The following is a 72,089-nucleotide window of genomic DNA, read 5'->3' as shown; positions in this document are numbered from 1 at the left end:
AAGTCGGTATATATGATAGGGGTGAGGATATTTTGCTGGAACTCCCTTTGCCCACATTAGTCAATCTATGTATTTCAGGTTCCTTGATTAATACAAAGCCTTGAAATTTACAAAATAAAATAAAATAAATAGCTCTATAATTTTTTACTAATGGATAAGGGATCTTAGTACGAGGGATGTGTTTTAATGTTAGTAATATGAAGAACTAAAATAATAATAATAATATATGTAGAATCATTTGAAAAATAGATTAACAAAATATTGAATCCATTCAATTTAACTTATTATATTGTAATTTTATTTTTATTAATAAAATTATCAGATTCATAATATCCATATGACATCAGAATAAATTTCATTTATCGATAGTGATTTATATTCTTAGAGGTGATACTTCAAAACTTATAATCAATAATCATATGAAAGCTTAATAAATTTAATTAACAAAGAAATAAGAATATCTTTCTTATATATAAATATGTGAAAAATATTTAAAATATAAATATTTTAGAACTTTATATTAAATTTCATTAATAGATATATAAAAATTTGATTGTTTCACAAATATTTTTCTAAACAATTTTTGTATATGTAAATAAAATCAATTTTATTGATATCATTTTAAGATATCAAAGCAAAAAATAATAAATTATGTCAAGAAAAAGTGCAAGTCTATATATAAATAATATTATTAATTACGTTTATATTTTTAGGTGTAAACTTTTCCTTAAGTTTTGTTTGCATATTGAATTTTGATCGATGTCAACAATTCGTAGATCCAATATTAAGTTATTTAAAAATGTTTATCTTTCTTCTTCCCATTTTTATATTTAAAACACAATCAATTATATAATGAATCGTTTTCTCTTTAATAACCTCATACTTCTTTATATTATTAGTATGTACTTCACTAGGGACTATAGAACTCATCCCCTGGTCAAAGTACATTGAATCTCACTTATTTTGGTGAGTTTTTGTAACACTAACCAAAGTTTTAGGAAAATGTTGAATATTCCTATTTTTTTGTATATTCAAAAATAAGTTTCTAATTTTTGGAAATCTTGTTTCTAATTTCCCATTGGATGAGTGAGTCTTGATGTGACATAATTCCCCTGGTGGAGGGTGATTTATTTTTTCTATTTTTCAATGTCTCACAAATCATTTTAAAATAGGAAAAATGTTAATTTTATAAGTGGCCATTCCATTGATGAGTGTTGCAACACTGGCATTGACATAGTTCTTTGGGCTAGTACTTTATGTAAGGAGGGGGAGGGGACATTTCATCAATAAGTGCTATAACACATTTGACGTTTACACTAAGACAAGGACTACAATTTGATTTACCTCTTATTTCATTTCATTTTATTTTCATTTTAAACTTCTACAAATTAAATTATGCGGGGGAATAAATGCATTGAGTTGTGAATCTGTGTGGAATGAAAGATGTTGAAAAGTCGAGGTTAAGTGTAGGAGCACAAGGATGTAAAGGGAAATCTATTCCATAGACATGGAATTATTTTAACTCTATGCATAAATTTAGTATCCAATATCAATTGAAGTGTCATTTTAATGCATGTGAGATATAAGTGTTGTTCGGGAGAACAAGTATGTGGATCAAGGAAAATAAACTTGCATTCAAAATGCTCTACATCTCCACATACATTTCTCCTTTGCACACTTCTTTCGCATACCTATCAACGATAACTATTAATCAATTAATTAGCGTTTTTGGCTTATTAAGTTTTGGGGCATAAGATTTTTGGTTTATGTGTACATGAGATGAGAAATAACGTGGGATATTAACTCTCTCCACTACTATGTAGATGTGGGATTCTTTTATCTGATATTGGGATGTAAAAGAGCTGTGGAAAAACTACTTTACCAATGATTCAATGGGTGGTTTTCGATACTATGTTCGATAACTTTGACTATTTTAAAACTCAAAACAACAAACCTTGATATTCATGGTTCTTGAATACTACATGAAATGGTGAATTAAATACTTATTATCCAATATTAAATGAAGTGTCCTTTTAATGTGCATGAGGAAGAAGTGTTGTGTTGGAGAATGGGTGTGCAAAGAAAGGAATAAAAACGTTCTTCCCCAATCACATATTAATCAATTAATTAGAGTTTTTGGCTTATTAATGTTTGGGGCATGAGAAGTTTGGGTTACATCTATATTAGGTGCAAAATAACAATGAGAAATTAATTGCTCCTACAACTATGTCTATGTGGGCTTGTTTTGATTGAGCTTCTTGAATACTGAGTGCACATGTGATTTCACATTTATCAATTAAATAGTTAATATCCAATGTTAAATGAATTTTTTCTAATGCGTATGAGGAAGAAGTCTAGTGCAGGAGAACCAATGTATGGAAAAGAGAACATAAACATTCATCTACAATGTTCATACCTCTGCAAACTTCTTCCACATACATCCCTCCCGCACAATGCTACATATTAATCAATTAATTAGTGGTTTTATCTTATGACATTTTTGGGCATGGAATTTTTTTTTATATGTATATCAGCTGTGCAAAAAGGATGGGTAGTTAACTGTCCACGCCACTATGTTTGACGGCTTTAATCATTTAAAAATTGTATCAAAGTAGAAACAATGAATGTTGGTATTCTTAGTTCCCAAATACTATGTGCATTTGTGATCTCACATTTGTGAATTAAATACTTATCGAATATTAGATGAAGTTTATTTTTAATGCATATGAGGAAGAAGGGTTGTGTAGCAGAAGTTAGAATACATGTGTGGAGGAAGGAACATAATTTATTTATTTATTTTTTCCTGCAACATTCAATATCTCCACATACATTCCACTAGAATTTTCTACATATTAATAAATTAATTAGCATTTTTGGCTTATAATTAAAGTTTACAAAATAAGGGTGTGGATGCCCCTCCATCCCTAGCCACTAGTCAATGGTAATTCAATCTTACAAGTTACTTGTAAGAGAGTTATTCACACCTTCCATAGAACATTTCTTGATTTTGATAACTCAACAATATTAAAGGCTCATGAAGTTGACCACACACATATCTTGGTTTGAAAATATTTAATTCATATATGTAGTATATTTTCACATGTATTATTTGACACATCCCTCAGTTGAAAAATGACTACAATAGTATTTTCATTTTGGAAGCAACAAAAAACTATCTAGGTGGTTGGGTCAAAAAAAGAAAACATTGGTGAACATTTTCCCCTTCACACAATATTTAACTCATATGGAGTCATGAATGTGTGTGGAATGAAAGATGTGTGAAAGACCCCCTTATTGTCAATTCTAAAACTCATTATGAGACCCCCTTGTAGGAATTTTGTTCATGGGTAGTTATAGGCTGACCTTACATCTTTTATGTGGGGTATGTGATCGAGAATGGGGGTGCAAAGGGGACTTTCATCCATTTACATGAAATTATTTTAATCTTTTTTTTAACGAGGACAGTTAATGTATTTATTGCCAAAAGTGGAGCAAGCTCCTATTACAATCGACAGTAGCTTTTAAAAACTGAGCAATGAGAATGAGATGATGGTAGTCCCTTCTCCTATGATTATATTCAAAAGTTTTGTGAGTTCTCTGGCTATTCTTGTTTTCTGTCTTACATTTTATCTCTGGGAGAGAGAATTATGTGACCTTTTCCTTATGCTTTTCTTTTTGTTGTTCCTTAAGTTTGTCGTTACTTTTGCTATTGTTCATTCTGCTTGATGTTCGTTTAGCCTGCTGTTCCTTCGGTTGTTGTTCCTTCAACTTGTTGTTCCTTCGGATGTTGTTCCTTTGAACTACTGTTCCTTCGGCCTGCTGTTCCTTCGGGTGTTGTTCCTTCTGTTGCTATTCATTCAGCCTACTGTTCCTTTAGCCTTCTATTCCTTCAGATGTTGTTCCTTGTGTTTCTATTCCTTTGTCTTGCTATTTCTTTGGATGTTGTTCATTCTGCTGCTGTTCCTTCTACTTTTTGTTCCTTCTGATGTTGTTCCTTTTGATTGCTATTCTTTCTGTTGTTGTTCCTTAATCTGCTTGCTATCCCTTCTGCTGCTGCTATTGTTCCTTCAGCCTGTTGTTCCTTCGAAAGATGTTCCTTCTACTTGTTGTTCCTTCTAGTGTTGTTCCTTATGCTGTTGTTCATTCTCGTTGTTGTTCCTTCTGTGGCTATTGCTTCTACCATTTGCTGCTGTACATTCTGGTGTTGTTTCTTCTGCTTGATAGTCATTTTGCTTGTGGTTCCATCTGCTTGTTTCTTGGTGATCCTGAATGTCACTTTCAAGGTACCAAATACCACTCTCCCTCTGAAAAGTAGATCTACCTTCTGTAGATTGTCTAAGGCAAAGGATGAATCGAGCAGGGTCCTCCATTAAGGCTAGGATTACCTTGAGGCAGCTGGCAGGCTTTATTTGCTAGCGAGTGCGCTTGTTTGTTTAAATCTCGAAGAATATGGTATGAGTCGACTGTGTCGAAGTCTTTCAAAGTGTTTCGAATTATCTACAAGGTTTTGTTTAAAGCTGGGTTAATAAAATCATCTTCAGAGTTTAAGAGCTTTATTAGAAGCTCCAAGTCTCCGAATATTTGGATTGAGAAATTGTTTTAACTTTAAGCATAAAATTGGTATCCAATATTAAATGAAGTGTCTTTTTATGTGTGTGAGTAAGTAAGTGTTATGCGGAGAATGATTGTGTGAAGCAAGGAACATAATCATTCATTCACAATGCCCTACATTTCCACATAGATTTCACATAGAATAGTACATTTTAATTGATTAATTAGTAGTTTTGGCCTATTAAGGTGTATATCATGTGCAAAATAAGGGTGGGCAATTAAGTGTGCATACTTACATACTATTATTTTGACATGCTCTCGTTTCATTTGATATTTGGATGCAATAATGTCATGGGCCAAACCATGTATGTCAGTGGTTGTGCCTTCCTTCACGGTTACATAATATGCATTACAACTCTATAGTGCTTAGGTTTAGCAATTTGTAATTATGTGAGCACATTTTACTTTTATTTTCTCATAAATCTATTTTAATTTTAGTTAGATTTTAAGTTGAGGCTATTATTACGGAGTAAACAAGATAGGAGAGCACCGAGCGCTATGTAAAAGCTTAGCCAACCCTACGGTTTTAAAACCTTCACAAACCTTGACAATACAAGAGGAGTGGCTGAACGACAGATAACAGACAATAGGAAAGGATATGCAAGCTACAAACTAGACGGGGGAGAGATCCCCTCCTACCGCAACGTAACTGTTGGAGATTCAAGTGAGAAAACCAAAAATCAGCCAAGTTCCCAAGAAGTGGCAAGCTTGAATAATGGCGCTGCGATGTGCAACAAACAAACCCAGATTCATAATACCGATGAACAAACTAGAAAGACACCACAACTACATGAAGGACCACGCAATGATATGCAAATTCATAGGAGTCTGGCCAATGAAGAAGGACTTGATCAAATGGATCTAGCAGAAATGGCAACCAAAAGGCCATGTAGAACTCAAGCTGGGAGCAAGAGGCTTCTTCACAGTAATGTTCTCAAACCTGCAACATAAGGAAAGAGTTTTTGAAAATGGTCCATATTTTCATTATAATGCAGGTTTTTTCATGAGATATTGGGAAGAATGTTATAACCCAGATAAAGAGAAATTTTTGGCAGCCCCTGTATGGGTATGACTATTCAGTCTCCCAATGGATTTCTGGGATCCGAAAATATTGGAAGGAATCAGGAATTCAATAAGAATATTTGACAAAATAGCAGAAACCACAAAAAGGGGCCACTATACGTCATATGTTAGAATCTATGTGTATATGAATATATCAAAGCCTATACCTGAATCAATAGAACTGGAATATCATGAAGAAATTTGGCAACAAACCTTTGACTACGAGCATATCCCATTCTGATACCGATGGTGCCATGAATATGGATACTTATTTAAATAATCCTTGTTGAGCCAAGAAGGGTCAGATATAAAAGAGAATCAAGTGAAAACCCCATAGGAGGTGAATGAAGGGTTCCAAGAGGTCAATCAAAAGAGGAAGAACCCGAAAGGACACCAAAGCCCACCAAACAACAACCAAAAAAAACATATCAGTAAAAATAGATATGAGGTATTGCAAGAAGAAGAAGAAATAGAAAATGAAACAGAAATTATGGATTATCAGGAAAGAGAAAAAGAAATCATCTTGAGCAAATCAAAAGCAACCCCAAAGAGGAAAGCCCAAATAGATCTGACAGAAAAAGAAGAGTAGGTAGGAATCAATCTTACCATAATGGAAGTAGATATAGGAAGGGGGGAGGAGTTAAGTATGGGAGAGGAAGTTATAAAAAAACTGTTAAATGAATGGAGGCATTTGGATGAAAGATTCATCCCAGAGGATAAAAATAAAATGTACAAGGAAACCTTTCAGAAATGCAATGCCAACCAAGGACAGAGACAAGTAGAGATAGCAGAGAAATTGGGCATACAACAAGAAAATTCACAAGAAAAACCAAACATAAGTAAAGGAGGGAAGAAAAGAGGGAGAAGAAATCTACAGGAGTCAATCCAAATAATGGGAGAGATGTTGGTAAACACTGGAAGGTTTGTACCGCTATCAGCAGTATTCCAACAACTCAACAAAGTTACCCAATTATAGTACTATCATCGAACATAATGGGCCTTAACAGCCGGGGAAAACAGAGATACCTACATGATCAATTGAGAAAGGAAAAACCTCAAATAATTATGCTCCAGGAAACAAAGATAACATGAGAAAAATTAGAAGATATTCTACAGAAAATGAAACCAAGATATGAAGTAGTAGTATTGGATGTGAAAGGAAGTGCACGGGGCATTGCAATCATATGGAACCCGATAGAGATAAAGGAAGATTACTAGATAGGAATGCAGAGAATCCTTACAGGTCACTTTTGGAATATAGTGACTAAAGAATGGATCATTATCTCAGCACTATATGGGTCGCATATTCTTGGAGAGAAGAAAAACTTTATACAAAGTATAAGGACATTTAGCCAAATGCATGACAAAAATATTTGATTTATTGTAGAGGATTTCAATCTGATAACATCTCTGGAGGAAAAAAAAGGTGGGATAAGAAGACAAGAACCTGAAATGGAACAATTTAGGGATCTACAAGAAGAGCTCCATTTGCTAGACATTCTGACAATTAATGTAACTTTCACATGGAATAACTGAAGAGGAGGAAATCTTCAAATTTCGTCTCGGTTAGATATATTCTTGGGAACTGAAAACTTAATAAGAAGAGATGTATATTATGAAACGTCAATCCTGCCTTACATGGGATCTGACCACTGCTCGATTAGATTGGAAGTGGACTTGAAGCAAGGGTAGACCAAGAGACCATTCAGGTTTGAAGCATTATGGCTGCACGATCCAACCTTCTTAGGAAAATTGAAGGAATTGTGGAGCTCAACTAACGAACAAGGGAGAAAAAAATGCATACATTCCAACAACACCTCAAATAAATCAAAGGGAAAATTAAAAAATGGAATAAAGAATAATTTGGCAATATTCAAAAAGACCAAGAATTGTTACAGGCAAGGATGAAAAGGGTGAAACAAAAAATAATAACAAATGGCCACACGGAATCCCTAGTGGGGGAAGAAGGACAACGGTTGAATAGTTTGGAGGAAAGGAAGCAGTAGGAAGAGATCCTATGGAAACAAAAATCGAGAGTTCAGTCGCCGAGGGAGGGAGAAAGGAATACTAGATTCCTCCATAAAGCGATGATTCAACATCACCAGCATAACAAAATATTTTCATTAGTAGACCAGGAAGGAAATCACCTAATACAAAAGGAAGAGATGGAGAAATTATTAGTCTAGCATTTACAAAATACAATGACAGAACTAGATCCAGAAAGGACGGAGGATATAAACAATATTACTAGGCATATCCCTCAGCTGGTCAATAGGGACCATAACCTAGCACTAGTGAGAGAAATAACCATGGGAGAGATGAAAGAGGAGATCAAAGTATTAGAAAAGAATAAAGCATCAGAACCGGATGTCTTCACAATAGAATTTTTCTAGGCGACATGGCTGATTTTAGGAGAAGATATCCTAGAAGTTGTGGAGGAGTCCAAATGAACTAAAAGGATGCACCCAACCTTGAACTCAACCTTCCTAGCTCTTACACCAAAATCTGATCACTTGGAAGAGTCTTAGGGGTTTAGAGCTATAGTTTTATGCATTGTAATATATAAAATTTTGTCAACAATAATGGTCAATCACCTCAAACCGATCCTCCCAGGTCTAATCTCACAGGAGCAGACTGGCTTTGTTAGAAGGAGGCAAATTATGGATGGGATGGTAATGTCTCAAGAGGAAATACATTCCCTTAATACTCAAAGCTAAGGGAATGATGATAAAACTAGATCCATCGAAAGCATATGACCAGTTAAGTTGGACCTATCTCCTAGGAATCTTGAAAGCCTTTTGCTTTGATCCCTAGTGGATAAATTGGATCTACTCTATGATATGGACCCTTATGTTCTCAATTCTCTTGAATGGATCTCTGATAGAGGTTTTCAATGCAACAAGGGGACTAAGGCAAGGATACCCGATGTCCCCCTTCTTGTTCATATTAGCAGTTGAAGGGTTAGGAAGATGTGTAAAAGCAAAGGTGCAAGCATGACAATAAGGTGTACGAATGTGGGGAAATGACTTTCCATTAAATCTTTAATAGTTTGTCGACGACATCATGATGTTCAGGAAATAAACACTCGAGGAAGTGAGGGCCCTGTTAGACATCTTGCAAGACTTCACAAATGGCTCAAGAACGTAGATCAACAAAGAGAAGTCAGATATCTTTTTCTTCAATACAACAACCCAATCCCAAGCATTCCTGGCAAGAATAATGGGCTTTCATATAGGAACCTTCCCATCGAAATAACTGCGGATTTTGCTAAGTCTACACCTGATTAGAGTGGTAAATTGGAAAGAAATTCTGGAAAAGATTCAAGATCGGCTTCAGAACTGGACATTTAAGACTTTAAGCATGGCAAGTAGAGTTAGACTTCTAAAATAAGTGCTACAATCAATCCCGATCTATCAATTCTCAAGCACAGTAGTTTCTAAAACAATATGTAATGGAATGATCAATATATTTAGGAAATTCATGTGGCAAGGTCCACAAACTGTTAAAAAATAGGAATTACTATCTTGGAACTGGTTAATCAAACCAAACAAAGTGGGGGGGCTAGGACTTCGAGATCCATATACCCTAAACTAGGTAATGGGGGACATGTTATGGTGGAGATGGAAACAGGGAGGAATGAATCTATGGAAATAAATATGGGGGAGAAAATATGGGACGCCTAGATCGCCAAAAGGAACATTAAGAATCTAGGAAATACATAAAGGGATTGGCTATATGGACCTTGCAATAGAGAACAAAGAATTGATAAGAAACCATAGCTTTTGGGAGATGACGGGAGGAGACGAAGCTAGGTTTTGGCAAGAGGCTTGGCGGTAGAGAGAATTATTGAGTAGGCTACATCTAGCGAAAATATTCCTAAATACAAACAACCCAACAAATTAGATGATGAAAAACTATTAGGAAATGGATACATGAGAATGATGGAGAAAATGGAAGAGAAGACAACATTGGCCAGAAGAACCAGACTCTATTCTGTGGGCAACCTATGATAAGGAGATGGACTCCAGAAGAATAGTGATTGTGGAAGGACCGGACATTATAAGGTGGGGATATAGAATAAACGAGATGTTTACTATCCAAGAAGGATATTATCTGCATGCAGAACACCAACAACAACAAGTGTTACCCATATGGGAATGTATATGGAAGGACAAATTGTGGCCGAAAATAGCCTTCTTCCAATGGGTGGTCCTGGATGTCTGAGCCCTAACATGGGATCAACTATAGGTAAGGGGTATGCAGGGTCCATCGGTTTGTTGCACATGTGAAGGACAAATGAGAACAATGGAACACCTACTAAATTCTTGCAATTACAACAAATTCCTATGGCAAAATCACGAACAACTATTCAGCCACAGGGATATGGATGAATCAAGTACGAAAAAAATAATGGGAAAATGGTGAAAGAAGTTATACTAGAATCCCATCTTGAAGCAAGCCTGGAATATCTCGCTAGGATTCCTATTGTAGGCGATGTGGAAGTAAAAGAACAAGTGAATTTTTAAAGGGGAAAAATTAACAAGAATAGAGTTATGGGAAATGATAATCCATAACATTAGAGAGATGATTCTCCCAAAGAAATGGTACCTAGATGATTGGGAAACCAAGTCGAAGGAAAGTCGAATAATGGAAGGATTAAACCTGATCCCTCGATGCTGATGCCCAATTCTTAGAAACAAAAACCTACTCCCCATGATTCGTCAATCCAATTTGTGTTGCCCCAGGAGGATTTCATAAAACTAAATTTTGATGGTGCAGCCAAAGGAAATCTGGGTGCAACTGGCTCAGGAGGTGTGTCCAGAGACCACCAGGGCAACACCATCTAGGTATTTTCTATGGATTACGGAACAACGAGCAACAATGAAGCAGAACTATATGTGCTAAAGAAGGTCCTAGAAATAGCTTGAAGTGAAAATTTCCAGAAAATAGAGGTGGAAGGAGACTCGACACTTGTTATAGACATAGTGAAAAAAATTCAACAAGGAACCCAATGAGAGAAGATAAGCCAAAGTTGGAGAAAGACACAATTAGTACAAGAAATAGGATACCTAATCCAAGGGATAGACTACATCATACCAACACATGTTCGAAGATTAGGAAATGTGGCAGTAGGTTTCCTAACAAACTAGGGATGTGGCAAACCTAGAATCAACCTAGATATACTGGGAAAAGAGATAAGTCGAACAAAAGGAATCAATAGCCTCATGGAAATTCTAAGAAAAGATAGGGAAGAAGGACAAAATCCTTGATCAGGGTGTGGAGGACAATGTAGGGCAAAGGAAAGAAGGATGGGATAGATGGCACGAGGGAAGGCAAGCTGTTGAAGGGAAATGAAAAATATAAGATGGCAAGAGTAGCCATGAATGGAAAGGTGATGATGGAGGACAATAAATGGCAGGTAAGTGGGAAACTAGACTGAGACTTACACACGAAGGAAAGGGAGGCAGACAACGAAGCAAGGCAAGTGGAGGATACCTCGGTAATGAGGATAGGTAGGTGGGAGAGCAAGTTAAGTAAAAAGGTGGCAAGGCTGAAGGGTAATTTTATGCAAGAAGCGGAGAAAGAATGATCAGACAGAACTGGTGAATGCCGAGAACTGGGGTGTGACGACCATAAAACAACCTTCGTAAGAAACACTTGGTATGTACTTACAGCCTCCCCCTATGTTGATAGGGTAACAATGCCTTGGAATTTGATAAGAATTTGGAATTTAAGGAGAAAAGTAATGAATAATTTAGAAAAAATTAGGCACTATGTTACTAGTCTCCCAGTTGAGAGAAGGAATGGAAAATATTGAGTATTCAAGGATAATTATCTGTTAACACGAAATGGGTTTGAATTGATAACTTTTTGGGAAGGGTGGGAGGGAAAAATTGAACCTCGTAAGATGACCGACTAGTCCTGGGGAAGAACAAGACAATCAGGCCATAAAGACGCTGAAAGTAGCAATATTTTAAGTGTCTCCCCCCTTAATTTCTTGAGGATAATCTCATGGTATAAAGGGATGGTTATCCTGTTGGGGTGGGTGGGTAAAAAAGGTCAATGTAAGAAACCTAGGAGGAAAACAAAACCCAGAGGAAACTCTATACTGCCTACTTGTAGGAACTGCCATAGAATGGAGAAGATGAAAGGCCTGTAAACTTCTGCAAGTTGTGAGGGGAGCTGTTGCTCCTTGGACCAGGATGGGGAGAAGGATAGACTCTGGAACTGGAAAATCATCCAAGGGATGATAGAATGGAGACAAGGGGAAAAATCATAGCACGGGGATAAAAATCTAGATCAAAGGTATAAGAAAGGGAAAACTCTAGATGAAATGGGCAATAAAAGGAAGGGGAAATAGCACACTGTAAGGTCAATGGGTAGGGTTGTCTGCCTAAGGAAACTGCAGCATAAATTTCACCTACCCTGAAGATGGTGAGAAAATATCTAGCCTGCTAGACCATGAGCGTGGAGGGGGTTATCTCAGATCCTTATGGGGAATGAGAAGTAGAGGGGGAATAGAGCTGAGGATTGAGAATGTAATGGAGTGGTTTCAAACTGATAGTGATGGGAAGAATGTGAAAAAAATTGGAAGAGAAAAGGCAAAAACACAGAACATAACAAAAAGGTACGAATACAAAGGACAAAATTATTCCTGATTTTAATGTAAATTTACTATTGGTTCACTTTACAGATAGTATAAAATCCAGTGTTCATTAGGCCTTGATGCATGAGAACTTGAATCAATCAAGGGAGTAGGAGTGCAGGGGTTGTAAGAATAGAGAGAAGACAAATATGGTAAAGGAATGCAAATAACATGGACAAAAAGGGAGTAGAATAATAGGAGAAAAGACTGATCTGAAAATGAAAGGCCCGGAGACATCAACAAGCAAACCATCGAAGACAAGGGGTAGAAAAACATGACAGGAAAGTATGTAGAATCTAATCAATGCCTACTATGTAGGAACCTTGACTGAAGTAAAAGCAGTCATAGCTGAATGGGAAGGGGAGTTAAATGCCAATATAGAAAACGAAGAAATTCCTGCAGCAGAATGGGAGCCTATAATTCAAGATCCAAGCTATATCTGAGGTTGCCAAACATTGTTTAGGTAGACCATCTAGCATTATTTGGTAATGAAAAGCCTTTTAGCTAAAGCAATGACGACTTACAAGGATTGAGAAGAGCCAGAAGTGGACAGACAAGCAAAAACAATCTTCTTGAAGAGAATGGAACAACATATCCATACACTACTACAGAGTGAAGAACTTGGGTCAAGTGGGAAAGACTCGGTTCTAGTAGAATCCTCAGATTAATTTTTTGTTATTATGTCAATTAGAATTTACTTTTTAGGTGTGAAGCATATAGTATATAAAGTAGCAAATGCAGCCTCGATGATAAGAATTAAGTTATTTAAATTTTCGATAGCTTTTGATGCGGATAGGTGGCCAACATACCTAGCTTCTTGCGGGTAGTTCGAAGCCAGCAACAGTATTTTGAAAACCATATTTGACTATCTGTTTATGAAAATTAATAGAAAGGGGAGTACCACCAAGCTTACACAAAAAATAAAAAATAAAATAAGTTGAGGCTATTATTAATATTTAATTTCCTCACAAGAGGATGCTTTTACAAGTTAGCATGAGAAAATTGGAAACATAACCTTTTTTAACAAATTTGTAAACATTTTATATAATGCATATGGCATTGAAATTGGAAATGTTAACATGACCATACACAAAGTATAATGGGAAATTTATAGGAATGTTAATTCAATGAAAATATGTAGCTTTTCTAGTTATCATATGTTCCTACAACTCTTCCATTGCCTCTATTCATTGAAGCACAATTATGAACATCCATGGATGATATTTTCTTGTCTCCATATGAAAAAATTTATTTCAAATAACTTAAATTCAGTCCTAAAAGGTATTATAGAGCCTGAAGCATGAGTACACAAAAAGGGAAAGAACACAATTAGGAAATATGCTTACAACTACAAGGATTATTGATAGTTTCACAAAACAATAATCATTTCATAGCATTTAAGAGTAAATGATATGCAAGGAGATGACTTGTTCATGTATGTTTTCAGTGAATTCAATGCTAAAAAGATTGATATTAATATATAGAGGTTTTTTATATTAATCATATACACTAGTTAACTTTAATCATAGGTTATTGGCAATGCTTCTATAACATTATGTGAATGTGTTGTAATGGGATAGGAATTATATTTTCAATGAAGATGAAAATTGGTGTTATGAACCTATTAGTGCCTATGTTAAGTTTGTAGATTCTTCCATAGAGAAAACATTTGTAATGAAACGACATGTTTCTTCATGAGAAATATAAGTGAGGACGAAATGGATATACCCAGGCTAGTGTGAAATTGGTCAATTAAGATAGACATTGGTTAAATTAGAATCATTAGCAGAGGACCAGGATAGTAAAAAATATTGATGTTGGCTTGTTCTCTCACAAAAATATTTCATATTTGTTTCATTTTTTACATTTCTATGACTTAGGATACATATGTGTATATGATGCATCTTGTGTAACATATTTCACATGTGAAATAGTAACACGTGCTAATTATGTAGGTAAACAAGAAATATATAGATAAAAAACATTATGAAGGTCATTAATTAAGCAAGTATTTTAATTATGAAGCATAAATGACTAGAAAAGGATATTTGCAGTGATACAATTAGCTCATTTGCTCATACCATTAGGAACTTTCATTAGTTGACTGTGTATTAGGGGTATTTGGAGGATCTGAGTGTACAAATATTTTTGATTATTTGATTTGCCACAATGTTGATTTTATCTTTGCATAATGCATTTAAAAGCAAAGATTATTTTTCAAGCTTATGTTTCCTTACATAAAATTTTATATCCAAATATATCATTGCATTACATCACATCTTCGAATTTCAAGTGGGCCTGAATGACATCTCTAACTATCACATGGAAACTACCCAGAGATCCAAATTTAAGAAGATAGAGGTAAATACACACTTATCATATAATAAAATGTTGAACATAAAGCTATTGAGATACAATATTAATTCACTATTAATGACAAGTAATTATGCAAGTGCGAGGAGGAACAGACAAATTAGGGTTCATGAAGTGGTGGGTCATGGCAAGGGAATAAGTCTATGTGAAAATGTTATGAAACCATGTCACAAAGAGAAATATATATAGATCAACGACTTCAAAATTATCCTCTTCAAGGGAGAAACCTTCGTTACATTACATAAATGAAAAGTTCTTGGATGATACAAATTACATGACCTCCTTAGCATATATAGGAGTCTGAGGGGTCACAATAATCAAATCCTACATAAAAATAATAATGTAAGGGCAAAAGATAGCAACAGTGGGCTTCTATGGGGCACAATAATAACAACAAGGACACACTAAAAATAACAATAAAGGGACTACACTAGTATTATAGGGACCCAAAATGTCCTTGTCCTTAAAAAAAGTGTTCTAGTCAATGCCTGAGTAGTTATGTATGCTTCTGTATAAAATTCTCATCCTCCCATGTGGAAGCTTTAGTGAGTAAGTTCTTCCACTTAATGAGATACTAACGAATTTGTGGCTGTCAGATTCTTGTTTTTGTGATTGCTTCAGGCTCCATTATGATTTTTCCTTCCTCTTCAAGTTCTAGAAATATTGTTTGAACTAGGAGCTTGTTATCGATAACCTTCTTTAAGCATGAAACAATATGGAAATCTGGGTGTACTCGAGAAGATGCAAGAATCTCAAATTTGTTTGCCATAGTACCAATCTTTTGTAACACATTATAAGGACCAAAATAATTGGGTGATCATTTATTATCCTTCTTAGATTACCTAAGGGAAATCTTTTTTTATGGTTGTAGCTACAAAAGTACCCATTTTCCTACGTCAAATACCAAGACAAGAAAATAATTCCATCCAAAAATTTCCAGTAAAAATGGGATCTCTGTCACTTACAATAATCGTTGGGTTTCCATGTAACTTTTGAATTATTTACATAAATTTTGTATCAAGTATATTGGCTTTAAGAGGATGAGATAATGAACATTTTTTTCCAATTCCACACGCGAGATCAAGATTGGATTCTTTAAGATAAAGTTATGCCAAATCTCAAACAATGACCTCATTATGGATTGTTTCAATAGAGTGAACTTGTATGGAATTCCGTGTGTCACTATTTACACCTTAGACCCTGAAATACATGAAAAAATACATTCCATGTCATTCCTATCACTTTTTATGAAACTCAAATTTTATGCACGAAGAGAAAGTTATGACTATTTTCCCTAGGTTGCCTATTTAAGATTGAGTTCTAGAGCATGCAGAAACCCTAACTTCTTTGGATCATAACTTAGAAAATATATCGAACCAAGTTCTAAAATTTTTACACAAATTTCACCAGGATTTTCGCTCCATGTAGTTGAAATTTAACCTTTTGAAGCTTCGTGGAAAATAACGTTATAAGAAAAATTCCAAGATGACCTATTTGAAGTAACAAAAAACTAGAATCCAAAGTTCCGATTCCCAATGTAATGAAACCAAATCACAAATCTAAAAAACATATATATATGTATAAACGACTTGAAAATTATCATCTTTGAGGGGAGGACACCTTTACATTACATAAATGAGAAATTCTTCGATGATACAAATGATGATACCTCCTTGGTATATATAGGAGTCTAAGGGGTCACAATATAATTAGAGCCTACATAACAATAATAAGGTAAGGGGATAGCAATAAAAGTAGTTGGCTTGTATGGAGAACAACAATACAATATGTTGACTACATGGGAACAAAATTAATAATAAGGGGGCTATAGTAACAATAACAATAAGGGGAATAAACTAGTATTATAGGGACCTAATAGACAAATGTGTAATATCTAGATGATTATGTCATAGGAATGTAGTATGATGTTCCTTGTTATTGATAGTTAAAATAGGTTGGAGATGCCATTAGAGTTCAATTTAAAATTGAGGATGTATTTTCCAACATATCCTGAAAGTGAAAGACAAGAAAAGCTTAAACAATCATGATTCTTTCTTTTGTATGTCGTGAGTATATTTCTTAAATATTGAAGTATTTTTCATGAGTTAAGTTAATTTCTAGTTACAATCTATTACATGCAGAGCCTCTTCCTTATTATGTCAACATGATATGTGAAATATGCAAAAGTATTGTGTGGAAGCTACAAAAGTGTAGGTGTCTATTCTGCATCTTCCTCCCTCTAAGATATATTCACTACTTTGCACATTTCTTCTGCACACTTCCATTTCATGCAACAACTTTTATATACATTCATGAATTGTTTTTAATGGGATTAATTTTTCAACTAAACTTTATTTAGGTGTAATTAGCATTGAGTATTTATATAGTAGATTGTGTATTTCTAGAAAAAGACAAAAGATGGCTGATTGAATAAGAGAGAGAAGCAATTTGCAATGATTGGTGAATAATGCATGTGTCTCTAAGGTGTTTTATTTTCAATAAGCTGTGACGATCATTTCTTTTTGCATTAGAATTTATGATTTTTCCGGTGTGTGTGATCTTAGTATTTCTCTTACCAAAATTCGATAACTGTTCATGGTTTTCAAAGTTCCAACTCGACTGTTCATTCCTTCCAACTAAAGGTCTGTGTGTCTAGAAATTCAATATATGGTGTATAGCATATCTAGTGAAACAAGAGAAAATTAGCTCAATTGGATTGAATGTGTTCAACATAAAGCTACTGGCATAAAATATTAATTCATTGTTGATGAAAAATCATTATCCGGGTACGAGGAGGTAGAGACAAATTAGGGTTTAGTATTTTCAATTATAAATGTTGTAAGTGAATAGTTCAGTGTGTCATGATAACATTTTGTTTAATATTTCATATTTTTATTAGTGGCAATTCTTATTTATGTTCAAAATTTTAGGTTTTTTGGTACATTGTATATTATATTCCTTGTTATCAACAACTAACATAGGTTGGATATTCCATTTAGGCTTAACTGGAAACCAAGGATGTACTTTTGAATAAATCATGAACGTCAAAGATAATGGACACTTCAACAATTGTTCTTATTGATTTTCTATGATGTGATTATTATTAAATATTGAAACATTTTTTTTCCTTTTGAGCATTTGATGATTCAAGTTTGTTAATTATGTTACCATGACTTAAGATGATTTACATTTATAGTTTATCGATCAAAACACCTTCCTTGCTACATTAGCGGGAGATGCTAAAGATGCAGAAGGGAAATGTGCAAGGTACATACGTGTAGCTATCTATTCTACATCTTTCTCTCTCTATACATATTTTTCTGCTTCCCACAATTGTTCCAAACATTTCCATCTCACACACACTTGTTTTGTACATTCATAAATATTCTTTAAATGGGATTAATTTTAAAATAAAATTGATGTAAGCATAAGTAGCATTGAGAAGGTTGATAGTAGATTGTGTATTTTTTAGCAAAGACAAGATCTGATTGGAAAATAAGAGAGAAAATAACTTTACAATGATTGGCGAATTTTGCATGTGTTAATGAGGTTTTTTTTTGCATTGGCATTTTTTGAATTTTCCGTTGTGTGTGATCTTAGCACTTTTGTTAACAAACTCTAAAATGGGCCTCCTAAGGAAATTTTAAAATAAGAGTGGAAATAATAAAATAAGATTAGATTACGTCATCAACTCATTAATCAAATCATTATGTCATGGTTTTTGTGTTCTTCTAACTATTTCCACATTGTTATGTGTTTTTTTTTAAGTTCCATTGTTAATTAGCTTTGTTATATGTAATTCTGATGCATCTATAAGTAAAAGATCTTGGATCACTGGAGTTGAAGAGGCTCACTCTTGAGTAAAAAAATGAGTGAACAAGATGGGGACATTAGTGATGGGAGAAGGGTAGTTACCCAAAATATACCCCAATCCTCCTTGACCATCGATCCAAAACCTAAAACATGGACACCCTCGATGGTTGGACACATCAAGTTCACCATACATGATGACAAGTTTTCCAAAGTATTGCCACACATGAACTTACATCGGTTACAACTTGCAAGGTCTAGAATTTTCTAGTCTTAGTTATAATAGTGATAAGGTCACATGTCAGTGATAACAATTTATTAAACATACATCAATGATATGAAGACAGTGGGAGGATTTAATATAAAACAAACCATGTAATGAAAATTCCATCTACTAGAAATGACATGAAGGTTTTGTTGCCCCACTATGGGATATGATTTAAAGGAAAATATAAATTAAAAATATTTTAAGGAAATGGTAATACCATAATTACTTAATCCATGGAAAGGAGTCGTGACAGTTAATATCCACGTTACATACTTTCTAGAGGGACAAATCTCTCTCAAATAAAGGTTATAAAGTTATGAATTTTACCACATATAGATAGTTGGTAAATGTTTATATATATGTGTGTGTGTGTGTGTGTGTGTGTGTGTGTGTGTGTAATAAATGAGATAGATGAAAAATAAAGGTCTTAAAGCTGAGGACCAAATTCTAGAAGAATTGTGAACATAAGGTGTCAATGGATACATGGTAAGCACGTGAAGTGGTGGAATAATAAATCACAATCTTCTCATGCATATGGATATTTAATATTTGTCTTATGGTTGTTATTATTTTGCCTCTTTGAGACAAAATTAATTAGTACTGTGTAAATTTTCTCATGTTGGAGGTTATCTAAAACAAAAAAATAATAATCCATGGGTTATAAGAAATTATAATGAGGGATTTTACTTGAAATTACAAAACATGCAACATATCCAATTTTGCAAATCTAGTTCTCAGATTTCTACTAGAAATACGTAGAGATATCTTATCTCCTTAATATTTCATAATCAAAAACATCTCATAAATAAAGTTACTAAAAACATGATAAACTGACCTTCATATTTATTCTTTATCTACTCCATATTTCACATCCCGAAACATCTCAAAAGGAAATTCATAGCAAAAATACCAAGATAACCAATTTGAACCATGTTTGAGGAGGAATCAGGAACACTAAATTCCTCGGATCATATTTGAAAATCATAATTAAATGAGATACATAATTTCTACCACTAGTACCTTAATATATCTTCTCTATCTCCTTTACATTTCATAGTTGAAAACATCTTGAAAAGAAAGTTATAGAAATAATAGCAATATGACCTATTTGAAGCATATTTCCTAAGCATTCAAGAACACTAACTTCCTCATATCATATCTCTGAAATTATAGTGAAACAAGGTCCACAATTTCTCCTAATGGTATATTGCAATATATTCTCTAACTTCTCTCAATTTCGTAGTATAAAAAATCTCAAAATGCACTTTATAGGAAAATACCAAGTTGACTTGTTCAAACAAGATTTTCAAAGAATTCAGGGAGCCTAAATTCGTCAAAGAATATTTCCAAAATTATAGCGAACGAAGTTCTAAAAGTTTAGTATACAAGAATCCACTCTATATATCCTTCACATTTACAAGTCAAATGCCAAGTTGACATGCTTGAAGCATATTTTAGGAGCATTCAAGAAGCATAACTTCTTCAACAAATATCTCCAAGATTATAGCGAATTGAGATAAAAAAAAATTGAATAAAACATACATGATGATATTTTACCTCTATCCTTAAAGTTTCAGGATTTGAAACTCAGGAGAAGAGAAATTATAGTAAAACTTCCATATGACATGTTTAAAGAGCATTTTTGAAGCATTAAAGAACTGTAACTTTATCAGATCATATCTCTAAAATTATAGTGGGCCAAGGTTTGAAAATTTAATCATAAGTATGTGAAAAATGTCGTTATTGCTTGTCCAAGTTTAATAGTATGAAACATCCTAGAAGAATAGTTATCATGAAAATGCAGAGATGACTAATTCACCCCATAAATCACATTTTTTCTTCTTCCTTTCACGTATAGCAATCATCCCAAAAATATTCCTCATTGCCTCTTGCATACCTCAGATATCTTCTTTCTTGGATACACATAAAAATAACTCATGTATCCTTTATTTATATTTTTTTCTACGTTCACTTACATGGTCAACTTGTAAAACTATTTGGGTTGACCTTCTTGTACTTTGGTTGGTTCATCCTGCCACAATCCTTCATATGTTCTCACTCGTATAGAGTTAGAGGGAGTTCCATATATCCCTGTAAAGGCCTCTGAATAATATTTCCAACCATATATCCTAGTCTCCAATTTGATTTAGAAATTCTAGTAACAACACATTTAAATATAGCCTATCCAGATTGGGAATCAAAATTCCAAAACAATAATGCCTTCCAATCTTTCTTCCTTCAAAGATATGGTATCCAAACTAGGGATCAAAATACCCAAAAAAAATATTTCTAACCATCTTCATCAATTTCCAATATTTAACTTGGATATATGTAGTCTCCCCCTATATTTGATATCAATGGAAACAATCTTTCTGACAATATCCCTTTTTTACATTTAGGGAAACCCTCAGTAAATTTCAAAATAATACCAAAGAACTCCCTTAGTTTGTAATTCACCTTATTCCTACAACTCCTCCCTCTTTGACATCAACAAGGAAAATCTTAAGAACCCTCTTTAAATTTATATGTCTAATAAATGCGCGAATCCCCATGGTGTGTAGGATAATTTGAAGTATATTTTATCAATATTATAATATGCATACATAATTTTATGGCGAATATTTTACTAAATTATGTAATATTTTAAAATCTTGTTAAATCTTTCAATGAATTATAAAATATTGTGTAACATTGGAAAATATTTCACTAAATTCAAGCTTATTAAAATATTCGAAAAGATTCCACAAAATTATATAAAATTTGTAGAACTTATTAAATGTATTTTGAGGTATAAAATGGGCCTCCTAAGGAAAACAATAAAATAATAGTAAAAATAATAAAATAAGAGATCTATTTTTAAAGAGAAAGAAAGAAAACAAATATTTCTTATTGCATTTTTTACTTATCTCCTCATAAGTTTACTCAAATTAATAGTTTGTTCTTGTTGGATGTTGAATTATATTCCACATCCAATGAGTACCCACTCTGCTAATGTTTGAGTAGACCCACACCAAAAAAATTGAAAATACATGAAAAAAATGTTTCCCTTTCCATGAAACATCATTTTTTTTTTTTTTTTTATGTATTTTCAAATTTTCTTAGTGTGGGTGTACTCAAAAATATGGAGAGTGGGTACTTGTTGGATGAAAATGCTACCTTTTCATCCAACGAGTGCACATACATGAAATTTGAGTAAACCCATATGGAGATAAGTCAAAAATATGATGAGAAAAAGTAGTTTTCTTCTTTTTCCTCCAAAATATTTACCCCTCGGGATGATATGTGATCCTGAATAATATTGGTTCTTTCAAAGTTTATTTTTTTTAGTAAAAATTTCATTTTGAAGCCCATTTTTATTAGATAATAATATGAAAGTACATTCATAAACCTGCAATATATTTGTTTTACATGTTTGGAAAAAATAAATATTATTTGTTTCTTTTTTATAATGTTTCAAATAGCAAGGGTGATGTTTCTCAAGGTTATTATTATGAACTTCTACATTTTTGTGATGTTATTTCACTACAAAGTTCCTATGTGTGTTCATCTTGACAACCACTTATGTCAAACTGAAGAGATATTAATCCTTTCTCTATCATTTCAATTTGGATGATATTAATGTTTTCTCTGACACTTGTACTATGGATTATTTATTACTAATTTACTAAATATGAAAGAACTCATCAAACAAGTTCATCATGGGATGTTCTTTAATAATATGGAATATAATTATCTCCATTAATAACTCCAAAAGTATGAGAAATTTTATTGCATTTAAAAATGGAGGAAGAAGATTTCAAGTAGGAAGAGGTACTGGAAAATTGCAAAGCCTAGATGTAGATGTTGGGGATGGCAATAAATATATGCTAAGGGTGAGAATGACAATATTTGATTCTATGGAAGTGGAAAACATGACTTCACAAGTTATGATGGAAGTGAATATTAAAGAAAAGAGATTATATAATTGATTCAAGTATTAAAATAGAGGTTGTTGTTGATGAAAGAGTAATAAGAGTCATGAAAAGATTGGGAAAAAGAACATGCTAGAATTCACTATCTAGCGTGGAATCCAACTAATCAATACAAAATTTGGGAAGTTTTCACATGAAATAAGGATTTTTTCATATAATATTGTATTCTATAAAATATGCGAAGATTTACATTAAGGTGGAAAAAAACTATTTCTTCATACATAAGAAAAAAATTACAAATACATGATAAATAATTTTATGTAGGAAATTGGAACCATACCCAAACAAAATCATTCAATTTCTAAATAAACTCAAAATAATGACGTTAATATCCATATTGTATTTCATATAGACACTTCACATGAAAATAAGGTCTATGAATAGCTATTTCAAAACCATGATTATATATTTACATGAAATTGTTTTTCCTTTTTATACATTGGTTCTTTAACATCCAAATACATCTTCAGTTCCTTGACTTTCGACATACCAACAAATTTGATAGTTTGTGCTTCATCACCATTTGTAGGTTTCACCTCCATCTTTGACTACAACTATTGCAATAGTTGCAACATTTTCTTCTATAGTTCACAAGTCTTATAATGGTAAACTAGTAGTGAGGTCCTTAGAATTGCACAAAATGAAAAATGAGATTAAATCGAAGATAAATTTTTATTGAGACTTAATTTTATACATGGAAAAAAATAATAATAACACAAACTGATTAAAAAGCCACAATTGGTGACTCCAAAATATAACACATAAATCTAAATAATAGTCTCTACATGTTCATTACTCAATAGAACATGTCCCAAAACTAGCATCAACTATGAACATATAGGAACTTAGTGCATAAACCAATTTTCTCTTTCATTACCTAGGTAGACCTCATTTTCCTTGCTAAATAACTAATAAGTATTTATAAAAATATATAAATAAAAAAATAAATAATTATAATGATAATAATAAAATAAATAGAGTAAATTATAAAAGGTGAATATGCTCAAATCATGGTGCAACGTTGAAGGAAATAAAAAATCCTTCTTTGAATTATCAAATATATAAAGAAACTAATAATTATTATTGAAAAAAAATGAATGCCTAAAGAATAACAAATTCCATATGTTAAGTCTACTATCATATTTTTCTGAATTAAACATAACAAAAAGATGAAAAAACGACCCTTCATTCAACAAAGACCTTTAATTTCAACTTAGACCCTTGAAGCAATGGAAATAAGATGAAATTGATCATATCACAACAAAGGGTTCAATAAAAAATGAAATAAGAACTAAAAGCATCAAGGAACATCATTATTACCAATTTATTCATGATAATTTTTTGGTGAAAATGTATTATCGGACTTTTACCACTAGAAGAACTTTTTATCTCATCTATTATTTGGATACTAGATACATTATCACAATAGTGGATACCACTTACAATGATAGGTTGTTCAAAAGAACCGTATGCTGGGCATAGTCTTCCCATTGATTGGCACTAGAGATTGTGGTGTCACCATTCATGTCATCATTGGCAGTTGAGGTTATTGTTGAAGAAGCCTCATAGTTCTTCTTGATTGTTTTATTATATAAGTCTTCATAGAATGGAAAAAAATAATAGTAAATAATTTTATGTGCAAAAGATCAATTCAGGTGCCCCTACAAAGCCCACAGATCAATAGCTCACTAAGAGACCTTTCCAACAATATATGAGACTTAGAAAATATCTGAAGCATTTAAGAGATATTGTAGTTTGAAGTTGGTTTATTAGTGTAGTAGCAAAAGTCCATAGGTTAAGATCTTTTGAGAAACTAGCACAGGGGTGCAGTGAAACAAGCCATACCTTAGACCCATATTTTAGGCTAACTTAAATGGGAAGTATATCAGACATGTAACATGTTAGAAAGGAGATGGATGTTGCACTAGTATGAATATATGGGCTGTTCTAACCATTTGAGGGTGAGTGCAAAGAAAGGTCCCAGACCCAAACCTTTTAGCAAAGTCTCATTCTTCAATATGATTCCAATATAGCTTGGGAATTTATACCTGAGGAATAATATAAAATAAAGATAGAAAAAACCCAGAATCAGCCTTTCCCTCTTGTATAGGTTGATGAAATGGTGGGATGATGACGGTAGTGGTGTGGCATACAAGTGGTGCTAACTAAAATTATGTTATGATGTGGTACCTTGTACACATAGTAGGAATTTTTGTAGGTTTTGGATGGAAAATTCATGTGAGAAATGACATCATTCAAATGCCACCATATGACATGATGACATCACGATGACATGGGTAGTTTTGTCAATTGATGATGTGGCAGATCATTGGGACTTGTGACCATAATTTAAGTTTGTATTAAATTTCCTGTGTTATATAATTCTTGAAATTCAAATAAAGATAAGAAAGTGGGAATGAAATGAGTGTTGGTTTAATAGTTCAAGAATTCAAGTGATTTTCTAGAGCGCATCAACAAAAGGGGTCAAACCTAGACATGATCATAAACGTGCCGAACATAAAATCCTTGATTATGGTTACAGTCACATGAAGAATTTGTTGAAGTCTCTAAAGCTTACATAATTAGAATTTGATGCCAGAGGAAGTTATGAAAAACTAAAGGATTAGTTTCAATAGTTGCGTTGTAACAAATTACATGATCAAAGGATCTGATTAATCAAGAGAAATGATAGATATCCACGTGTAGGGAATGAAATATAAAATTAAGACCATGATTTCGTGCAATTGTAACTTAGTATAGAGAATAATTAAAAGGAAATCATGGTTGGTGGAGATTAAATGATTTGCTTGAGATTCTAAAGTTTAGAAACATATCTATGTTATAAGAATTGAACGAGGCACTTTTTCTTGAGTAGTGTGTGATATAGAGAGAGTCAGCGTTGAGTTGAAATAGTGCATATTGAGATTAATTAATATTAATATCAAGTGTGTTGTAGAGTTGTGTGTCACGAATTGTGTTTGTGTGTTCCTTCATTAAAATGAATAGCCTAATAAGGTTTATGTGTGCTATAGAAGGAGATGTGGTTGTAGGAGAGCAATTATATTAATCTAAAATAAAAATAAATAATTGTGACAAAGGTTTGAGTCTAAAAAATGTAGGAAATATAGATCTGACTCGTGAAAGTAGGTTAGTTCATACATAGATATATGGTCATTGCCTCGAATAATTTGGCACTTGTTGACCTGAGGGGGTTGGAGCCTCCTATGAGTGGGTGCTCACAAAAGAATTGATGTAATTAGAATTGGTGCTTTTCATATACATCATAATAAAAACAAGCTTTGATGGTTTTTCTCCCCGAAGGGTTTCCACGTTAAAATTCTACCTACACATATGATGTGAATGATTTCTCTGTGTATAAATTACAAATGGTCGAATGATTTCATAAAGTAGAGTAAATGTATAATTACTTATTCACCCTACCTCCTCTTAGTAATTGGTATCAGAGGCAGGTTCCTTTAGGAAGAATTTAACCACTTGAAGGTAGATCCGCAAGGAATCATAGAAAGCTAGGAAAATCAGGATATGTATTCAACTAGAGTTCCAATTTTTTATGCAATCATTTATGTATTCATGAGAGTCTGAATGGGTTCCTACATTGTGTCTCTTGGTGTGGATGTATAGGCCTCTATAAAATATGGATACATAGTTCCAATGACTCCACCAACATATCGTGATGAAAGGATAGACTACAATAATCATGTGAAGGTGAAGAATTGTAATATAATTGGTCTTGACCAATCTCATATAGTAAAGGTGTTGCACTAAAAATGAATAAAACAAGCCTAAGATAAGTTCATAAACTATTATGAATGAGATGAAAAGTTAAATAAAGAAAAAATACAAACTTATAGAATGAGATTTCAAAGTTTAAGGATGAACAATGATCAAAAGCATTGCAAAATACTTTATTAGAGTAAATAAAGTTGCAAATATGATTAAAGGTATAAATGAAGATATCAAGAAGAATTAAGTGTACATAAAGTCTTATGATCATTCCTAATGATATTTAATGTTAAAATATCAGCCATAGAAGAGATGCCAGAGTTGAATTCTCTTACAATAGAACATCTGCATGGGACTCTCACAACTTATGAGATGAGAATTTGAGGAGAGAAATCAGAATCAATAGAAGCATCGTTCGAAGTCTTGAAGAAGCATAAGGATAATAGAGGACATCAATTTTTTTTCAAGTTGTGACTTAGATCAAGAGATGGCACAATTTGTAAGGAAACTTAAGAGAGGCTTAGTTAAGTATAAGGAAAAACTACCCTTTAATTATTTTCATTGTAGGAGAGTAGGAAAATATGCCTTAAAATTCACATATACTAAATCTGGGAAGTAAGAGAAATGGAGAGAAAAAGAATAAAGATAGACCTCAAAAAAATTAGAAGAAGAAGAATTAGGGAAATAAAATATTCTACTCTAAGGAAGACAGTGAGTCATTTGAGGACAACAGTGAAGAAACAACTAATAGAGAACACAAGGAATGCACACTTATGGAATTTTAATATGAATCAAACTTTGAGGACAAATCAAACTCTGAAGAAGAATAAGTGGTGGACCTTGAAGCTAAACTAGTTAGTGCATCAAATCATCTAAGGAAGGCCTTAAAAGGGAACAAAAAATTGAAGAACTAGCTTCTAATAGCTAAGGAAGGCATGTATAACTCTGATAATGAATATTATAACCTTCAAAAAGCAAAATTAGAAGAATTGACTAAACTTAAAGAAGTTCTAATGCAATAGCTAAGTGGAAAATAACTAGGTCATGATAGATTAGAAGATGAAAATGAGGCTCTAAATATAGAACTGTCAAAGAGACATGGAAATAAAAACTCAAATGCATATGATGGAGATATCATATCTTTGATAACATAGATTAAAGAAGGGAGGAGAAGAGAAGATACTATTATTAATTAGGTAGCTACATGGGAAGGGAATTTTCAAGAGTTTGAGCTAGGTGTTATATCATTGAGAACGTAAATGGTGAAAACCAAGGCCAATATATATCAGAATCTCAAATTCACTAAAGGTTTAGAAGGATTGAATGACCTTTTGAGTTCCCAATTACCATAAATAAGTAAAGCTAGTATAGGATATAAAGAGCCTCAATAGGCTTCAAAAGAAGAAATAACACTAGGTCCCTAGGAAACAATGAGAATCATAGTTACATGGAAGCAATTAAAGTAATAGTGGGAAGGATGAAAAGGATCACAAATCCAAAGGAAAATAAAAAAGGTGTCAAGCCAGTCAAAACCGCAATTGTACCCTAGTGTAAATCTATCCATTAAAAAGAAATATAGACAAACTTTAATATATCTACCCACGCTCAACTGATGCTCTACTTTAGGTATCCAAATTTGTTTTATGGTAACTTCTATACTTGTTATAACTTTGGTCATAAAACTATTGATTGCAAAGTTAATAAAGTTGAAGGAGATGAAACTGTTAGACTTAGTCACTTTCAACATTATATTTCTAGAAATTCCTTTTCTCTTCAGAGAAACTCATTCTCTCCTCCTATTAATGAGATTGAGTGTTATGTCCGCCACAATTATTTGCAAAAAATCTAATTATTTTTGTAGTAGTTGTTTAACCCTAGTAGAAAATAGAAGTTTGAAAGGCCATCCCCTCAAAAGAATGTAAATAAATGGAAACAAAATACAAAGGAGGCTGAGGAATCCAGTGTTGTATAGTATGCTCAGAATCAAGAAGAAAAGTGGTATGTTAACAGTGGATGTTCCAAGTATATGGTTGGTGATAGAGGTAAGTTCTTATTTTTGAAATAAAATGCAGAAGGAAGTGTCAAATTTTGGAACTATGCTCTAGATGAAATAAAATGGAAATGAATAGTCTACCTAGATGAAAATACCAAGGCTTAGAATTTCTTGTATGTGTATGGACTTAAACACAATATTACAATTTTTAGATAGATGTACGATAATGTTTATGGTGTTATTTTTCGATAAAAATATTATGGAAATTGAAGGGGAGAGAATGGGAAATATTTGGTAAAAGGTAACATCACGAAGGCTATCATAGTATTACCAAAACTATCAAATCCTAATAGCTCAGTATCTAAATCCTATTTTTTTGGTAAATAGGAAAGGGTTCATCTCAAAACAAAGGAGTACCAAACTTCTAAACCTTTAGAATTGGTCTATACAAAAACATGTGGCCTCACAAGGACACAAAGTCTAAGATGAGAAAAGGATATTATTTTATTCATTGATGTTTTCACTGAAGCCATGTGGAGCATGTTTTTAAGAGAAAAATTATAGGCTTTGAACAAGTTCAGATTATTCAATGGATATGTTGAAAATGAGAGAGATCTAAAGATCATTTTTTTATGAGAATATAGAGGAGGAGAGTACACTTCAAGGGAGTTTGAAGAGTTCTAAGATGACCATGGTATTATAAATCAATATTTCCTGTTTTGTAATGCGTAGAATGTTTTTATCATTTTATTCAATCTATTCGAGACCTAATTCATGATATCCAATTTTTATAATTTCTCCTTTGTCCTTCATTTCTCTATTTACATTTTCCCTTTTAGATTCCTTATTCTGCAAATGCCATACTACCTCTAGAATTCAATTTCACATTGCCTATACTAAATTTCATTTTCTATATCTATATCTATATCTATATATATATATATATATATATATATATATAGATAGATATAGATATAACGTCCATCTCAAACTCATCATCCATTAGCCTCATCTCTTGCTTATTTTCATGCAACCAATTGGATTCTCCAATTTCTCCTATAAGGCATATGCATTTTCTTTTATCATTCACATTATCTTCTATAATATTCCTTCTAGTCCAAATATTATCAACTCCTTATCAAATGAGCATTCATATAACTAATAATTCATGTCCCCAAGTTACATTTGCATTGTACATGTTTCTGTAGGTTAGAAAATAGTACATACTTTCTTTCTTGATCACCATTATTTCTTTCCCATTAAGATACAATTTAACACTAAATATTTCATACCTTTTCGTAAATATTTCTACATTATTATGAAACAATGGTCAATTACTTCATCCTTCCCTAACATCCCACCTTTATCATGGTCTTGAAGCTCCATACTTACAACATTAACCTATTGCATACCACATTTTATGAATCCATATACTTTATCATTTGGAGTGTCTCTAAACCCACTTATTACTTTCTTCATGTATTTGTTTTACTTGAAATATTGCCTCAACTATGAAATATCCTCTTTGAATTTCCAAATTTGGGTATTTAGTGCATCCATATTTCTAGTTTTCTAATGTTAGGTGAACCCTTAACTAATGTATCTATGCTCATTATTTGTTGAGAAGGACACCTTTTATATTTTTTCTTTTGGCTTCCTTCTTTCTTCTCAAATATATCATCTAATTTATTCTCCAATTTATCTACAAATTCTAAAGGTATACCACTACTATCTAGCACTCTTGGATACTCCGTATAACTTACTTGAACCCTGTCTACAACATGTTTTCACTAATCATCAAGCATGTGATTTGCTAATCATTGTTCTAGAAACATCAATTATTCTTGAAGACTTATTGGATTATTCTTAATTCTAGTGTCTTTTATGCCTCCACGAGGAAATTCTTTATCTTATTTCATGCAACTTATGATTGTTTTCCATATTCATGTCCTTCGCAACTTGCATACACAAAAGGAATTCTTAGTTACAAAATCATAATATTATTGATTTTCTGTTCATGTTTTGGGTATCATTTTCTTATGGTTCAATCTAGAATTCTTCAAGTATTTTATGAAATAATATTTAGGTCCCTCATCTTCCTCCTCATATTTCTCCAAGAATTTCTCCTTGCTTTGGTTCATAGATGTGAGCTCATTCTTCTTCATTCATGGATTCCTATCCATACTCATTTCCTCTCAATATTACATCTATCTTTAACTACAATTATAGGCTTTTATGTATCAATTTATTTGCATATAATTGCACAATAGGCCATGTAAATTTCTTTATCTAATTCCACCAACATCTTTGATCTTCTGCAATTTTATCTAGTATCGACTTCATTATCCCATAAAGTTATTCTTTTAACTGATATATTGCCTTGTTAAATTCTTGATCACTTATCTTCTTTCTACCAAGTTCCTTGGCATCTTTTGTCCCGTTGTTATAGCTTTCTCCTAAACTCTCTATCTAATATCAATAGTCATCTCTGTATCTTTCTTCCTGAGATTCTCCAGGATCAACTTTGAGTTACAAATAAGCCCCTATGATAAGGATATTTTTCTCCTTGCTACATAATACCTCACCAAGATTTTCTACTATGTTTGGCCTTTTGGTACTCCTCATTCCTTCAACTAGAACACTTTGAGATTCATCTACTAATATAGGATTCTACACCTACTCATACTCTCCTCCTAAGAGCTTCCATTATTCTTTTTATTATCAAGCCAATACAAAACGTTGTCATAGGTTCTTCTCCATGCTTTTCTCTACTTTCTTCTACTATGGGATAAAACAAAATCTACTTCTACCATATTTATATGTAACACATATTGACTATATTTACCTCGTAGATCTCATCAAATATATATCTTCAAATTATTCTATGCTACTTGTACCTGTTAAAACTTCGAAACAATCTTTCCCTATGGAGAAAACTTCTCACATTTCTACCAAACAATTTTCCTAGCTGTAAGTATTCCTTGTTTCTAGCTTCTTCATTGCAACTTGTATTTACATAACTTCTAACCCTTTTGGTGTGAAAGTATTTAACTAATAAAAGATGCATTTGGTACCTCAACAATGATTCGTTTCTAACAACATATGTTCATAAAACATTGACTAAGTGGAACTCCTTTTCAGCCAAGTAGTATTCTCCCACTTTGATGCCAAAGATATATGTAACAAGGATCTTTTGCTTGTGTCCCTCTTTTATTCACTCTTCTGTTTGTTTCTCTTTAGCATGTTTCATGATGTATGCAAACATTTATATCAATTGAGAGAAAGAAATCCACGTTATCTATCAATATCTTAATCTCAGTTACTAGAATGTTGGCTCACTAAGATGTTAGGAATCAAGGAAACTCACAAATTTTCTCAATACATGTTTTTCGTACGATTGAAAGATTGTCAAGTGATGGGATTCCTTTCCATTATTTAACAACATTGGATATTTGGGTTTGTGTATTAGAAATCTGGTGACTAAACACACTACATAACACTTTATCAATCTTTGTATATAAGTATGTCTTCATTGACATATATATTCACATCCTTATATATAGAATATATTCTCTTCAACCAAATTCTTTTCTTCTGATATCAAAATATTAGGGATATCGAGCACATGGAATATTGGGTATTAGGGATATTCAATAGGGGGCACATTGGTTACTATTGATATCAAGTATCAAGATTCCAATCAGACAACATTAATATAAAAACCCTAATATGTTTCCATCCCAATACTGATAGAAAAATTATACAACTAATGCCTTTCTAATTAGCTACCATTTTAGGTGTCATGTGAGCAGAATATTGTATTCCTTAAGCACTTATTATGTAACTCGTCTCTCTTATTTCTCTTAGTGTTGTGCTCGACTCTCATATTGGTATTGATCTGTGCCTTCGCTTTCTTATGACATTTTAAATAATTAGTACATAACAATATTACATGTAAACCCTACCTTGGCTAACAACCCATCTCCTATGTGTGACTCATAAGCCATCAAACTAACCTTTATATTGACTCCATGAATGTCCCAAGTCCATCTCCACCAGAAATTTGGAAAATTTCCTCAAGATATATGAATTATTACAAAAAAAAAAGGAATCAAAACATTATAAAGTTTTATCATTTTAGCCATTCTCTCCATGAATGATCCAATCAAAAGGTTTTGAAATAAACCCCATCTTTACTTAATTTAAAGTCTTTTCCTATTTAGAAGTTGTTCTCCCACTATTAAACCCTACACTACAATTTAAGATTTAAGTTGTTCTCTTGTTATTAAATACCTAGCTATAATTTAAGACTATGACCCATATCTATTAGTGTAAAATTAACAGAAATATTAAATAGAGAAGACACCTTGTCCATATTAAATAGAGAAGAGACCTTGTTGTATATTAAATACAGAATATCTATTAAAATATTAGTTCCATTATATACTAGGTTGTCTTTCGCACAGAAATGACCGTATGCTTTTTCTTTTTGAAATGGCAATTTAATTTGGAAAAACATCAACACCTTCAATGTGCCTCTTACAGACAATAATTTAACAACCTATCAAGTAGAAAAAAACCCACCTCTAACAAAAATACATGTTGGAGAGTTAATTCCAACTGCAGGTTGCAGACGCCGAGAGTTGGACAGCGACGGGAGGGAAGCCTTCAGCCAGATTCCGCCATCAACTCAGCCAGCACGCAACCCCGAAACCGCTAAACAAAACCACTTATAAATATCGAACCGCTTTACAGCAGCAAGCAGTTTCCGTACACAAGGGCCCGATACAATTTAGTGTTGACGCGTGGCTCTCCCCATACGTCATCATCTCTGACATATTGGGACGTAATGATCAGTCAAGTATGGCCTTCCGAAATTGATCACAGCCGTCCAATCTGATTGCGTGTTGTCAGCCGTTGTTTTTCTGAAGGTGCATCCGGTCTGCATCAAATCAAGAACTTGCGTGGAGTAAGGGAAAAGTTTCGTTGACCGCATGTCCCTTCTGCAAAAGAATTAAACTCAAGATAAATGGTTTCGTAGAAAGTAGGTAGATATATATGTTTTTTATTTACGGCACATAAAGTTTTTCAGGTGTTTTTGTTTTGGTTTCATATATATGTTTTTTTTATAACGAGCCAAAAAAAGAGATATGCTCGTGGGGGTTATTCATGGAACATGCAATGAAACACACAGCAGTGTGTAGAAAAAGAACAGGGGCCGTGTGTAATTTTTAAGTAGTTGACCATTGTAATATGAGAGCTCGAGGGGAGCAAAACAATATAGTGAAATGAACGCACAGCACTGCGAGTAAAGAGAACAGGGGAGCACACGTGAAGCAGGGGAAGATATTGCACAACAGTGCATAGATATGTTTTTTTTAATGTATTGGGTATGCATTGAAATGCAGGAGAAAAGAACGCACAAGTATTTTTTTTGAAATGGTGAATGTAATGAAATTTTTACTGAGTATGTGTAAAAATAGTTTTACACCAGTAAAGTAAAAAAGGGGTTTTACTGCAGTAAACCCAGCACAGTGAATTCTCAGGTGGAGACATAGTTTTGTTTTTGATGGGTGAAAGTAATTTTGGTGAATCCCTCTCAGCAAAGAGGATGAATATGTATTTGGCATTTTGTTTTAAATGAATATCAATTATTTTATGGTTGTGTAATACTCTGTTCTGAGTAATTTTTAAAAGGCTTCCCTGTGCACAAAAGATCCTGTGGCAGAAGGAAATAGAGCATTGCCTCTGTGGTGTCTGTTTGTTTGGTTTTTGGTATTTTCCCATGAAAAATACCCAACAGTGGTATCGAAGCCAGGTTCAGGCTCTTTGAAGGCTCAAAGACGCTGAAAGAAGGTGTTGTTGCAGCAGTCAAACTTCTCCAGCAGTGTGAAGTCTCAGCCAAAAGGATTAAGGTATTCCTCAAGCTTTCCTTTGTGTTACTGTTGAAGAAACAGTCAGTGATTTAAAAAAAACAGTCAAGTATTTAAAGCCTAGATAAGAATGGCAAGGTCAAAGAAGAAAGCCTCCAAGCCTGTTAAAAATGTGTCTCCCTCCTCTACTAAACTAGAAGGCAATCTATTTGAAAGCATTGTATTTGAGGTTCCGAGGTTCGATGGGAACTTTGATATATGGGAAATAAAAATGAGGGCTTTCTTACAGTCTCAAGGGATTGAAATTTGGGAATCAGTGATTGATGATAGCAAGATGGATAAAGAATCCATGGAGTATGATGCACAAGCAGCAAAGACTATCTTGGATGGACTGCCTGATTCTGTGAAGAAGAATCTAGGGAAATATTTATCAGCAAAGGATATTTGGGACAGACTGCATGACCTTCATGCAAAGGGAGCACTGACCATGACCATCAGTGAAGAAGAAAATTCTGAACCCATCATAGAAGCTGAATGTGAGAAGGTTGACCTCATCAAGCTTCAAGTAAAAGAAAGAGATGAAGAGCTTGCCAAGCTTAAGAAGGAACTTGATGAAAGCAAAAGGAAGCATCATGAAGAAGTCATGTCCATGACAAATCAGCTGAATGAAGCAAAGAAGCAGGAAGACGCCTTGTCAAGTCAACTTGAACAAAGGCACAAAAGAGTGAACAAGCTTGTAGAAGAGGTTGGACAGTACAAGGTAGAGGTCTCCTCCCTTAAGTCTGAACTACAAGAAGCCAGGAAGCAGGCACAAGAAGCTGAGAAGAAAATGGAGAGCAGTCAAGCAGAAATCTCCAAAATGAAGTCAGATATTATCTCCCTTAAAATAGCAGCAGCTGAAGCTACTCGTAGCAAAGAAGAAACTGAGGAACAACTAGCAAAGAAAAATAATGTATGGGAAAAGTTGGAAGAAGAGATTGTCCTCCTCAGGAAGAAGGTTGAAGGGATGAACAAGATCATGAAGAGCTCTCAAGCTTTGGATGACATGCTCAGCTATCACAGATCTCCATTTGATAAATCAGGACTTGGGTATGTAGGTGAACCCTCAAACAAGGATGAAGATGCTTTAAGCAAAGGAGATGTGAAGAAGCCAGGAAGAAGGTGTGATGCTCCTAGTTCCAGCAAAGGCAAGGAGAAAAATGAAGGCTGCAATAGAAGAAGTCCTGCTCCAAGTAGAAAACCAGCTCCAAGAAGAAATGTAGCTTATGGCAAAAAGGCAAGAGGCAATGGTGATCATCAAAGGATCTCAAGGCAGCAAGGCTTCAGAAGTACATCAAGAAAACCTCCATCTCCCAGGTACCAAAGTTCATTTTATGGTAATTGTTACTCTTGTTCAAACTTTGGTCATATGGCAAAAGATTGTAGAGCATTTCATGGAGATAGATGTTATGGTCCTCGACAACCTCCAAGAAACAATTTTACAAGAAGAAATCATGAATTCTTATTCATGAATAATGTAGAATGTTTCAAGTGTCATAACATTGGGCATATGGCACGTGACTGTAACTTGAGATGGGCTGCTATGCAAACTAGACCCATGCAAAAGAAAAAAGTTACACAAGTATGGAGAAGGAAGGAAATGCAACCCGAAACCCCCTTGAACTCCCCAGTGGATCTAAATTTGTTTTGAGAAGAGTCTGCCAAAAGAAGACAAGCACACATTAAAGGGGAGCTTGTAATTTTTGTTGCTGAACTGTCTTAACAGTCACTCTTTGATGAAGACCTTATATAAGGGAAAAATATGAAGTTAAATCTGCCATAAAAGCAAAGAAGAAAAAGGCAGCAGCGCAATAAGAAAAGTATGCAAAGCATGGAGACCCTCACAGCAGTGGGAAGATAGAACATAAAACAACAGTTTTTGAATTTTTTTTGTTATGGAGCACATGCATTGAAATGCATAGCAATGGAAGGTAGTTTCCTTCTATGTAATGTGAGAGAACATACTCACAGCAGAGTGAGTACAATACACAGTAGTAAAAAAAATGTAATGTTTTTCTTCATATGCAATGCAACATGCAAAGAAATGCATAAAGAAAAACAGGGACAACAGATTTTTAATGCACATGGGTGAATGATAATGTGTGGCAGCAGAAAAATGAAAGGAACTGCACAGCAGTGCATTGTGTGAATAAAAAAAAATGAATGAATACTAAGATTGTGTGAAGCAAGGGTGTAAAAAGAGAAGGCAGCAGCCCGTGTAAATTTTTTTTGTTGTGTGGAGAATGCAACGCAAAATAGCGTGAGGATGATTTCTCTCTATGTGCAAGTAATGGAGAGTAAAGAGTTAGTGTATGGGCACACAGCAGTATGATGAAACAAAAGGCAGCCACAGTGCAAATTGCAGAGGCAACGCAGCAGCAAATAAAAACCCAGGGATGACAGAGTCTATGGTTATGGGTATGGACAACAGTGCATAAGAAAAGGCAGCAGTGTGATGGCAAGAAGGACAAGCACAGTAGTGCGAAGAAAATGAAACCAGAACTAAGAAAGAATGAAGAAATGTGTTTTTACACAGCAATGCAAATAAGAAAATGCAGCAACATGAAGTTTTTTGTTGAAGAAATGAAAGGTAATGGACAGCAGTAGATGTAAAAGAAATTTTTTTTCTTTACAGCAGTAAATGTAAGTATAGTGAATGTGTTGTTCATTGAATTGAAATGCAACATATGCAACAGCAGTGAATGTAAGAAATGTTTACACACAGCAGTGTAAATTTGTAAGGTGGGACAGAGTAATTGTTCCAGAAAAGACAGAGTATTCTGTTTTTGAAGAATGCACAACAATGCAGAGTTTGCAAAGAAATGAAAGTGAAGTGCAACAACACAACAGCAAGTGTAGACACAACAGTGTGGGGTAGACGCAGCAAAGAAGATGGCACAACAGTGCAGCAGAGAATATGCAGCAGCATAAAAGAACAATGTAATGAGTATGCACAACAGTGCAATGAATGTTTTATTTTGAAACTGCATCTAAAGCAGTGTTTGGCAGTAATCCCTCCGTGAGAGGAAGTGAAGTTCTTAGTGAATCCCTCTGTTAAAGAGGAAGGTGCTTTTCAGCACAGTGTCATGGTAAATCCCTCTGTCAAGAGGAAGATGCTTTTTAGCACACACATGGTAAATCCCTCTATCAAGAGGATGATGCTTTTCAGCATAGTCACAGGTGAATCCCTCTGTCAAGAGGAAGGTGCTCTTCAGCACATTGTTATGGTCAATCCCTCTGTCATGAGGAAGGTGCTCTTCAGCACAGTTTTAGGTTAATCCCTCTATTAAGAGGAAGACTATTTTGTTGTGTGTGGAACTGCATCAGAAGCAGTTGGTGAATCCCTCTATGTGAGGAAGATGTCTTTGTAATAACAGTGTTGGTGAATCCCTCTATGTGAGGAAGATGTTATTGTAACAGTAGTTGGTGAATCCCTCTATGTGAGGAAGTGTTTGGGTATGACTGAATGCCCAGCAGTTGAAATTAAAGGGGCATGTTGGAATGTTAATTCCAACTGCAGGTTGCAGACGCCGAGAGTTGGACAGCGACGAGAGGGAAGTCTTCAGCTAGATTCTGCCATCAACTCAGCCAGCACGCAACCCCGAAACCGCTAAACAAAACCACTTATAAATATCGGACCGCTTTACAGCAGCAAGCAGTTTCCGTACACAAGGGCCCGATACAATTTAGTGTTGACGCGTGGCTCTCCCCATACGTCATCATCTCTGACATTTCGGGACGTAATGATCAGTCAAGTATGGCCTTCCGAAATTGATCACAACCGTCCGATCTGATTGCGTGTTGTCAGCCGTTGTTTTTCTTAAGGTGCATCCGGTCCGCATCAAATCAAGAACTTGCGTGGAGTAAGGGTTAAGTTTCGTTGACCGCATGTCCCTTCTGCAAAAGAATTAAACTCAAGATAAATGGTTTCGTAGAAAGTAGGTAGATATATATGTTTTTTATTTACGGCACATAAAGTTTTTCAGGTGTTTTTGTTTTGGTTTCATATATATGTTTTTTTTATAACGAGCCAAAAAAAGAGATATGCTCGTGGGGGTTGTTCATGGAACATGCAATGAAACACACAGCAGTGTGTAGAAAAAGAATAGGGGCCGTGTGTAATTTTTAAGTAGTTGACCATTGTAATATGAGAGCTCGAGGGGAGCAAAACAATATAGTGAAATGAACGCACAGCAGTGCGAGTAAAGAGAACAGGGGAGCGCACGTGAAGCAGGGGAAGATATTGCACAGCAGTGCATAGATCTGTTTTTTTTAATGTATTGGGTATGCATTGAAATGCAGGAGAAAAGAACGCACAGGTATTTTTTTTGAAATGGTGAATGTAATGAAATTTTTACTGAGTATGTGTAAAAATAGTTTTACACCAGTAAAGTAAAAAAGGGGTTTTACTGCAGTAAACCCAGCACAGTGAATTCTCAGGTGGAGACATAGTTTTGTTTTTGATGGGTGAAAGTAATTTTGGTGAATCCCTCTCAGCAAAGAGGATGAATATGTATTTGGCATTTTGTTTTAAATGAATATCAATCATTTTATGGCTGTGTAATACTCTGTTCTGAGTAATTTTTAAAAGGCTTCCCTATGCACAAAAGATCTTGTGGCAGAAGGAAACAGAGCATTGCCTCTGTGGTGTCTGTTTGTTTGGTTTTTGGTATTTTCCCATGAAAAATACCCAACAGTGGTATCGGAGCCAGGTTCAGGCTTTTTGAAGGCTCAAAGACGCTGAAAGAAGGTGTTGTTGCAGCAGTCAAACTTCTCCAGCAGTGTGAAGTCTCAGCCAAAAGGATTAAGGTATTCCTCAAGATTTCCTTTGTGTTACTGTTGAAGAAACAGTCAGTGATTTAAAAAAAAATAGTCAAGTATTTAAAGCCTAGATAAGAATGGCAAGGTCAAAGAAGAAAGCCTCCAAGCCTGCTAAAAATGTGTCTCCCTCCTCTACTAAACTAGAAGGCAATCTATTTGAAAGCATTGTATTTGAGGTTCCAAGGTTTGATGGGAACTTTGATATATGGGAAATAAAAATGAGGGCTTTCTTACAGTCTCAAGGGATTGAAATTTGGGAATCAGTGATTGATGATAGCAAGATGGATAAAGAATCCATGGAGTATGATGCACAAGCAGCAAAGACTATCTTGGATGGACTGCCTGATTCTGTGAAGAAGAATCTAGGGAAATATTTATCAGCAAAGGATATTTGGGACAGACTACATGACCTTCATGCAAAGGGAGCATTGACCATGACCATCAGTGAAGAAGAAAATTCTGAACCCATCATAGAAGCTGAATGTGAGAAGGTTGACCTCATCAAGCTTCAAGTAAAAGAAAGAGATGAAGAGCTTGCCAAGCTCAAGAAGGAACTTGATGAAAGCAAAAGGAAGCATCATGAAGAAGTCATGTCCATGAAAAATCAGCTGAATGAAGCAAAGAAGCAGGAAGACGCCTTGTCAAGTCAACTTGAACAAAGGCACAAAAGAGTGAACAAGCTTGTAGAAGAGATTGGATAGTACAAGGTAGAGGTCTCCTCCCTTAAGTCTGAACTACAAGAAGCCAGGAAGCAGGCACAAGAAGCTGAGAAGAAAATGGAGAGCAGTCAAGCAGAAATCTCCAAAATGAAGTCAGATATTATCTCCCTTAAAATAGCAGCAGCTGAAGCTACTCGTAGCAAAGAAGAAACTGAGGAACAACTAGCAAAGAAAAATAATGTATGTGAAAAGTTGGAAGAAGAGATTGTCCTCCTCAGGAAGAAGGTTGAAGGGATGAAAAAGATCATGAAGAGCTCCCAAGCTTTGGATGACATGCTCAGCTATCACAGATCTCCATTTGATAAATCAGGACTTGGGTATGTAGGTGAACCCTCAAACAAGGATGAAGATGCTTTAAGCAAAGGAGATGTGAAGAAGCCAGGAAGAAGGTGTGATGCTCCTAGTTCCAGCAAAGGCAAGGAGAAAAATGAAGGCTGCAATAGAAGAAGTCCTGCTCCAAGTAGAAAACCAACTCTAAGAGGAAATGTAGCTTATGGCAAAAAGGCAAGAGGCAATGGTGATCATCAAAGGATCTCAAGGCAGCAAGGCTTCAGAAGTACATCAAGAAAACCTCCATCTCCCAGGTACCAAAGTTCATTTTATGGTAATTTTTACTCTTGTTCAAACTTTGGTCATATGGCAAAAGACTGTAGAGAATTTCATGGAGATAGATGTTATGGTCCTCGACAACCTCCAAGAAACAATTTTACAAGAAGAAATCATGAATTCTTATTCATGAATAATGTAGAATGTTTCAAGTGTCATAACATTGGGCATATGGCACGTGACTGTAACTTGAGATGGGCTGCTATGCAAACTAGACCCATGCAAAAGAAAAAAGTTACACAAGTATGGAGAAGGAAGGAAATGCAACCTGAAACCCCCTTGAACTCCCCAGTGGATCTAAATTTGTTTTGAGAAGAGTCTGCCAAAAGAAGACAAGCACACATTAAAGGGGAGCTTGTAATTTTTGTTGCTACTGTCTTAACAGTCACTCTTTGATGAATACCTTATATAAGGGAAAAATATGAAGTTAAATCTGCCATAAAAGCAGAGAAGAAAAAGGCAGCAGCGCAATAAGAAAAGTATGCAAAGCATGGAGACCCTCACAACAGTGGGAAGATAGAACATAAAACAACAGTTTTTGAATTTTTTTTTGTTATGGAGCACATGCATTGAAATGCATAGCAATGGAAGGTAGTTTCCTTCTATGTAATGTGAGAGAACATACTCACAGCAGAGTGAGTACAATACACAACAGTAAAAAAAATGTAATGTTTTTCTTCATATGCAATGCAACATGCAAAGAAATGCATAAAGAAAAACAGGGACAGCGGATTTTTAATGCACATGGGTGAATGATAATGTGTGGCAGCAGAAAAATGAAAGGAACTGCACAACAGTGCATTGTGTAAATAAAAAAAAATGAATGAATGCTAAGATTGTGTGAAGCAAGGGTGTAAAAAGAAAAGGCAGCAGCCCGTGTAAATTTTTTTTGTTGTGTGGAGAATGCAACGCAAAACAGCATGAGGATGATTTCTCTCTATGTGCAAGTAATGGAGAGTAAAGAGTTAGTGTATGGGCACACAGCAGTATGATGAAACAAAAGGCAGCCACAGTGCAAATTGCAGAGGCAAAGCAACAGCAAATAAAAACCCAGGGATGACAGAGTCTATGGTTATGGGTATGGACAGCAGTGCATAAGAAAAGGCAGCAGCGTGATGGCAAGAAGGAGAAGCACAGTAGTGCGAAGAAAATGAAACCAGAACTAAGAGAGAATGAAGAAATGTGTTTTTACACAGCAATGCAAATAAGAAAATGCAGCAGCATGAAGTTTTTTGTTGAAGAAATGAAAGGTAATGGACAGCAGCAGATGTAAAAGAATTTTTTTTTCTTTATAGCAGTAAATGTAAGTATAGTGAATGTGTTGTTCATTGAATTGAAATGCAACATATGCAATAGCAGTGAATGTAAGAAATGTTTACACACAGCAGTGTAAATTTGTAAGGTGGGACAGAGTAATTGTTCCAGAAAAGACAGAGTATTCTGTCTTTGAAGAATGCACAACAATGCAGAGTTTGCAAAGAAATGTAAGTGAAGTGCAGCAACACAACAACAAGTGTAGACACAGCAGTGTGGGGTAGACGCAACAAAGAAGATGGCACAACAGTGCAGCAGAGAATATGCAGCAGCATAAAAGAACAATGTAATGAGTATGCACAACAGTGCAATGAATGTTTTGTTTTGAAACTGCATCTAAAGCAGTGTTTGGCAGTAATCCCTCCGTGAGAGGAAGTGAAGTTCTTAGTGAATCCCTCTGTTAAAGAGGAAGGTGCTTTTCAGCACAGTGTCATGGTAAATCCCTTTGTCAAGAGGAAGATGCTTTTTAGCATACACATGGTAAATCCCTCTATCAAGAGGATGATGCTTTTCAGCATAGTCACAGGTGAATCCCTCTGTCAAGAGGAAGGTGCTCTTCAACACATTGTTATGGTGAATCCCTCTGTCATGAGGAAGGTGCTCTTCAGCACAGTTTTAGGTTAATCCCTCTATTAAGAGGAAGACTATTTTGTTGTGTGTGGAACTACATCAGAAGCAGTTGGTGAATCGCTCTATGTGAGGAAGATGTCTTTGTAACAACAGTGTTGGTGAATCCCTCTATGTGAGGAAGATGTTATTGTAACAACAGTTGGTGAATCCCTCTATGTGAGGAAGTGTTTGGGTATGACTGAATGCCCAGCAGTTGAAATTAAAGGGGAATGTTGGAATGTTAATTCCAACTGCAGGTTGCAGACGCCGAGAGTTGGACAGCGACGGGAGGGAAGTCTTCAGCCAGATTCTGCCATCAACTCAGCCGGCACGCAACCCCGAAACCGCTAAACAAAACCACTTATAAATATCGGACCGCTTTACAACAGCAAGCAGTTTCTGTACACAAGGGCCCGATACAATTTAGTGTTGACGCGTGGCTCTCCCCATACGTCATCATCTCTGACATATCAGGACGTAATGATCAGTCAAGTATGGCCTTCCGAAATTGATCACAGCCATCCGATCTGATTGCGTGTTGTCAGCTGTTGTTTTTCTAAAGGTGCATTCGGTCCGCATCAAATCAAGAACTTGCGTGGAGTAAGGGTCAAGTTTCGTTGACCGCATGTCCCTTCTGCAAAAGAATTAAACTCAAGATAAATGGTTTCGTAGAAAGTAGGTAGATATTTATGTTTTTTATTTACGGCACATAAAGTTTTCAGGTGTTTTTGTTTTGGTTTCATATATATGTTTTTTTATAACGAGCCAAAGATATATGCTCGTGGGGGTTGTTCATGGAACATGCAATGAAACACACAGCAGTGTGTAGAAAAAGAACAGGGGCCGTGTGTAATTTTTAAGTAGTTGACCATTGTAATATGAGAGCTCGAGGGGAGCAAAACAATATAGTGAAATGAACGCACAACACTGCGAGTAAAGAGAACAGGGGAGCGCACGTGAAGCAGGGGAAGATATTGCACAGCAGTGCATAGATCTGTTTTTTTTAATGTATTGGGTATGCATTGAAATGCAGGAGAAAAGAACGCACATGTATTTTTTTTGAAATGGTGAATGTAATGAAATTTTTACTGAGTATGTGTAAAAATAGTTTTACACCAGTAAAGTAAAAAAGGGGTTTTACTGCAGTAAACCCAGCACAGTGAATTCTCAGGTGGAGACATAGTTTTGTTTTTGATGGGTGAAAGTAATTTTGGTGAATCCCTCTCAGCAAAGAGGATGAATATGTATTTGGCATTTTGTTTTAAATGAATATCAGTCATTTTATGGCTGTGTAATACTCTGTTCTGAGTAATTTTTAAAAGGCTTCCCTGTGCACAAAAGATCCTGTGGCAGAAGGAAACAGAGCATTGCCTCTGTGGTGTCTGTTTGTTTGGTTTTTGGTATTTTCCCATGAAAAATACCCAACAATACAGACATGGTCAACCACCCCAGAGTGCGACAGTTCCTGTGCATATTGCATATAGAAATTGTTATCCACGAGGAATGGAAATATATATATATATATATATATATATATATATATATATATATATATATATATATAGATATATATATATATATATATATGCCAAGTTTATTTTGGTTTTATCATGCAAACCCTAGTGCAAACCACCAGCTTTAACCAATCCCCTTTCACGGATTATAGAATCTAACGTGGTATGGATCTATTAGTTTAGGTCGTCATTTCTAGCTCGATTCTATGCGACAAAACATAAAGTCGGCCTGATTTTATATGAGATGATACAAGGTAATTGAAATAGAGTATCTATAAATAAGAAAAGGTGGAGCAATGCAAATTCATTTGAAGTTATATATGTGAAAATTCGCATCTCAATTTGTTTTAATTTTTTAATCTATTCTTTATTACCGTATTGATTGCTCCGAGTAATATACAAACATGGCGTACAAAAGATTAGAAAACTTCAGCCTCCTGTTGCGAATATGCATCGTTAGCGTTCTTCTGTGTGCAAATGTTTCCACACAAGAACGATTCAGCTTCGACTCTGAGCATAGGCACCTAGAAGGTCGTCTTATAAAATCTTTGGATGTTGACGTGACTGCACCAGTCAACAGTGGCGCAATGTTTAGCATGGATAGCTATGGAGCCCAGGGAAACAGCGTCTCGGACGACAGTCAGGTAAAACAAACATATTAACTCACTCACAGCTGATGCATTTAAGTCATGTTGTCCAATAGGGAAAGTGGCTTTATTAACCGTCGCTTTTGTTATCAGGCCTTCTTGGCAGCTTGGAATGCAGCATGCGCGAGCAGCGCGAGTTCTGTTTTTCTGGTTCCACAGGGGAAAAATCAAGGATAATTTTAGGGGCGAATGTTCGCCCTTTGGCGAAATTAAAGTGTTTTAAATTTTTAGTGGGCGAATATTTTGTATCATAGTACATTTTTACAAATCACCTCAAATAGCCCACCTTATTTTAAGGGAGAGGGTAAAAAAGGTAAATTTAGCCCTTGAAATTAGGACTTACAACCTTCCATTCGCCCATTTTCAAGAATAGGTTTTATTTAAGTGAATCCTATGGGCCAAATACCATATTTATAAAAGAGGTATGGTAAATTAATAAAAATATAAATAAATGAGAGGTATGGTAAATAAATAAAACATTTTTTATATTTACTCCATAAGTCACCTTATATACATGTAAGGGTGTAAACAAATAAAAATATGAGTAAAGTGGAGGTGTGGTAAATAAATAAAACGTCTTTTTATACTTACTCAAAAGGTATGGTAAATAAATAAAAATATAAATAAACTAGACGTGTCGTATATAAATAAAACCTCTTTTTATATTTAGTCCATAACCCTCATTCTATTTATGAAGGCTCAAGAAAGAGGTTTTATTTAAGTGAATCCTATGGGCCAAATACCATATTTGTAAAAGAGGTATGGTAAATTAATAAAAATATAAATAAACGAGAGGTATGGTAAACAAATAAAACATTTTTTTTATATTTACTCCATAAGTCACCTTATATTTACGAACACTCAAAAAATGGGTTATATTTAGGTGAAACCTATGGCCAAAATACTATGAGACAAATACCATGGACTAGATTGTTATTAATACCATGCAAAAAACCATTATTAACCCTAATATTAGAATTAATAAAAATAAAAATGGCACATGGTATTGACCCATGGTATTCACCAAAATGGCACATGGTATTGACCCATGGTATTCACCTGGAATGTAACCTATTTAAATGGGGGAATTAAACCAGCATGTAGCCTATGCTAAGATTCACTAGGACTTTACAAAGTTTTATTATTTAGTGAAAGACTCGCCAAGATCTTACAAGATTTTATAATTGAGTAAAATATTCTAATAAAAATAAAAATGGCACATGGTATTGACCCATGGTATTCACCAAAATGGCATATGGTATTGACCCATGGTATTCACCAAAATGGCACATGGTATTCCCCTGCAATGTAGCCTATTTAAATGGGGGAATTAAACCAGCATGTAGCCTATGCTAAGATTCACTAGGAATTTACAAAGTTTTATTATTTAGTGAAAGACTCGCCAAGATCTTACAAGATTTTATAATTGAGTAAAATATTCGCCATGCATGGTGAGAGATTCGCCAAAAAATTATATATACATATTATATTATTGATAAAATCGCCTTCCATTTTTCCTATATACCATGGAGATTCGCCCATTTATTATATTTATAAATTTAGGGGGGGTTCTTAAAATTTTCCCTGGGAAAAATTACCTAGTTAAACCCATAATCTTCAGTGGCCCTTGCAAGACTCCTGATTTGGCTGCCCAGGTAGCAATCAACATGCTCTGATTTTGCAATATACATTTTAAAAGGTGCATATCATGCTAAACAAATTCATGTGGTCATATAATATTAAACAGATATCAGGCAGAATAGTTGCTCCATCTGATCCCTCTAACTGGAACCCCCAAGACCGCACGGTATGGCTCAAATTTTCCAATGTGCGAGGACTAACTGTCCAGGGCGGAGGCATTATTGACGGTTCAGGTCAGAAATGGTGGGAAGCATCTTGCACGAAGGACCCAAGCAAAGTAAGACACCGCAAAATAAATAGTTATATTCCATGATGAGTATAGCTTGTTTTAACATTTCTAATATCTCGTATTATTATTGACACTCATTTAAATTTTGTGTTTTACAGAGTTGCCACGATGCCCCAACTGTAAGCTCGCTGAAACATTCCATCTCCATTTTCCTGGATTGATTTCTTCCAAACTAATACCATAATTACGTTAATTTCATTTCATAGCTTCTTCGTTTTGCATTGCTTACGTAAAATTGAATACAGGCATTTATGGTGGATTCTAGCTCAAATGTACATTTGAGAGATTTAACGTTTCAGAATAGTCAACAAATTCATGTCCAAATATATCGTTCAACATACATTCAACTAGAAAACATGCAAATTGTTGCTCCTGGTGACAGTCCAAATACGGACGGAATTCACGTCTCTGCTTCCCAACACGTTGTCACTCAGAATTGCACAATTGCAACAGGTAACTGCAGACTCATAATATATGCTTTACTTTTACTCATAACATAATTGACGGTTATGCAGAAAACAAGATTGTCATAATCAAAATCTTATCAAACTCTGCAGGAGACGATTGTGTTTCAATAGTTACAGGAAGCTCAGATATTCAAATCATCAAACTAATTTGCGGACCTGGACACAGAATAAGGTAACGACGTGCTCTAGCTTAATATGCATCGAAATTATATTGTAGAAAGGAAGGAACTGCTAATGCTGTTTGTTATTGTGTGAGCAGTATTGGAAGTCTGGGCAAAGATAATGCAAAAGATGTTTCAGACATAATTGTTAATGGGGCTTCTCTGACTAGCACACAAAATGGCGTACGAATAAAAACATGGCAGGTAATTCCGATATTAAATCTAAGTGCATCATCACAATGCTTCTAATTTATTCAGTCGCTATTTTATTCATAAAATAAACTCCTCTGATTCTGCTTTCTCTCGTACATAGAGGGGGGTTCTGGTTATGCCCAAGGAATAATTTTCCAACATGTGACCATGAATAATGTCTCAAATCCAATTATTATCGACCAATATTACTGTGACTCTCCAACACCATGCCACGATCAGGTAAGTGCACGTCGCTCGCTAACATTGCCTTGCCTTGGAAAATTGGTTACCAAGTGTGTTTCTCATCTTTAATCTCCTCGTTTGTTGTTGTGGTGAATATAGACTTCGGCTGTTCAAGTTAGCAACGTCACGTACACAGACATTACCGGCACGTCAGCAACGAAAGAAGCAATAAAACTCGCGTGTAGCAACACTCTTCCATGTACAAAGGTTGCGATGGAGGGTATAAACCTTCATTTGAGTAACGGAGACACGACCACTGCTTTCTCGGCTAATGTGCATGGTTCCAGCGATGGCCAAGTCATTCCCCCTGTCACTTTCCTGCAACCGACCCCTTAATTAATCATAGAATTTAATTTATTTCGTGCTGAAGTTTTGTTTAGTGTTAAGAAATAATGTTTCTTTGCAAGTTTTGTTTCTTATTGAGAAATAACATTTCTTTGCCAATTTTATTTTATTAATCATATAAATATAAATACAGAGCTATATTTATCATATAAATTAAAATAATAGAGATATTTAGTGTCATAAAATTGGAAAAAATTGTCAAAAAAATCTTTGCTACAACAATCGCTTGTGGTAATGAATGATTTAGTGGATCAAATAACAAAACTTCATCATGACTAAAGAAATTTGGGCGACCTATGACAATGAAATTATTATGTTTTTTTAAATTCGCTATTCATAAAAAAGATGACATTTATCTTATAAAATTATTCATATAAATTAAATTTTGATTACTGCTTTTGTATATGATGTTTGGATTAATTTTCTATATCATCAGTTTTGATATCTCTTCATTATAATATTTAATCATCCATACATTTAAAGAGTGGTGTAACATTTCACAACGACATTGGACAACGCGATAAAATAAATTAAAATGTATTTTATTATATGAATAAGAGGCTCTTTGTCACACAAAATGGGATAGTTATTGTAGCCCCTTGTATTTCGATTGGGACAATATGTCCATAGCATTAAACAAAATATATGATTTCCATAGAAAATTATTTCAAAAAATACAATAGCTTGCATTAATATCCAAATAGATCATCTTTCTTTGCTGGAATTGTTATCAGTGCTCAAGCTACTTCTATGACTTGGATTATTTGGATGAATGATTCCTTGATTGCATCATTTGTTTTCTTCTTGTTCAAGTTCCATCTACAAACGTAAAATTAAAATGTAATGAGTGTATCTACATTGGGGAAAATAATGAAAATTGAAATAAATAATATACATCAATGTAAATCAAATAACAATTTACTACAACAAGAAGTGAGTCTTGAATTGTACACATTTTCTCAAAATCAAATATCAGCCTTGTTTCAACAACTCTTCTATTGGCGTAGTTCCATAATTTGTTTCCTTCAAGTTTTATACCCCACAATAAATAATAGATTTAATATAAATGACCTTTTTGTTTTATTAATTATTAATTCATAGAAGTAAAACAACATAGATACTTACAAATTCCACAATTAATTTTTAATATGACAGCATATACTCACAACCCATATTTAACCCAATGCCAGTCGTTTCTTCCCATGACTCTTCTTTGTGTGTTAGCACCTATTAGAAGACATCCAAGGATCGTTGTTGTAAAACAACTTAAAACATAAAAAAATAAAATCCTAGGTTGTTATAAGGAAATATTAACAATTACTAACAAACTTTGATATCAAACCTTTTATTCCTTGTAATCCTATTTTATATGCAGAATGAGTTCCATTTTGTTTTTTTTTTCTGCAAGAAAATGCTTAAAAATTAATATTTAATGCTACATTATTTTTTGATTTGTATCAAATAGAAAAAACCAATGGTTACATACATTTGAAGCATGCTCTTGTTGAGATGGTTCCTTCTGTGATTCAATTATGTTCATTTATTTGATAGCTCGTTGATCCTTTGGGATTTTCATAATCTTCATGAAAAAATAATAAACTATTTTTATATTATAGAGTTCAGGCTTCTGTGATCCATATCAAGTTCGTGAGAGGTTTTTCGGCGAAAATCACATGGAATACCATTTGTCGACGCGTTTCGAACCAACTAGTGTGGTTCATTGTCAGGACAAGTTGATATATGAAAACTAAATGTAAAAAAATGATATTAATAAATGAATGCTTTGTATTAATATATACATATAATTCTAGAAAATCATTTTAATGCTTTCTATTACTTCTTAAATGCTTCTTTTTTGTTGTTGTATGTTTTTGTTTTTTCAAGTTTGACAGCTCCCATTGACTATTTCTCTGGAAACGCTTCCTGTAGTTTTAATATAACTTGGTTCTTGGAATCGTTGGATTGATTTTTGTATTGTAAGTGAAAAGTGTATCTATATGTTCATTCCATTATATCCCTCATAGTTTTGTAAAAATCCCCCCCCTTTTATTAGTTTTCAATGCCACTTTAGATAAACTAAGGACCAATTCATCCTCATTTAAATGTTCTATAATTTTTATTTTCTTAGAACGACATTTTTTTCCTTCGTTGATGGTCCTTATAGAAAATTAAACATATGTGAACTGATATATTGTTTGAGACATGTCCTCCAATATTATTAAATATATCATTAATGAAAATTAAAAAAAACACTCATATTGAATAGTAAGCTTTCATTCACTTGATTCATATTTTTGCCAATTTTTTATAAGACTTTTTACACACTTTTGTAATTAGATAAGAAATAACCTTATCGAGCTTCATCATTTTATGGCTTTTCATCACACATTAAACAATAAATATTAGTTAAACATACATATAATTCAAACATATTAATTTTTAAAGAATTTACAAATAACTTTCCTTTTTTGCTTTTTTGGATGAGCTACATTGTGTTGATCAGCGAAAAAGAGGTCTAGTAGCGAGTGCAGTTATTTGCACCTGTTTAATTTAGTAAATGCACAAGGGAATTTAATTGTTTAGCATTGTTAGTGGAAATTAATTCTTTTAAATAACATTAAATTATGGTGGTGTGATATCTAACGATAAAAGCACTAGCATCACAGTGAAAGACGAAAACACAAAATATTAAACACAAGTTTTTTGGACTTAATGGTGCTATTTAGCAAAGGCATATCAATGCATTATATTACATGGTGCGAACTGATAAACATGAGTGGCCCCCGCTTGTTTACATGTCAAACATGGTATATATAGTAACAAAACCCATTAAATCTAAAATTCATAAATGAAAATCCCTAATTGAGAAGGGGTACACAGAGTCAAACTCTAAGGTGAAATTTTATAGTCACTTAAGCAAGAAGAAGTAAGGCTTTAAGGTAAGTATTGAATTTTTTTTGTTTTACTTTTATGAATTTTAATTAAATCTAAATATCAACAATGATTTTAGAAAAATTGTTTAGCAAAATTTTTACCATGCAGACTTTTTTAAATCTGAATTTTGAATAGATCTAACAGAAATTGTAATTTTTTTTAGTAAAATCAATAGTAAATTTTAAAAAATTTAGTATGTGGGGTTTTGAGTGAATCACCATACCTTTCAAATTCTGATCTTTTGAGTAGTTGTGTTGTTCGAAAGTATTATGCTGCTCCATAGTTCCTAGTATGTCTCTCTTGAAAATCTCTCCCTTGAAATTTTGGGAAAAAATAATGAAATATTGAATAGCTTGTTACAATTTATAAGACTTTATGAAATTATATTTTGGAAAATAAATTGCTACTCATTTTTCAATTTGAAAAAAATAAAATCACATTTTTTTTTAGTTTTTCGTAACATCAATGCATTTCATAGTATAAAGAACGAGTGTGTTTAATAGTAACACACACCAATTAAAATAACTTATGAGCGTGCTAAATTTCTTTAGTGAACCGATACGATAGAATTCATTTTTTATTTTCGAAATCCCAAAAATCACTGCAATTATTATTTTAACTCATCAGCCCAGTTATCTTCAAATTCCAGTTCATTCCATTTTTCTCAATTTCTTTTGCAGAGTTGTCCATTTCCATATCTAGTGAGTTTAGATTTTATTTATATTTCAATTATCTATTTGATTTTTTTTTTTTATCTATGATAGTTTGAATAAAAATGTATCCAAATTTGTAAGGTCCTGATTCAGAATTGAGGTGAGGTGCATAAAATATTCTACCAGTTCAAAAACGTTGGAAGCTCTTACCAGGACAAACATAATGCAAACAATTGGTAGATGAAAATGGATTGCTTCTTTACCCTTCCAATTGTAATATTTCATCTTCTAGCCACAATCTGGGGTCAACAATGGTAATAATGGTTTTTTATAATGTAATTTCAACAAAGTAATTATATTGTGCTTATTAATATCATTGACGTATTAATGTTCAATATTTTTTGAAATTAGGATTCCAGTGATGATGATCGACCCACCTACCTCTTCTAGTGCACCCCACTAAAATGTCAAATATATTGAAGGTTATAGTAAGAGAAAAACTTGGAGAGGAAGCATGCCAAGAATGGATGAATCAATCAGCTATTCAATTCCCACTATGTTGAGATTCACCAATTAGGAATGAGTACAAAAATAGTAGTTCTTCATCACAAATTAGTGTTGGAAACAATGTTAATACTAAGAGGGGAGGTGAATGTATATTATGGCTAATTTTAAATTTTATTCCAATTTATATTTCTTCATTCAAAATTGGCATCCATTATATGTGAGCAAATATTAACAACCATATAAACCAACATAAGCATACACATCATGAGAAACAAACACATGAGACATGGAGGTTTTACGTGGAAACCCTTTCATGAAAAAACCTACTCTATTACATCAATCTGTTTGTGAGCCACCACTCATATGTAGCACCAACTCCCCTTGATTATTTACTAGCACCCACTAGCAGGAAGCACCAACTCTCTCCTTTTGTAGACACTTGGTAAGCCTACTAGAAGCACCAACTTCATGGATTTGTTGCAAGTACCAACTTGCAAGAGGAAACAAACCCTAAGACTTGTCAAGCACCAACTTCCTGTATGTAGGCTCCAACCCACACTCAAATAACAACTAATTTTCATAGTAATTGGAAGCAACACTGCCTGATAACAAATATATTCTTTGTCCTCTGCTTATGTTATAGCCTATTGTTCTACTCAATAACAATTAGTCTTCACAACCCATTGTCCACACTAGAACATCAATTATTATCGTCCCTCTACTCTCACAACATACATTCATCTCTCGTCCTTCTGCTCTCAACAACATCTTTTCAGAACCATACCCCTTCTATCCATGGGCTCTATCGGCCTCTCACAAACACAAGCTCACTCAACCTTCCTACTCTGCACAACCTCTCACGGGGTGTCTTTCTTCTTCTTAGGAACTCTTAGCCTTTCCTTATAGAATATGTTCACTTGGCATCTCATAGTAGCACACATAAACCCATAGAGATCTATACACAACTCTCTCACAACACTATTGCTTTCCCACGCATTGCTCAATTGTGCTCCTCTATTTTGTTTCCCTGTTGCAGACAGGTCGATGTTGCCTTTGTTTTCCTCCATACTACCCAAGTGTACTACTGTTCTCAAACTCGAAAGTTGAGTTAATTCAAGGAGTGGGCACCTGTGTGTTCTTCCACAGTGAGAATTAAATATCAGTCAAACTATAGACTCTAGCTGTTCTTCCATTAAAATTTTCTTGTACACTCAGCATGGCCCTCAATTCCTCTATTTCTTCTGACTTGGCCACTACTCCTAAATTAAACACTGGCATGGGGGCTTCACTGGGGGAGAAATACCATACCACATGGGTTCATATTGGGGGATAATATTGAAGGAAAATTGACATAATATATTGGAGGCTATATAGGGGTAAAGCGTATTTATATTGGCAAATACAAAATATGAAGCTCAAAGTTAATGAAAAATATAAAGGGGTATAAAAAATGTCGGTGAAAAAAAGGATACCTACAATATCTTGTGAAAGTAGGGGTTTTTTAAATTGGGAAGGTTTATTGGGTTCATATTGGTAGGTGGTCAAATAATATGATTTTTTCAGGGGTTTTCTAATATGTAATCAAATTAAGGGTATTATTTAATTTGCCACGAAAGCACATGATATGTTAGAGGTTCAGTGAGTGAAGCCCTCCTAAACACTAGGAATGAGCTCCTGATAATTTCTCTATACTGAGAATTAATTCTTAGTGAGGTTGCACACTACAACAAGGCTCTTCATGCTTATTCATGGTGCATAAAGCTAGACTTTGATTCAGGATGGCTTCTCTAGACATTGTGGTTCTTCTTGGCTTGACCCAACGATCCATGCAGTCACCATTACTCCTGCAAAACCAACCTTATTCGTGCATTTACTCTCGAGTTGTTGACCCATTCATCCTCCAATTCTCCTTTGTACTACAATATTAGAGACCTTTCATTTCAAAGGAAATGTTACAAAAACTCGAGATCACGAGGTTCCTTGTTCTTTTTGCTTTGCCCCCTTCTTGTTTTCCTCCATGGGACCACTTACTGTAACCACTGGTATAGTACTTAAGTTCTTCAATATCAGAGCCTTCATCTATCGTAACTTTTATTAAAAAAAATGTTACAAAACTGCAAGGTCGCTAGATTCTGAGCCCTTTCATGTTTAGCCCCTTCTTGTTTTTACCATATAACTGGGGGCATAGCACTTAGGTGCTAAGACCTTCAGGATCCTGCCAGGGGCCTATCACCCTATTTATTTTCTCTGTGCCCTTAGTTCTTTGGGCTTTCATAACCATATTCCATAACATTGGAAGCTCCCACATATTGTAACTTTTCTCCAAATGCATTCTCAAAGGAGTTCCAAAATATTTGACCTTCGATATATTTCGATAGAACTTAGGTACTAGGCCTTCTCTACACCCTTGTATCTTTGGGTACTCGTGACCAAGCACTAATAAAAATCGGAACCCCTTTCATCGTAATCTTTTCCTAAGGCATTTATAAAGGAGTTATGAGACTTCCATCCTCTGATATGCTCCATAGAACTTAGATGCTTAGCCTTCTCTACACCCTTGGTTCTTTGGGTCCTCGTGACAAAGCACCAATCAGCATCAGATCCCATTTCATAGTAACATTTTTTCAAGGCATTTATAAAGGAGTTATGAGACTTCCATCCTCTGATATGCTCCATAACACTTACATGCTTAGCCTTCTCTACGTCGTTGGTTCTTTGGGTCCTCATGACAAAGCACCAATCAACATCAGAGCTCATTTCATAGTAACATTTTTCCAAGGCATTTATGAAGGAGTTATGAGACTTCCATCCTCTAATATGCTCCATAGCACTTAGGTTCTTATCCTTCTCTATGCCCTTGGTTTTGTGGCTCTTCTACGACCAAACGCTTACCACATTAGAATCCCCTAGCCATCATAACTTTTTCAAATATGGATTTACATAGGAGTTACAAAAATTAGAGATCTGATATACTCCATAACAATAGGTGCTAATTCTGCTCTATGCCCTTGGTTCCTTTGGTCTCCACGACTAAGCGCCAAACAACATTAGAGCTCCCAATATTTTAAATTTTTCGAAAAGGAATTAGAATAGAGATACAATGTCTCCTAACTCCAATATACAACTTATGAGATGATGTTAGGTTGATTTCATCATCGAAACATGGCGTCTCCTTAGTGATGACCCATTTAACACGAATTTTTCCTATTAGGCCACCCAAAATGTTGAATTTGAATGCCACATGTGCTCTATACTACCACATTATGTTGACATCATCTGCCTCATCATCTTCTCAAGGCCAATCACCTACTGCCATGCATCCTATTGGAGGAGAGAGAAAGGTGTCCCTTGGTCCTTGGCTTTTCAACGAATTCCTTTGTAATTATTATTTCCCACAACCCTCAATGCTTTCAAAAGAAACTGATTATTACGAACTTACAAGATTTTGATATCTAAAGTTCTGAACCTTCGAGGTTCTCATCTTCTCTGATATTCATCCTTCTGATGTTCTTCCAGCTCAGCCCTTCCAATATCAAGTTCCTTTCAAATAAATTGTCTAGGTCTTGATTTTACGAACTTTTGATGTCCCTAGGCTCTGACCTTCTACATTCACCTGCTCTGAGGTTCTGATATGCCATTGCGAGTCCCTTTTAACTTTTTTATCATGGCTTAAGTGAACAATCTTTTATTAGGAATAAATTCTAATCTAGGAGGCCATTAACGGACTTCCACATACTATTGGAAATATCTTTTAGAGCACTTTCTAGTGGAGAAGGTCCATTGTAGGATTTGAGCCCATTTTCTACCTGAAAAATGGATGAAAAATATCTGTGAGTATTTCCACCTTGGCTCTTCTTCTTCTTCCTAGAACCTGCTCTTCAAAGGATTTTGTAAGGTTCCATGTACCATTTGTTAGATATTTCATAGCACTAACCAACTTTGCCATCTCTAAGAGTATCTAAGCTAATCTCGTGAGGAAGAATCTCCTCAAAAGTATGGGACTCCCAACCACCATATTCATCATTTTATGGCTTCTTCAATAAGCCTTCTACTATGGTGATTTTCTATGAGAGGCTGCAGTAGCTATAGGACTCCGCCTGAGCTTGACACACTGTTTCCATCACAACTAGCCTAGTGGACATCAAAGATAACATCTTCTGCCACAAACATCCATGCCAGTCTGATTAACATCAATTCCAACATTCTTGTAAAGAGTTGAACAAAGTGAATCTACCCAACACATCTCCCAACTTTATTTTTGACATTAGTGCCAATACACTTGTAGCCACCAACCATCCAGACAATGCCAACCATCCAACAATCTTCCCATTTGGCATTAATGTCAACACCTCAACCTCCTCACTTCACTTTGATGGCCAATCCTCATGTTGCTTCCATACTTCTCTTGCATGAGCTGCCAATGGGTTTCTCTCCTCTACATAGCCTATCATAGCTTCTCCACAACTTCTCCAATAATTCTCTCCCCCTTTGATATCAATGGAAAATGGATACAAGCTTCCTTTTTCTTCCCCATGAAAATATTGACTATCAATGACAAGGGCCTAGATTTTGATGTGCATTCTTCTCTACAGACATATCTTCAAGGATTGATCATTAATGTTTCTTTATAAAATAGAAATATCTGGTATTCTCCCCCATAACATATATTTCCTCTAATTTGAATGCCTCCAATTTTTAAGACCTTGTGGCTGTTGGCTGAATACTCTCTTTCCAACGATTGTTTTGTATCAGTTAAGAGGAAAATGATACCAATTAAACTACTCATGGTATTGTTACTACTGAAAATACCAACAATTAGTTATGCATTTCATCTTTTTCTTCATTGTTGCTACTGCTTCATCCTCTATACTCACTTCTCTTGAGAATCTTAACAACTTCTTCCCCCCTTGAGATCATACTGATCCAAATTCCTACCACATTGGAAAACCGTAGGCATTCTAACTTTTACAGATATGGATTTACATAGGAGTTATGAAACTCCGAGCTCTAATATGCTCCATAACCCTTAGGTGATAATCCTACTCTATGTCCTTAGTTCCGTGGGTCTCCATGACCAGGTTCCAATCAACATCGAAGCCCTCAGTATCATAAGTTTTTCAAAAAGGAATTAGAAAATATTTATAATGTCTCCTACCTCCTATATATGACCTCTGAGATGATGTCATGCTGATGTCATCATCAACATGTGGTGTTTCCTTAGTGGTGACACGTGTCACAGGAATTTTCCCTATTAGGCCACCCAAAATGTCAAATCTAATTACCACGTGTCCTCTAAACTACCACATCATGTTGACATCATCTACGCCATCAACTTCTCAAGGACAATCACCTTCTTCCATGTGTCCTATTGGAGGAGAGAGAAAGGGGTCCCTCGGTGCTTGGTTTTTCAATGAATTCCTTTGTAATTATTATTTCCTACAACCCTCGATGATTTCAAAGGAAATTGATTATTAAGAACTTACAAGATTATGATCTTCAAAATTCTAAACCTCTGAGGTTCTTGCCTACTCCGATATTCATCCTTCCGATCTTCTGTCAGTGCAACCCTTCTGATATCGGTTCCTTTCAAATAAATAGTCAAGGTCCCGATTTACTAAGCTTCTGATATCTAATATTCCAAGGTATGTAGGCTTTGACCTATAATATTCACCTACTTTGAGGTTCTAACATGCCATCTCGGGTCCCTTTCAACTATGCTATCATGGCTTAAGCCACCAAACTTTGACTGGGAATAACTCATAATCCAGGCGACCATTTGTAGACTTCCACATACCATTGTAAAGAAATTCAGAGCACTTTCCAGTGGGTAAGATCTAATGTAGGTTTTGATCCCATTTTCTACCTAAAAAATGGAAGCAATGTTGCTACCATTCTTTCCACCTTGGATCTCCTTATTATTCCTAAAACCCACTCTTCAGAGGCATTTTACAAGGTTCCACATACCATTGGAGAGATCTTTTAGAGCACTAACCAAGTGTGCCATCTCAAAGTGTGCCATCTCCAAGAGTATATGAGCTGATCTCTTGAGCCAAAACTTCCTCTAAGTTTGGGACTCCCAACCACCATAGTCACCATTTTATGACTTCTCCAATAAGATTACTTCTATGGTGATTCTCTAACAGAGGCTACAACAACTACGGAACTCCCCCTGAGATTGACACATCTATTTCCATCATAGCTAGCCTAGTGGGCATCAAAGATAACATATTCTGCCATAATCCTCCATGCTATTTTGGTTGGCATCAATGCCAACACTCTTTCCAACAATCAGTCAAAGTCAATATGCCTAACACATCTCCCACATGATTGTTGACATCATTTCCAACACGCTTCTAGCCACAAGCCATCTTGTAAAAAAAGGGTATCATGGATGTAAATGTTGTGGACCTTCTCTGAAGGCTAGCTCGTACAACCACCTATGAAATACAGTGTATGACAACTCCAGGGTATTCCTCCCAGAAGAACACCCTTATAGAAGTGAAACATATGATTTCAATAGTAAACCAGAGAGAACCCAAAGGCCTACAATAATGACACTAGATGAATGACTTAGACCATATGAGAGAAAGAATGTGAAGGATTTTAAAGAAATGTTTGATTCAAATGGGTAGCCTATGTTCAATGATCTATAATTCTTCAACACCTATGTTGAGAAATTTCCAATTCGAATGGAAAGGAATTCTATATTCTACGAGCTCCCATATTGGGAAAATCTTAATATTTCCCACTTATTAGATCCCATGCATATATCTAAAAAAAATTTGTTTTCTTTATGGAGGCACATATCACTAAAATAAAATTATGCATTGGTTGTTAGGAGAGATCTTATTTCTTCAAAAAATAAAAAGAAGCATTGGCTAAGAAAAACAAAATAAAGTAGAGGAGAGGATGGTTCTTCTTAGTCTTTCAAAGAAGGTGATGTCCCATGGATTTTGAATAAATATGATATTTCTTTGGCAAAGTAAGTTAAATGTGAGGGTTCCTTATTTATATGGGTCTTCACTATGACACTACTTCATTGTGGAATATCATTTGTTGGGGTTGACATTCCATGACATTTTAACCTTCTAAGAGTACATATGTAAAAAACATGATTTTATTTTTTGTTATTATTTCTATGCCATGGGATAAAATATAATTGATTTTTGTATATGTTTACTTTGTAGTGTCCTTATCCTCTTCTCATGTGTGGGTGTTTGAACCATGACTTCCCCCAAGTCCTACGACATTCCATACATAAATTATATGCATTTTTGCATTGTATGAAATCAAAGGAGATTGATAACCGAGATTGTTTGTATGTTTGAGAAGGAATTATCGATGAGTTTCATGGAAATTCAGGTTCATCTTGTAATTCACCTAGTAGTTGAGGTTGAATTAATTGGGGTGGTTTCTTGTCATTGGATGTTATTCTTAGGGAGGTACATGAAGAAATTGAAAGGTTTGTTCGATAAAGGGGAAAACACAAGGGGTCTATGGTAGAGGGGCACATATCATACGAGACTTTTTATTATGTCGGTGAGTACATAAAGTAGATCAACAACACACCAGGTATGGTGATTTGCAATGAAGAAAGGTATGAAGAGAAAAGAGAAGGGGAGCTTCTCTAAACAAATGGAAAAAGGCACATGATAAAGAGTAAGTGACTTATCATTTGTCAAATCTCTACACATTAAATATTCACACTAAACTTCATAATGTATATTTCAATCTCATACATACTATATATGTCAGTTTTATTTCATCAGCGAATTTAGAAATTGAAGCTATCAACAAAATCATTCTTTACAATTTGAAAGCGACACAACTTTGGTTCAGATTTTACGAACAAAAGAGGAGGAAATGAGGCAGTGATAAGAAATAGTTCAGATGGTTGAATGGTAGAATCATGCCTTGTCCTTATCATTTGAAAAGAAAATATGTCAATGGCATGCCACAACAATTGGGTTTTTGACCAAGTCAGATAAATATGGTGCATCTGGTCATTACTTGCATGTTGAGGAGAATGCATCAAACATAAGGATTGGGTGTACAAACTTTGTAATAATCTCTTTCTATACATTTTAAACTTTATAATCCACCTTTGAATAGTAACACCTATATTATATACTTTAATTATGTTGGAGTTATTGAACACATGACACTATGATTCTTTCACTTTTTTATAGGTGCATTTGTTGCCATCAATGTGGGCATATGGGCATAATTTTCACACAAAGGATACTTATGATGGACACATGACACAAGACTGTGGAGTGGAATTTGGGTTCGACCAATCTATTAATGCTAGCCTCCACGATAAAAAACCTAATGCAAGGGATGTTAGCTTATCATAAAGATACAAGAGATCATTGAAGTGGACTTCACTTCATTCCAATGTGTTATTTTTAGGTGCAAGTGGTGGGACACCTTTAATCAAAATAATGTAAACGAAGATCACGATAGTGGGTTGATATCTATCAACTTTAGAAAGATGTGTTATGAAGCTAGGGAACCTTATGTTTTCCCTAAGCATAACAATCTAGTGTTATTTTACCTAGATGTGTTGTATAGGGATTGGTGGTTTGCATTAAGACACAACCCTAGATCAAAGCATATTTTTGAGATCAAAAATGTTATCATGCCAAGTGAGGAACATAATGAGGGTGATGAAAATGGATAGTGATATGTATTTGTGTTATTTTATCATTCATACTATTGTTGTATGTTTTTTTTTCTTTATTTTTCTAATTACATTATTTTTTATTCATATTCTTGGCATTTTATATAATTAGTAAGATTCACAAACCTTTTTCCTCTTAAAACTAAGCATTTCCATTTGTGTAATTTATAATTTAAAATATAAAATTTTAACATATTTGTTTAATTATAGGTTTAAGATAAGTTTAATTTGGATGTTATGATAATTTGGTTTTCAACTTAGCTATTTGTTCATTTGTATACTTTTATCATTGCTTTTGGAAATATTTAAATTATGCCCCCAATTTTGACTAAAACTACTATTAATGAATTAAATTAAAAAATTGATAGCAATCGACTTCCAAAATAATGAAAAAAACAAAAAATAGAAGAATATTTGCATCCATAAAATTTTAGGGCCAATAGAATGCTTATGATTGGAGATCATAACTTTTTTATAATAACAATTTTTAGGGTAGATAATTCTATTTAAATAGACTAAATAGTACAATGGAAAATATCATTTATCCATATGTAATTTTTTTTTGGAAACGAATTAAATTAGAATGAATATGTATGAACTATTTATACAATAGAAAAATATTTATGGTAATTTTACAATTATAGCTTCAACCATATTAAACTTTGTAATTTATAAAAATATCTTTACATTTTTTTTATTTGAAGTAATTCCTCTTGCATGTACTTTCATATATAAAAATTTCGATATAAGTTCACCAATATATAATCTATAATAAATATATATCCTTTCATAAAATAAACATCATGATGATAACCATATAGCAAACATAAGAATAATGTGAAATACACATTCAAATTCACTAACATCATCTAATTATATACACCTCTAGCACATATAAACATCATTAACTAACACAAATATAATCATATATTAGGGTATCGTCATGGGAATCACATCTAACAATATCCCATTGTAGTATATCCCATGCTAATTGTATTGGTTTTTATTCATCTTGTTATCATTTTATATAATTGGTAAGATATTAAATTTAAATTTAAATTAGTAACAATTTTTATAAATATTAAATTTAAATTGCTTGAAACTATGATAACTTTAGCGATAAATTAATTCTTCTGAAAAATACAAATTTTTAAGTTATATTAAATCTAAATTAACTATAAAAATTTATGAGCCTCAAAGGGAAATCCTAGAACTGCAGGCTTTGGCGGAATTTTTAGAAATCATGAAGGCTTGCCTCTTATGATCTACTATGGAAACATTGGGTGGGACACCAATAACTCGGCTGAGTTAGAAGGTCTATGGCAAGGTCTCCTTCTTTCATGGAAACACAACTTCCATCCCCTGGAGGTGGAAGGAGATTCCCAGATCCTAATTAACATGGCCAAGCAACTCCTAAATGGATCTCATGCATGGAAAATAGCCACCGGTTGGAGGCTTGAAGCAAGACTGGAAGCCATCGAGCAAGCGCTTCACAGTAATAGGGCCATCACCTTCAATCACATAAAGAGGGAAGGCAACAAGGTCACTGACCTTATGGCCAATTTGGGTGTGGAAAATGAGAATACTCTACTCACAGGGACTCTAGACATTATATCGAATCATGATCAGGCACAGGAATGCAATCGTCTGGTCCAAAACGATGCCACCCCCCGGATGCGGGTGTTTGAGGAGATGGGATGGGCGATCACCAAAGGCCACCTGCCCGCCATGCGTAGAAGTGCTGTATTCACATGGGGGAAGGGACATGCTAAGCGACATGGGATTGGAATTAAAAGCACACAGCAGAGGAGCATTAATGCTCTATTAACCTCCGCACGTGAAGCTGGGCTATGCTCCTCGGCTCCCATGAAGGCCACAGTAATGGCAGGAGCGCCTCGAGGCAAAGGTGGGTGCATGATATATGGTTGTAGCATGGGATTCACAACGCGGATTCAGGCTCTGCTCTGTTTTTTACTGCCGCCTCTGGCACTACTAGTCCCTCCAAGCATTTGTCTTTCTGCTTCTCAACAGGATCCTTGCCCATCTGTTTGGTCCACTCCCCCGCCTGTGTCTGGTCTTTCCTTGGCTGTTCTGGGATCCAATTCTGCTTCGAGCTCCATTTCGGCTTCAGACATAGAGACTCTATTCGGCCCTACAGTCATGGTTCGGCCTCGACAGCGGATGCTCAGCCGTCGAGGCACCTCCCGTGGCGGGTCCTCGTGCCCCTCAGTCGACGAAGACTCTTCCCATCACGGCCATTGCCACTGCCCTCGCACTGAAGGAGCAAGACTCATGCAGTCCAGCCAATTTTTGGATTCCAGCACTCCTGGATCCTCTTCCTCGCCCTCCTTTGGCTTGGCAATATTCACATTCAACAATTCTTTGAACCGTCCCCAGATCAGCGCCCATGTTTCGGTGCTCTTCATTGAGGAGGCCCAAGATGAGGGCGACTCCAGCGCTCAACGGGAGACAATGCCAACTGATGGCTCTGCGAGAGCCATGGAGACACCCTCTACAGATTCTAGGAATGTATCGGAAAAACCAATTGCTGATTCCACGAGCGCTAGGGAGACGTTGCTCAGCCAGAACGAGGACGTCAAGATGGAGCCCGTCCCGACAGCTACGGAGGAGGCTCAGGACTTGGCGGAATTCGGGTGGTGCAGGGTTGTGGAGGAGGATCCTGAAGACTAACTGCGGCTTCTTCTTAGGTTTCTGCGGCCCGATAGTGAGGGATTTTGGTCACTTCTGATGTTTTTGGCTATGTACTTGTGTCAAAGCTGTGGTGTAATTGTCTGTGTCAATGCTGTTGAGAATTTGTCTGTGTTCAGGTTCTGAGACTTTTTCTTTGTGGTTGGAAAATTATTTTGGCTCCCCTGCGCGGGATTAGATTGCTGGCCCCTCTGGCACCCCTGCGTGGGATTGCTTTTTGGTCTGGTTCGTCCTCTCAGACTGCGAACTCTGCTGTTCCATGCTGCCATCACCACCAGGCAGCTGGTTCTTTTTGTTAAGTTATGTTGTAATTGTTCACTGTTAATGTAAATAATAGAATAGTTTTACTGAGAAAAAAAAATCTAAATTAACTATAAAAAGTTATGACTTAAGCTTTTCAAATTTAACAATAGGTTGAGTTTTATAAATAAACTTAAAAGATATATTTTATATTTTTTAATTAAATATTATTGATAATAGTTTATTGATTGCATATTCTTATTTATTAAATTAAGCATTAGAAATTAAAAAAATGATTAAAATTAAAATATAAGAACACATATTACTTTAAAAATTATAGCTTAAATAATAATTATAACTAATAAATATATTTTTTAATGATGCTTCATCCATAATTATTATTAATAAATAAACTTTAATTTATTAAATCTATAAAACCAAATTAATGGCAATGTTATTTTCATAATCCAATATTGTATGAACAATGTTTTTTAACTATAGTTGATTTTATAGACCAATCAATTATATATTTTAATTTTATTAGTAATATTTTGAAATTTTTATTTAATGATTACATGTTGCAATATAAGTTTTGAAAATTAATTACAAAGCTTACTTAGATATTGTCTAACTCATGTATTATAAGTATAGGTCACAACTTTCTGTATTATAGGCTTGACTATGACTAAAGAGGTAGCTTTGATTAGGAGTTTGTACAATTTAATTGTGTGTCAAGTTGATTTTGTTTTGTGGTGACTATTTTTTAGACATGTTTTATAAACATTTCTTTTTATTTTTATGTTTTCTATAGGGAGGGACTATGACGCTCACAACCCTTATTTGAGTGAGAATTTAGTTATAATGAATACGTATCAACTATATATGCAGTAGAAAAATATTTATAGAAATTTTAAAATTACGGTTTCAACCATATTAAAATTTGTAATTTATAAAAATATTTTTCCATTTTTTATTTGAAGTAAGTCATTTTGCATGTAATTTCATATATAAAATTTTTGTATAAGTTCACCAATACATAGTCTATAACAAATAACATTTCATAAAAGTAAGCATCATAATGATAACCATCTAACAAAAATAAACATAAAATAAAATACACATTCAAATTCGCTAACATCATTTAATCATATACACCTCTAACACATATAAACATCAATAGCTAGCACATAAATCTAATAATCTAATAGGGCATCATCATCGTGATCACATCTAACAAAACACAAGCATTGTCTAATAGCATCACCGCACACATCCTCAAATATACATATCATATAGCACATTTAATGAACATGTCTAACATGACCTAACAATATACACATCAACACCAACAGATAAATTAAGTACATAAACATGAACAAGAGAAAATGCACTATATATGCACACGCACCCACACACACACAAAAACAAGTCAAATAAATGTTATAAAATATCTGATTAAATAATACTAATGGTAGTCTAGTCTGTATCAAAAGACGATGGATGGTCAACTTCTTGATCAAGAGTTGAACTATGAGGTGAAGGAGGAGGTGGTTGCTCTGCTCTCTAAGGAGAAACATAAGGTAGTGGGTGGTCATGAGGTGAATGACGAGGACTAGTTAGCTGAGTACTACTAGAATGATCACCGATACCTTGGTCATCATCTGATGGTTTAGTACATCTAGGTGAAGACTGTGTATTTGATGCATGGCCATCCTGAGGAGGTGGAGTACTACTAGAAGGATTATCACCTTGATAATCATGATATAATGGGGTAGTACTCTATGAAGATTCTTTATCTTCTGTATGGCAGCAATCCCTCCTTAATGCCTATATAAACCTGGTAGATCTGACGATATAAGACATAAAACTCATCATATCGCATGGAAAGTCTGTCCAAAGTTCTAGGAGCCTATCATCTACCTTAATGTATCAAGTTGTCAAAGGGCAGACTCCCACCTCAACCAAAATTCTAGAGATTCAATCTCCTAACTGCATCCTAAATCCAATATCAAGCCTACTGTTGAGTGTGGAGCTTGATTATCTTCTTTATTCAGAGGTATCACCACATTGGACCCTAGTTCATAATGTGGTGGTATAGCCACCAATAATATTTGCGCTGCAAGGGGGGTCCAAGGTGCAAATCGTCGCCAATCCATCCCCACATAAGGACAGGACACCATGATGAATGGGTGGTCATACTCACTGGCACTAGCTTTAGTGCCTCGATGGAAATCTTGGCCAGATATTCTGGCTGGCCGCATCTTGGGCATCATGTCGCCCCACATGTGTAACTACACCTTAGTCATCACCCTAAGAGGGTGAGAGTCAAAATTAGGCCTCGTGTCTAGAAACCTATCAAAAAATATAAAAAATAGCTCCTAATAAAAATGGTAGATCGTCGTCCCATGCATTATAGCATGAAATCTATCTAAAGCTAAACAAAACTACCACAAAAAAATGGTAGACCATCTAATACATCATGGCGTTTGCACCAAATAATAAACACAAAAAGATAGGGAAACTAATGTGTTTCCCATCACTAGTAAAATGTCTAATGGTACTCACTAATAGTGGTAGGCACCTAACCTCCTATGCACCAAAATAAGTGATTTTCAGTTGTCCACCAGACACCTAAAATTTTGTTGCAGAAACTACATGATGCCCAACATATCTCTAAGGGTATAAAACCTTAGTATCTACTGCAACACAATCAGGGAAATTAGAGAATTGGGAAAACTTCTCCCCTCTCCTTGATATACGAGTGATAAAATAAATTTTCTCCTCAATGGGTTCATACCACATGTCAATACCGACAAGGAAAGATTGTAAGCGAACAACATCCCACCGACGGATCAATTTTGCCAACAAACCGGAGTGCCCCTTCAGGGATGTAGCCTCCTCATAATACTTAAGGAGGCCTACATTCCACAATATTCCTTGTGTCATTGTGATAATAGAGTGGGTACAAATCCCTCTCCCTCTCTCATGCCTCCCATGCTCGTACCATATTGTCCTCATCAACTCTTTTCTCTTACTCCTATTGCTCCTCTCTTCTCTCATGTCTCTGCATGATTGACACATAAAATACATAAAACTCATACATCAAACATAATTTTTTTTATTAAATGAAAAATGTGTTTATAAATATGGACATATAGATTTTAATTAAAGCAAAAAAATCAGCATTAATTCTCCAAAAGAATAGAAACCCACTAGCGATGATGTGCAAAAAGAATAAGTGTGCACGACAAGCGATGCGTACATCGACTTGATGTGCTAATTCTAATTCAGTTCATGCATAATGTTATTTTATGTTTTTTAATCTGGCGTGTTGACATAAAATTTCACACCAGTGTAATAATTTGACGTCAACGAACTACATCGAAATGTTCAGGTTATCGAACACACCACTTTATAATTTTTAATATTAACGAGTGCATTTGGAAAAAATAAATGCACTGGGAAGTTATTTTTATTCAACACACCACTGCAAAAATTATAAATTTTAAAGTGGTGCATCGTGAAACTTAACTTCCCGGTGCATTTACAATTACCAAACACACCGAACCAAAAATGACGTGTTTACATTACACACCAACTTAAGGTGCACCTGGTAAATTCACAGGGTGAACCATGAAGGATGTGAGTCGAACTAATTGAACGCACCATGAAGAAACAAAAAATTCAAAAGAAATGAATTTTTAAACTTAAATTTCAATTCTACTCCACTAAAAACTTACGTTATAGAGAAACATTGACATTACTTGGACATTTGCTTGTCAGGGAGGCATGCTTTTGAAGTAAATGAAGAAAATAAATTTGACCACCATTTGAAAAAATTCAAAATTCATGCAGTGAGTAATGAATGAAAGGATGGCAAGTAAGGGAAGCATCATTTGTAGGGAACTTCATAGAGGGAAAAGTTGAATTGGTTCATATTATTCACAAAGCGCACCTCTATTTTTAAAATTAAAAATACTACCATGATACACCATGTTTTTTATGCACCGAGGCATGTCAAAATAGGAATAACACCAATGCTTCTAGGGAGTATAGCATCGAAATGGTGAAAATAAATTTTACGCCTGGAATTTTTTAAATTTAACCTTTTTATGGTGCCATCAAGTAGTATATGCACTCGTACTTCGACTTCACCTAGTGCACCGCTATTCTTAAATTAGAAACCCTACAATGGTGCACCATGTTGTATATGCATTGGGGCATTACAAAATTATTAAAGCACTAAGGCTCCATTGGAGTATAGCATTAGAATGGTGAAAATGACTTTTAGGACTGAGATTTTTTTAAATTTACAATAGCCTTGTGTTATCGAGTAGTATACACATCGATGCCCCAGTGTTACTGAGTACACCGTTATTTTTATATTTAAGAATATATGTTAGGTCCCTATAATACTAGTGACTCCCCCATTACTATTGCCATTGTAGCTCCTTATTGTTATTTTTCTTCCCCAATTGTCCCCATATTGTTATTATTGTGCCCCATAGAAGCCCACTATTATTATTATTGTGCCCTTATATTATTATTGTTATGTCGATTTTGATTATATTGTGACCCCTTAGACTCCTATATATAGAAAGGAGGTTTTGTCATTCGAATCATCCAAGAATTGTTCATTTGTGTAATGTAAAAGAGGTTTCCCCCTCGAAGAGGCTAATTTTGAAGTAGTTTACCTATTTTTTCTTCTATTTTGTGAACTTGTTACATAACAATTGGTATCAAAGATTTGGGTTCTAGGGTTTCGCTGCTCCAAACCGGTCATCATGGAATTTTTGCTATAATGTTTTCTCTACAAAGTTTCAGAAGCTAAAAATAAAACCCATTTGAGATGTAATCGTTCTAAACCTCGGGTCCGAATTTCAGATCTTGTATCACTATATGTTCAGAGATATGATCTGAGAATATTAGGGTTTTTGCAAGCTCTAGATTTCAATATGAAACATGTCATCGTGGAAGTTTTTGTATAGTTTTTTTTCTACGAAGGTTTAGAATCTAGATTTAAAACCCATTTGATCAGAAATATTGGTGAAGCTCAGGCATGATTTTCAAATCTTGGTTTGCTGTATTTTCAGAGATACGATACAAGATATTTAGGGTTTTTGCAGGATCCCAAATTACATGCCAAACTGATGACCTTAGGAAAATAGTCATAACTTTCTCTCTGAGAATCAGATTGAAATTTCGTAAGAAGTTGAAACAATATGATAGACTTTATTTTTTGTATATCGTTTTCATGTCGTAAGTTTGAAACAGTGAGACGTGGCACTTCACAGAAGTTCACTCTACTGAAAAGGTGTATAATCAGGTCATCTTGGGATATTGGGCATAAATATTTCTTGGAGAATCCAATTTCGATCTAACTGGTGGAGTTGGAAAGAGGACATGGAGGGCTACCATAGTGCGCAATTTCAGACTTTTGAGATCCAAAATTTTAGGGATACATTAGATTCAATATCAAGCTCCTACAAAAAAAACAAAGTGTGTAGTCTTTTTAAAAATTTGCATAAGTCTTGTTTGAAAACTTAGTTTTAAGTGATTAAAATGGAATAGTGAAGAAAATTATCATTAGTTGATGCCCCATGTTATCCTCTACAATGTCCCAAGCTAAGGAGGAGATAGAAAGAGGTAAGTTCAAACCACTTGTAGTTCAGTAGCTAGCCCTACTGAACCAGAGAGGGATCTCTCTAAGGATTTATCAATGAATGAATAGAAAAGAAATGGATTTTAGGCTAGATGTATAAGTCTTGTTTGAGTATTTGAAAATTTAGGGTCTTTTAGGTTACTGAACTAGGGATGGGAGCAAGCAATTAGGTAAAGATATCAAGTTTGCAGTAGCATGCATGAAGAGGAGATAGATAACAATGTGTTGTGGTGAACTTAATATTTAGTCAATGTAGCATAGGTATGAAAGTTTAAGAAACCATAATGAGCATGTATTAGCATGAATTCATTAATCTGGAAGAAGAGATACATAAACATGATTTTCCACATAAACATAGCTTTGAATCTAAGAATTCTGCCAATATGACTGTAAGGAAAACCATAAGAAGAAAGAAAAGCATGTTAAGAGAGATGAATACAACAATAAAACAATTATATGAAAGGAAAACAACACCATAGACTCACTGAACAAGTATTCCTGAAAAATAGTTGCAACTACTCCTTGATTAACTGTATGAAAACATAAGGTACAAGTCTCTCCATAGAATTCCAATCCTTCTCTCCGAATGATAAATGATACATATAGACTCAATCAAACAGATTCCCAACCTTTAGGAGTCAAATTCCTAAGTGGTGGAACTATTTCCAAGATTATGTCATCCAACAAGTAAGAGTGAGAAGGTCAAAAACACACTCCTCTTAGACTTTGATTTGAGTTTTGCTTCCTTTATGAGGTCTAATTAACCATAAAAACAACCTATCATGTGTATTTATTAATTATTACATCATTTAAGCCTCTAACTACTTATGTTACATCATGAGTTTAATTTTAACCAAGTTAAACTAAAAACCAAAGAAATTACACAGTGAAATTTTTAAATAAAAACTTAGAAATTTGCAAAAGCGCAGAGCAAACTTGGAGGCCACTTTTAGGTTCCTTCCTAAGGTGACATTTGAGATTTGATAGCATGGTCAACTATCCTTTCCTGTCTATTTTCTAGAACATCTTAAATTTTTGAAAATGACCCATGGGAAGGCCTTCAAAAGTTGATTCTCCCAAGGTGTCTCCAAAAGCGCAACGCTTGTCAAAAAGTGTGGGAGAATGATGATTTTTGACACCTTTTTCTCCCTTTTCTCAAAATATGAGCCTTATCAGAGAAATTTTATGAAATGGGCTTTGAGAGGAGGTCATCATCTTTCCAAAACTGTAAGCCACTTGTCATTTGGATCCTTGAGGAAAAAGCGCAGAGCCAAGGCGCTATGCTTCTGTGACTAGCCCAATTTCTAAATTTTGCACCAAAGTTCCGAAAAAGCCAAAAATGCTTATAAAACCTCCAAAATTGGTCATGAAGTGAAACATGAGGTGTTTCATGCTCTCATGGATGCTTAAACAAAATATCCAAGTTATCCCTCTCTTTTTTTTCCTTTCGGGTTTCCTTTAGCTTGCTTTTCAATTGCTTGAGCTTAATGTTGTAAATCATGTTTCTGGTCTAATAATGGTGGGCCATGTGCCTCAATAGATGGTTGTCCCTATTGGATTTCTAAAGAAGTTGTTCCAAGTGGCCATTTACGTTAGCCAATACTGTCTATCTTCATTGATCTGCAAGGCAATTATGTATTCAATGCCTGTCTTCATATACTAGGATATGTTCTTTCTCTTCCTTCATTGCCCTTTTGAGTCCCTTGGTCCTTGGATTATTTTTTCCAACTTGTTTTTCATGTTCGTCATGTCCACCAGTTTCCAACACTTCTTTACCTTTGCCTTCTTGCCGCATCACCTTAGATTTCTCTTTCTCCATGATGAGTTGTTTGGCCTTAAGATAACTGTTTTCTTGCTCAAGGAAGGAAATGAAGAATATTGCCCTTGCCATAGTGTCCATGAGCTTCCTGATTTGAGAATCCTTCTCTTTGATAATTTGTTGTAATTTTGAAGGTTCATCTACTGCTTCCAAGTCAACTAATTTAAAATCATGTTCAATTAGCTCTTCATCGTGTACATGTGATCCCTATTTTGTTGATGTAGAAGACTTGGCCCTTTTCTCAACTTGAGAAGTAAACACAAGCCTTTTTCCTCTCTCAATATTTTGTTGACGACATCATGATGTTAAGGAAATAAACACTCAAGGAAGAGAGGGCCCTGTTAGACATCTTGCAAGACTTCACAAATGCCTCAAGAACGTAGATCAACAAAGAGAAGTCGGATATATTTTTCTTCAATACAACAACCCAATCCCAAGCATTCCTGGCAAGAATAATGGGCTTTCATATAGGAACCTTCCGATCGAAATACCTAGGGATTCTGTTAAGTCTACACCCAATTAGAGTGGCAAATTGGAAAGAACTTCTGGAAAAGATTCAAGATCGTCTTCAGAACTGGACATTTAAGACTTTAAGCATGGCAAGTAGAGTTAGACTTCTAAAATAAGTGTTACAATCAATCCCGATATATTAGTGCTCAAGCACAATAGTTTATAAAACAATATGTAATGGAATGATCAATATATTTAGGAAATTCATGTGGCAAGGTCCACAAAATGTTAAAAAATAGGCATTACTATCTTGGAACTGGTTAATCAAACCAAACAAAGTGGGGGGACTAGGACTCCGAGATCCATATACCCTAAACTAGGTAATGGGGGATATGCTATGGTTGAGATGGAAACAAGGAGGAATGAATCTATTGGGGGAGAAAATATGAGACGCCTAGATCGCCAGAAGGAACA

General features: G+C 34.7%; 1 protein-coding gene across 1 annotated transcript; it reads left to right on the top strand.

Annotated features, from left to right (window-relative positions):
* Positions 1–44,377: 44,377 nt before the first annotated feature.
* LOC149249720 (putative polygalacturonase At1g80170) lies at positions 44,378–47,949 on the top strand. Its single transcript, XM_089453451.1, has 10 exons — positions 44,378–44,617; positions 44,714–44,778; positions 46,206–46,275; positions 46,368–46,538; positions 46,649–46,669; positions 46,796–47,003; positions 47,108–47,189; positions 47,277–47,382; positions 47,494–47,610; positions 47,713–47,949. Exons 1-10 carry the CDS (start codon positions 44,378–44,380, stop codon positions 47,947–47,949), a joined length of 1,317 nt encoding a protein of 438 aa, XP_089309577.1.
* Positions 47,950–72,089: the final 24,140 nt, after the last annotated feature.

This window comes from Pinus tabuliformis, chromosome 7 (assembly GCF_031772625.1).
Source record: "Pinus tabuliformis cultivar Carrire ecotype Pingquan chromosome 7, CPIR1, whole genome shotgun sequence".
NCBI classification, from domain to species: domain Eukaryota; kingdom Viridiplantae; phylum Streptophyta; class Pinopsida; order Pinales; family Pinaceae; genus Pinus; species Pinus tabuliformis.
The sequence above is the reverse complement of the archived record's forward strand: the minus strand, read 5'-3'. Positions and strand labels throughout refer to the sequence as shown.

Bases quoted from the DNA above. Each gene is read 5' to 3' on its own strand.
- LOC149249720 (XM_089453451.1), top strand. From the start codon at position 44,378: ATGGCGTACAAAAGATTAGAAAACTTCAGCCTCCTGTTGCGAATATGC. The intron at 44,779-46,205 runs GGGGAAAAATCA...TAAAATTTTCCC, and splicing joins TCTGTTTTTCTGGTTCCACA to TGGGAAAAATTACCTAGTTA. The intron at 47,383-47,493 runs GTAATTCCGATA...TCGTACATAGAG, and splicing joins TACGAATAAAAACATGGCAG to GGGGGTTCTGGTTATGCCCA.